The 72,089-nt window shown below is 43.2% G+C and overlaps 2 protein-coding genes across 2 annotated transcripts; both read right to left on the reverse strand.

The window, feature by feature from the left end:
- Nucleotides 1-16,118: 16,118 nt before the first annotated feature.
- On the reverse strand, nt 16,119-31,867 carry LOC134569215 (olfactory receptor 5G9-like). The gene is made up of 3 exons (XM_063428130.1): nt 31,803-31,867; nt 17,150-17,172; nt 16,119-16,906 (listed from the first exon to the last, which is right to left on the reverse strand). Exons 1-3 carry the CDS (start codon nt 31,865-31,867, stop codon nt 16,119-16,121), a joined length of 876 nt encoding a protein of 291 aa, XP_063284200.1.
- Nucleotides 31,868-35,360: 3,493 nt separating this feature from the next.
- On the reverse strand, nt 35,361-36,335 carry LOC134568824 (olfactory receptor 5AR1-like). Its single transcript, XM_063427504.1, has one exon. It carries the CDS (start codon nt 36,333-36,335, stop codon nt 35,391-35,393), a length of 945 nt encoding a protein of 314 aa, XP_063283574.1. The 3' UTR covers nt 35,361-35,390.
- Between the last annotated feature and the right edge of the window lie 35,754 nt (nt 36,336-72,089).

Consider the following 72,089-nt stretch of genomic DNA (forward strand, 5'->3'; position numbering starts at 1 on the left):
GTGGTTTTTGGCGGATGTAGATGCGTAACAGATTTTGGGGGTCAAAGTTAAAAAAAGTTTTTTATTTTACATTTTTTCATCATATTTTATAATTTGTTTTATAGTAAATTATATGATATGATGAAAATAATGGTATCTTTTGAAAGACCATTTAATGGCGAGAAAAACGGTATATAATATTGATGTAGATTAATTTAGAAATAAACAAATATGTTTAAATGTCTATCTGTTCCTGTCCAAATCTGAGATGATTAAATTGCGTATACGCAGAAGTAAGCTCACACTGACGCATGGAGTTCAGGTTAAAAGCACTTCAGAAAATTTAATGCAATCTGGTTGGAAAACAGTTGTGCAGATCTTTTTAAAAGCAAAATGACATCATCATTGAATATCAGATAATAACAAATAAACATCATTAATTGGATTAAACGTTATGTGACTATATCAGTGTCCACCCATCAATATTATTAATTGGATCAAAAACTAAGTGGTTAGCTTCGTGTCCACCCACCAAGAGGTGGTATTATTTTGGACACGGGTGGGGACAAGGGGGTCTTGAGCGTCATTTTACACGGTCGGTGATCTCAGGCCTCGTGGCCAGGTGCAAGGTCTCTTATGAATAGAACATTTCATTACTACTGTGTTCTCATGGCCTTCAAATTATACTATGTTGCAAGTTAAGGGAAAGTCAGCAATTCCTGTGTTAATCATGTCTTTATGGAAAAATACAGTCTTTGTCTATTGTGTTAGATGTGCTGAGCAATTCTGTCATGTAATGTAGTTTTCATATGGAGAAGTCAGGTTATGAGGACAAAATGGAGGATTTGTCACAGTGTGCAGTTAAAATGGAGTTAGTACAATAATTCAATACAAGTTCAATAAAGATTTTTTAATAATTCTACATCAGTCCCCCCTATGAAATGTTAATATTCTAAGAGATAAACTTTATTAGTTAGTTTCAGAAGACAGGTTAGCCCAAAGGCACAAAACCCTATGAAGTAACGGTTCTTAAAGTCTTCTTAGTTCTTCAGAGGGACATCATAAATAGACAAGCTTACATTACCATATGGACCTGTGTTATCTGGAATATAGGCACAACAAGTCATGGTGACAGGTAAACGTTGTTGGTTGCAATAGATATAATAAATGCAAATCAAAATATTATTATAATTATTAGCAGTGACGATTGGGAAAATGGACTCAAACCTTCCTTTTACTGCAAAATCATCTGGTACCCCCCTTGGCACACCTATGGCATCAATATATATATATATATATGTGTCAAACTCTCCCTTTAGAGGGGTGCTCCTTTTTATGTTCTGAAGCATGAATGTGGTGTGTCAAGAGTACCTTGTCATGTATTATGTGTATGGACATAATAACCTTGCCTAGGGCGCATTTGCTTATGCATTGTAGTATTAAACCTGTCCCACGCTACACCAGCGTAGGTGGACTCGGATCATTTAGTCAATATTAATATCACCACAAACTCAGGATGGGCAAATAATCCTGAGGGAGCTTGGCGTTTGGATCGCTTTAGCTTCACGAGGTCTCCTTTTGGGGTCCTCGGCTTTCCATCGATGGCAAGTGGTCAGGCATTATTATGGCCATCAAACACCTACTTGTTGGTATCTTTTTTTCTTTAGAGTCAAAAGTGTGTCAAAATCAACAAATGTTACTTCTCATGTTGCAGAGAGAGAGAGAGTCTTGAATCTGGAACAATGAATCCACTGAGTGATCTCTGCAACTTTCACAATGCATTATTGGGTATATGGTCTTGGTTGTCACATTGATGACCGGCTAGGCTTCTGGCCATCCTGACAAAATGTCTATTATAACTAGTGCATATTTGACCCAGTAGCTCTTTGTCACCTGGATTCTTGAAAGGGATATTGAGAGTTAGCTAGGTGCTTAGGAGTATTTAGAGATCAAAGAGTTCATGAGGGTCTTGGATAGGTATAAAATTCCATGGGCTCACTGCCCAGTACATGTTTTAGGGTAAACAGAGCTTGAGAGCGTTGGAGTACAGCCCGTCTTCAAGGGTTGCCCCTTTCTGTTTTTCCAGCTTTGTATTTCTTCAGGGTCAGTAGCTGTTTGTCATTCTTTCAGAAGCTTGAGATCTGTAGGTAGGATCTACATGGTGAGTATAGAAGTTTCTTTAGCGGACACCATTCTGTCCACTTCCCTTGGTGCACTTGTGGCTTGGTTGGCAGCTTTTAGTCAGCTGAGTGGTGCTTCTTATCTTCCAGATTGATCCAAAATAATGTGCTGCACCCAGGGCATATCTTGAGTCAGTGTAGATATTGGCATGTCTTCCTTCAGGCATTTTGTATGCCACTGAGAAGGCTGTCAGTTCAGCGTCTTGAGCAGATGTGAGTGAGGAAAGTGAAGATGCTTGACGTACCTGATCTTCTGTAGCAACAGCAAATCCAGTATGGTACCTTTCCTCTTTATCCGCAAACAGAGTGGAGTCAGGATCTGGTAAAGCTACTGCATGCTCTGTTGAAAGGTGTCTTGTTTCTTTCATCTGTTCAAAGCAACCATGAGGAGCAGTAGAAGAGGTTTCCTCACCTATTTCTGTGTGAGATTGGGGGGTATTTGTCTTTCTATTTACAGTTCTCTTGCTGACCCCCCTCTGTAGAGAGTTGCAAATTGATTGTTAGTGTTTCATGTGTTCCTTTCATGAGATTTCTGGGGCCTTAATGAAGAAAAAACATGAGGGACAGCCACCTCCCTTACAGGTGTCTTACTTCCATGGGAATCTGGGTCAGGACCGCACTATTTCCTTGAGAGTGCCCAAAACAGTTCTTTCATGTCTGAATAATTTTAATTTTTCGTTAGTGTGGTATTCCCCCCTGGGAAGTGGCGGAAGAGTGGCCAGAGCAACCTTTCTGCAAAATATAATGTTGTCAGGTAGAGGCAGAGTTGTCTATGGGTGGAGGAAATTGGTAAGGAATAAGAAGGGAGGAAGCATATAAAGGATATAGATATGGTGGTGGGGAGATGGAAGAATGAGTAGTGGATAGAGTGAGAGGGAAGAAGGTGGAGTAGGAGGAGGAGAAGGAGGAATAGAGGAGAAGTAGGAGGAGAGAGGAGAAGGTGGAGTGGAAGGAGAAAGTGGAGTAGAGGGAGGAGTAGGAGGAGGAGTAGAGGAGAAGTAGGAGGAGAGAGGAGAAGGTGGAGTAGAGGGAGGAGTAGGAGGAGAAAGTGGAGTAGAGGGAGGAGTAGGAAGAAGAAGGAGGAGTAAGAGCAGGAAGAAGGAGTAGGAGGAGGAGAAGGTGGAGTAGAGGGAGGAGTAGGAGGAGGAGAAGAGGAGAAATAGGAGGAGAGAGGAGAAGGTGGAGTAGAAGGAGAAGGTGGAGTAGAGGGAGGAGTAGGAGGAGGAGGAGAAGGTGGAGTAGAGAGAGGAGTAGGAGGAGGAGAAGAGGAGAAGTAGGAGGAGAGAGGAGAAGGTGGAGTAGAGGGAGGAGTAGGAGGAGAAAGTGGAGTAGAGGGAGGAGTAGGAAGAAGAAGGAGGAGTAGGAGCAGGAAGAAGGAGTAGGAGGAGGAGAAGGTGGAGTAGAGGGAGGAGTAGGAGGAGGAGAAGAGGAGAAGTAGGAGGAGAGAGGAGAAGGTGGAGTAGAAGGAGAAGGTGGAATAGAGGGAGGAGTAGGAGGAGGAGGAGAAGGTGGAGTAGAGAGAGGAGGAGAAGAGGAGAAGTAGGAGGAGAGAGGAGAAGGTGGAGTAGAGGGAGGGGTAGTAGGAGAAAGTGGGGGACTGCAGATGAAGGGGAGGGATCGGTGGGAGGAATAAGCGGGGGTGGGCAGGTAAGGGAGCAGACAGGTGATGTAGCAATGGAGGATACATCAGAAATCAAGACTAGGTAGAAATGCAATGGAGGCTGCAAATAGCCCATGTACAACAACTATTACTGGCCCTATGCTTTCCCTAGAGAAAAATAATAAAAGGCTAACATGCTCATCTTGTCTCCACAAGCCTCGAACGTTTCACTCCCATGGGTGGCCCATGATGGCTTGCCCACCACTTCTCCACACGGGGTCTTGTGCCCGTGGAGACAGACGCTATCCCTGACTCTCGTTCTTAATTTTATTAATTTATATCTAACATCTCAAAATGTAATTCCTACGCATATCACAAATATTCCGGCTCGAAGGACCAATACATTATCACAATTTTTATGTCTCGCAAATGGGATAAAATTTATTCTACTCTTCACTGATAATGTATCTTTAAAACATACAAAATAGACAAATAACATTGCCTTCTGCAAAATAGATGGAAAAGATAATGGAGATTTTGTTAAGCTTATAAATGGCTATACATTAATTCACATTTCTTGTTCTCCAGTTTCTGGCTGTTAATGTCAATGTACAATGTAATAGAGCAGCAGGGAATGCTAGCAGAATGCTTGGTTGCATAGGGAGAGGTATTAGCAGTAGGAAGAGGGAAGTGCAGAGTACTGGATACAGTACTGGAGACCATATCTTCAGAAGGATATGGATACCTTAGAGAGAGTTCAAAGAAGGGCTATTAAACTGGTTCATGGATTGCAGGGTAAAATTCACCAGGAAAGGTGAAAGGATCTTGACAGGTATAGCTTGGTGAAAAGACGAGACAGGGGAAATATGATAAAAGCATTTTAAATACATAAAGGGAAACAACACAGTAAAAGTGGAGACTATATTTAAAAGAAGGAAAAACTACCATAACAAGAGGACATAGTCTCAAAAATAGAGGGACAAAGGTTTAAAAATAATATCAGGAAGCATTACATTACTGAGAGGGTAGTGGATGCATGGAATAGCCTTCCAACTGGAGTGGTAGAGGTTAACTCAGTAGAAGTGTTTTAAGCATGCGTGGGATAGGCACTTGCTGCTAGTAACAGATCTAGAATTAATATACTATAATGCCCAAAGTCTCAATTCCTATGCATATGCAATAATAAAATATCTGGGCTTACAACAAAAATTATGTTAGTCAGTCTTTAAACTTGGCTTATTCATTTGTTCAAGAGATCTTGGTTTATTAGAACTTTCTTTTAGTAAATGTTCTTTTTTGTTCATAATATATGGGAATTAAGGAAGACAGCATGTCTTTAAGATAGGATGAGCATGACACAATACACGGGCGGATATGACCTCACTGATATGGTAAGGGCAGAGTGAGGGCAGGAGGAGGTGTGGGTACTAAGGACAACCTTCTTTTATTCTAGGGGCCATTTTCTTTTAGGGCATTTCAGCTGACAAATGAAAGCATTATACATTTAACAGCCCGTGAAGCTTTGAAATAACATGGTGCAAAAAATAAATAAATAAATAAATAAATAAACTCGCGGGATGCAACCAACCTCCCCCATCATTCACCAGCTATTAATCACTCAACACGTCCAAATACATATACAACGCCACGGAACCTGCTGGCGTCGCACAAATGGCAGCAGCAACAACACACAAACCCTAGAAACCTCCCATAAAGCGTTCCATACGACACATCACTCTTATGTAAGTAGCAAAATACACAATTAGAATATTTTCTAGCAAAAATTCCATTGCTAAGTCTTATCAGTAATAACTCCACGAAACACAAATCTGAATCGCACTGAGTCGCAACCACGCCCCCCCCTCCTCCTCCCTCCCTTGTCTCACAGAAGGCAAAAAGGGAGGGGTAGGAGGAGAGAGGGAGAGAAACAAGAGGTAGGGGGGCTGCAAGCATGACATTTTAACCATGTCAGTGCTGGAAAGACAGTTACGTTACAATTATTGCAAAAGCAAAGAGACACAAAAACACAACATTTAGACAATACACCTAGGGTACCCATACTTATAGCAATAATTGAAATAATCCCTGATCCAGTCAGGTCAATCACAATATAGTAATACTCTCAGTGGAACTCAATACAAAACCCCCACCCTCTACCAGGGTAATGGCTAACACAAAATACAAAAACAATTATTATAATATACATATATTCTTAACCCTTTGTGATCTAGTTCTTCCTCAGCCCAACCTTCCTGCTGAATTCTAGCTGCAATCTACCACATGAAGGCACAGCAATTTTACACACTTTAGCAATCTTTTCAACTAGATCACACGCGCTAGCCAGCCCTTATTGGGCTTTCTTAACCCCATTCCATTCCCCTCCTATACAGGCATCCCAGATATAGGGGAAAGAAGATTAAACAGATTATCTACAATGGTCAGCTGCCACTCAGAAAGGGTGGGTCCCTCCAAGTGCATCTTCCCAAAACGCAGACTAGTCACTAATTCCGTGTACCCGAGGTGGTAGCCACGGATTGGAGTGGGGTGAGAAGTGTGTGACCAATCACTTCTCTCACAAGAGAAATAGTAGAGGATAGTGTAATAGTATAGGAAGTGTAGAAAAGATGAAAGGTAAGGAAAATCCTTAGAGACAGACACAGGAGTTCATGAGACTCCTAATTAAACAGACAAAACAACAATACAATTGAAATACAGTGCATGCATCACAGTTCAAATGAAATCAACAGTAATTCCTTTCCTTTACTCGTGTGCTTACTCCAAAGTCACCTCCCTCAATCCCGTAGTGTCTTACTACCAGCGGCCAAGGATAACAGCTAACACCGGTCCGAAATCCATATGCCTCCCTCGTCACAGCAGCCCACTAATAGTGTCTGCACTACCCTCACCCTTGTAGTGCCCCTATAAAAACCCACTTTATAAGTCTCACTACTCCGTGGTGATGAAGACAGCAATGCCTGCCCGAATTCACACACCACAAAATAAAAATTGGAATGGCTCCAGCTCAGCGCTCAAAGCTGGAGGGTACCACCACTCTGCAAGCAGAGTAACGTGCACAGAGAAGCTAGCTAGGCTATCAAAGTGACACAAGAAGGATCCCCAGGAAACTATGAGTCTACACAATCTCCACAGATCCAACACACCTCTTTTTCCCTACAGCCCCAGCCACGAGGCTCCTAAAAGAGTTAAACAGGAAAAGATGACCCCCAGGAACACATCCACAGGTCAACCCCCCTTTTTCCCTACAACCACAGCACCGTGGTTCCTAAAAGGAGTAAAACAGGCAACAGAAGACCCAGGCAAATCCCCTCAGGTCCACCCCCCTTTATCCCAAAAGGGGTAAAATACAAACAGATAGACAGACAAACTGAAGACCCAGGCAAGTCCCCTCAGGTCCACCCCCCTTTATCCCAAAAAGGGGAAAACAAGCAAAACAGAGAACCCCAGGCAAATCCCCTGCAGGTCCACCCCCCTTTATCTCAAAATGGGGAAACAGGCAAACAATTCAAACACACCCAGGCAACAGATAGACTAAAATGCAGGTAAACAAGTGAGTAACGAGACACCGGGCAAGATATTAACTGTCTTTGATGTCCTCCCGGGAAGCAGTCACAGACACGTGGACGGGTTAATCAAAGGGGCCGGAACATACCGGTGGCTCTGCAGAAGTCTCTACCGTGTACCTGGAGGTGATCAGTCTCCTTTCCTACCCCCAGGATTCCCCCGTCCAACAGCATCTTCCTTAGGACGGCTCACCGGCCAGAGGCCATAGCCCGATGCCCCACGCTTCTGGGCGCCAAATTGATGTAGATTAATTTAGAAATAAACAAATATGTTTAAATGTCTATCTGTTCCTGTCCAAATCTGAGATGATTAAATTGCGTATACGCAGAAGTAAGCTCACACTGGACGCATGGAGTTCAGGTTAAAAGCACTTCAGAAAATTTAATGCAATCTGGTTGGAAAACAGTTGTGCAGATCTTTTTAAAAGCAAAATGACATCATCATTGAATATCAGATAATAACAAATAAACATCATTAATTGGATTAAACGTTATGTGACTATATCAGTGTCCACCCATCAATATTATTAATTGGATCAAAAACTAAGTGGTTAGCTTCGTGTCCACCCACCAAGAGGTGGTATTATTTTGGACACGGGTGGGGACAAGGGGGTCTTGAGCGTCATTTTACACGGTCGGTGATCTCAGGCCTCGTGGCCAGGTGCAAGGTCTCTTATGAATAGAACATTTCATTACTACTGTGTTCTCATGGCCTTCAAATTATACTATGTTGCAAGTTAAGGGAAAGTCAGCAATTCCTGTGTTAATCATGTCTTTATGGAAAAATACAGTCTTTGTCTATTGTGTTAGATGTGCTGAGCAATTCTGTCATGTAATGTAGTTTTCATATGGAGAAGTCAGGTTATGAGGACAAAATGGAGGATTTGTCACAGTGTGCAGTTAAAATGGAGTTAGTACAATAATTCAATACAAGTTCAATAAAGATTTTTTAATAATTCTACATCAATATGTGTGGGTACAGTAAATGAGTAAGAAGAAAATTACAGCTAAACACAAACACAGCAGGAATGTAAAAACAGCCCTGGTCCCAAATGGTAAGAAAATTGAAAAGTGATCTGGTCACTAAGGGGTTAAACAAATCCATTAGATGGGTAGTTAATTGGCCAGGGACAATTTCTTCGGAAATCCCTCGTATGCGGAGGTTCTTTTTACGGGCTTGATCTTTGGAGTCTATAACTTTTATTTCAAGAGCTACTAGTTTAATTCTATAACTTTTCATCTGTTCTTTATTTTCCATAATTTCTTCTCTTAGGTTTTCTTATTTCGGTTTTGTTAGTTTAATTTTTTCTGCCATCTTCTGTAGGTCTTATTTAAATTCCATAAGGCATTCGTTCAGTTCTTCTTTAATCAGGAGTAGCTGGGTGTCTAATCCTTTTTGGAAGTTCACCTTTAAATCTTCCTTAATGTCTTTCAGTTGTTGATTCAAATTTTTTTGTAAATTCTTCTTGAAGAAATTGTCTGTCTGGTGTATTTATTTGATCTGTTGGATTTTCGGTTTCATGTTCTATTGAGCTATTAGACTCTAGGCTCAATGACGTCCCTGATTTCCCAATAAATTTTCTATTTTGAGGTGAAAACATTGATGTTAAAGCTTTTTCTTTTGTAAGTTTGACTTATTTCTTTTTTTCTTTTTTAGCAGTTTATTTTGTTTCATTGCTTTTTTTGTGGCCATTTTGTACCTTGCTTTCAGTCGCGCAAACAATACAGCAAGTTTACATTTATAGGATTTTTTTTTCTTTTCTTTAATCACTTCTTCTCCTTCCTCCTCCTTTTTTCTTCATTCCTTTTTCCTGTCTGTTTGTAGGAGTATTTTTTTAAATGTAATTAGATTTACTTTAGGCTCCTTTAATTATATTTCGAATAGCTTTTTAATGAATATTTCTTCCTTCCTTCCTCTTCCCACTTTCCTTTTTCTTCCTCCCTTTTTCCTGATTGTCTGTTTGTAGAAGTTTTTTTTGTCTCCTTTAATTGTATTTTCAGACACTGTTTGACTCACTTTTTGTTGTCTCACGTTTTCTTGGCTTTTTTCCCCTTCCTTCTTGTTCGTTTGTTTTCTTCAGACCCAACACTCCGATTATCAGATCTCTTTCACCGTGTTACTTAACTCTCCTCTCCCAACTTCTTATTCTGTTTTTCTTAATGAATGTTTGGAACTCATTACACGTTCTGTCTCATGATATTTAAACCTCCGAGCAGCTTCAGAAGTGCCGGGGCTTAGCAGTGCGTTTTGGGTAATATTACTCTTTGTCACTTTTTACTTTTAGTCTGCGTTCTTACTGTAGGTGTTCAGCAGTGTTCAAAAGATATCTATTCTTTATAGTTATTTTATTTAATGCTCTGTTTTCAATGATGGGACGAATAGTGTTGTCCTTGTTTTTAACAAACAATATAGCAGATGCAGCAGGAGAAGTAGATGGTCTGCTGAATCCTTTTTGTGCAAATTTCTTCAAGGTATTATTTAAGAGTCTTTAACCCCTTAAGGACACAACTTCTGAAATAAAACGGAATCATGACGGAATAGATCCGTCATGTGTCCTTAAGGGGTTAATTCAGGTTCAGAGAGTGGATATATAGGTCCAAATGGTATAGCAGCTCCAAGAAGATCAATAGGCAGTCGTATACCCCGTGGGGAGGTAAAGACTCAGCTTCAGTTTTATTGAAGACATCCTTGAATTCATTATAATGTTTAGGTGTCCTAGTTTCCTCAGTAATTTGAAACAAAGGAAGGTAAGGATAACAATTTTCTTTACAAAATTTAGAATTGAGCTGTACAGAGATAGGAGACCATTGTATGTAAGGGTTATGAAGTTGTAACCAATTCATTCCAAGTATGACGGGAAATAATGGTGATTTAACAATATCAAATTTATATGTTCATTGTGATTAATTGCAGTAGTCATATTTAGCGGAATGGTTTCACTTTTAATAGGACCAGAATAAATGGTAGATCCATCTACCACTCTGAGGGAGACAAAATGTTTTTTTTTGAGTAAAAGGAATTTTATTCTTTGAAACAAGAGTTGAGTCAATAAATGTTCCAGCAGCACCGGAATCAATAATTGCTTCACTTTTAATAATTTCTTGATTCCACTGTAGAATAATAGGAAGTATACAATGAGGAGTTGGTTTAGAAGATGTATTCGATATATTACATTCGAGTTTCTTCTTACCCCTCTTTGAATCCTTTTGTAGAGGACAAGTGTCCAATAGACGTTCTTTTGATGCACATTACCTGCAGAGGTTAAGATTCCTTCTTCTGAGTTTTTCTTCTGTAGATATATGGGCTCTGAAAGTAGCAACTTCTATGGTTCACTTTTTGGAAGAGGGGGAGTAGGAAAAGTAGTAGTACAAGGGTGGTTAGAAGCAGGAGGTTTGCTGGTAATTGAGGAAGAGTTCTGCTGTTTGCGTCTTTCTCGAAATCTGCGGTCCAACCTAATGGTTACATATATAATTCTTTAAGGGTATCAGGTATCCCAATTCTAGCAAGTTCATCTCGTAAATAATCAGATAAACCGATTCTGTACTGGTATTTTAAGGCACCTTAATTCCATGAAGTATCTGAAGCCAGCCTTGTGAATTTTGAGATGTGCTCTGAGTCAATTTACACAGCATGGGAAAATTCCCACCCTGTGTAAAATGACTAGCACTCTGATTGGTTGGATTCCAAGCCAACCAATCAGATTGCTCTGAGTCAAGTCGCAGGGCGTGGGAAGGCTTGCGCCGTGCCCTCCATAGGTGAAGATGGATTAATTTTCAGTGTCAGGTTTTTTATTTTCCTGTGGATGTTTTCTTTTGCGCTCGTGTTTTTTTTTTTTATTTGATAAGTTCGACGGGTATTATGTTTTTTTAATTTGCCCTTTTTTGGGGCTGAAAAAAAAAGGTATTAGAAAAAAGAAGACTTCTAATAGTAAGTCTGATTTTTTTTCCAGGTAGTTTTATTGTCTCCCTCCTCATTATTTTTAGGGTGAGGGGGGGTAGGTAGGGATTGATTTAATTTTATTTGGGTGGGGGGTGACTAGAGGCTTGGGGTCCCCATGTCACTGGGGAGGGGGGTGTGTTTGTACACTTAGCTCCCACCTATCGCCCTTGGGTGGGGGCCGGTGGGGAGGACAACAGGTCCCCCCCTTATTGTGATTTAGGGCCCCCACCCACCGCTCAGGGGTGTGGGTCAGGGGGAGGACAGTAGGTCCCCCCCTTATTGTTATTTAGGGCACCCACCCACCACTCAGGGGTGGAGGCCGGGGGGAGAACAATAGGTGTCCCCTTTTATTGTTATTTAGAGCCCCCACCTGCCGCTCAAGGGTGGGGGACTGGGGTGAGGACAATAGGTCCCCCCATATTGTTATTTAGTGCCCCCACATGCCACTCAGGGTTGGGGTCTGGGTGGAGGACAATAGGTCCCCCCCACATTTTCATTCAGGATCCCCACCTGCCACTATTGGATGGGGGCCAGGGGTGGAGGACAATAGGTCCCACATTTTCATTTAGGGCCCCCACCTGCCTCTCACGAGTGGGGGCCGAGGGGGGCAATAGGTCCCACTTCAGTTTAATAGCCCCCACTCATGCAACACGGGTGGGGGTTCGGGAGGCTTGGGGTCCCCTAGTCACTGGGGGGGATTTGTACACTTAGCTCCCACCCATAGGTCCCCCCGTATTATGATTTAGGGCCCCCACCTGCTGCTCAGGGGTGGGGGCCAGAGGGAGGACAATAGGTCCCCCCTTATTGTGATTTAGGGCCCCCACCCACCTCTCAGGGGTGGGGCCCAGGGGGAGGACAATAGGGCCCCCCTGTTGTTATTTAGGGCACCCACATGCCGCTCAGGGGTGGGGGCCGGGGGGAGGCAATAGGTCCCGACCCTTTTTGTTATTTCGATGGTGGCCAGTGGGAAGGACAATAGGTCCCCTCCCACATTTTCATTTAGGGCCCCCACCTGCTGCTCATAGGTGGGGGCTGGGGGGGAGGACAAAAGGTCCCCCAATTTTCATTTAGGGCCCCCACCCGCCTCTCACGTGTGGGGGCTGAAGGGGGGCAATAGGTCCCCCCTTCAGTTTAATAGCCCCCACTCGCACAGCAGTATAGCGAGAAGGGGCAGAATTTAGCAATACTAAGTAATCTTTACTTAGTATTAGTAAATTTGAGTAAAAGACCAATTTAGGTCTTTCAGTCTTTTGGTAGATAGCTCCCTGATATCGTGGGAATTAGGGAGTTATCTACTAAACAGCTGCAAGATGCAGCCGCGGCATGAATAGGATCGGAATTTCACTCATTCAAATGAAATTCCGATCCGAACAAAGTCCCAAATTTGCTCCTAACATAAATGAACAAACTGTTCTCATTCTGTTAAATTCAGTGGTTTCGCCAGCATTCTGTCTAAGTGACAGGACGTTCGGGAATACTGACAGGAAGCATCGCGAGATCACTGATCAAAGCTAAGAATTGTGGGGAAATTTCTCTGACCACAGGAAACGGAGCACACTTTTCTCCTCCGCTGGTCAGAGATGGTCAGGCGTAGGAAACCTCCATAAGACAAAGTAGTCCCTACTTTGTCTTATGTTTTAAATAAAACTAGAGCAGATAGGAAGAAATGAAGAACAGATCCTGAGAGGTAGAGAAGAGAAAAAGGTAAGTTCGGCATGACAGTGCCGCTTTAATAAAGAATATATAAATTCCTATCCAAGAGTTACAGGATATGCATGAAGGCCTATATCCCTATCCAGCATATACAGACACACGCACACACTCATGTACATATACACAAGCAGTGCATATGTGCAAGTATACACACTATATACAAGTACATACAATATACATATAAATACAACCAAATGCCCAAATATATGTACATGCACACCTACACATACATCCACACAAAAGCACCAATACATGTACCTACACATATACCTATTCACATATACATACATGTATGCATGTATATATACACTTTATACATACACACACAAATACATATATGCACACGAACTCATATACACAAATATAAATGCACAGTCACATATATAAGTATACATGCATAAGAGTATGGGAAAGCAAAGGTCTACACACAGTACTTTGTATATTGATAGAATAAACATATTGGAATGCATTTTAAAATGGTGATACATATGACAGAACAGTAGGATAATGCTGGGGGAGTGTTCATGTAAAGTGTTGGTAGTGGGACAGGAAACCCAACTCAATATTTAGTCATCTATTCTTGCGGTTAAACCATTTGATCATTCTGGCTTCAGAAGTTTTTCTTTCTTGGATATTTTTAAAAACCCCTTTCAGTACTTTGATTTTTAGGTCCTTCATTGAGTGGCCAGGCTGGGTAAAACGGTGTCCCACAGGAGTGCAGTACGATCCTTCTTTGTGGTGTTTAATGGAGTGTCTGTGCATATTCATTCTGCCATTTAATTGCTGGGTGGTTTCCTCAATATAGCATCCTAGGTGACATTTGGTGCATTGAATCATGTATACCACATTGCTGGATGTGCAGGTTATGAACTGTTAATGCTGTAAGTTTTATTGCTGTGTGTGGCTGTGTTGTCTGTGCATATGTGCTGACACAGTTAGCAGCAAGGTTTTTTGCATTGACTGGTCCCATTTTTTTTATTCTTCCCATCAGTGAGTAGCTTCCTGTTGATCAATTTATGTTGGAGTTTTGGTGGTTGTCTGAAGGCCAAAATGGGTGTTTCAGAGAAAATGTTTTTCCAGAGTCTCATCTTCTGTTAACATAGTTAAATAGCTGACAAGAGACTTGCGTCCATTAATTACCATTAATATATACATATTTCGTACACTTTTACTAGCTAGATGCTCAACAAAAATTCTCTATTTTCTGGTCAGTTTTCTAAAGACAGTTGCTGAAATTTACTCAGATTTCATTAATAAAAAATTATACAAATGCTATGCCAACCTTTACCTTCAATTGTGTTATGATCTGATAGTTATGATTAAGAAAAAGCATACTTACAGTTAGAAATAGAAAAAATATTCTCTTTATTTGCTCAAAGCACAATCAATTTATTTATTTTACTGCAAGAACTGACGATAAAAAAAATAAAATAAAAATGATACTCTTCTCCTCTGCCAACAAACATATGTGTAGTCACATTTCTTTCCCGGTACGAATTATTATTATTTTATAGTGCTAGATCGCATAATGTATTGATGTGAGGATCCATATATCATATACTAAACAGGGATGAAAATTAATTAATTGTGTAGAACGTAATTGGAAAAAAAAATCCACTTTATATGAAAAAGTCCTCACAGTTGTATTTTAACAATTCAGAGCTCAAGTTATAGACAGATTGAAAAAATAAAATGTAACAAAGAGGAAACAAAATCAGTATTTAATATTGTATGCAAGCTTCTCGAGCAATATAACAGCGCATTTCCTATATATTACACTGACAGACAGATATATTTTTTTCTCTTTAGCATTTATTTCAAATAATAAATGGTAAATATTTTAAATATTTACTTTAAAAGAGCTTGCTCTGTTATATATATATATATATATATATATATATATATATGTGTGTATATATATATATATATAAAACATACAAAACACAGTGCACTTGCTCATTCACTAAACAGCAATTTCATGTCTCACAGATTGTAATAGTTTTATTTAAAAACACCTCACCTAGGCAGAAAATAATGGGGTTTAGTTGTATATAATCATACATTGCATAAGCCTGCCACAACCTCAATGTACCCCATTCTTGACAGGTCCTACTAAATAGGCCCCAACAGCACCCTATAATATATATATAAAATGTACATACATGCATACAATAACTGTCTATATGGTCTTTGTTAAGAACATAATTATATAAAATTAAATAAGATGATCTCCTATACTCTTGCCAATCAATCATTTGTGTGCCTAAAAAATGTCTTTTTTATATAACAATAACATAGTGTGCATGTCTTTCTTAATTTATAATTTACATATATGGATGTATATGTTGCGCTTCAAATGTACCTTTTATACTTTGTTTTTAGTAGTGATCAGCAGCAAATGAAATGTATTTATTAATATTAATTTCACATTAAGAAAGAAACCTAGGTGCCAATATATACACATTTATTTTGTATGTATATAAATATTATATAGGTACTTGAAAGAGGCAGCTAACCACATGAACATGCTCACACTAACATACATGCACACTATACATCTTATCTTATATGTAGGGACACTCCAGGCACCAATAGAGTTTGATAGATTTTAGCCTCATTGATATGCTTTATTTTTTCTATGCTCAAATCTTTAGTTTTTGCACACCAAAAAAATAATAATATATAAAATACATGCAAAATTGTGCACCATAAGCTCGTCTTTTTAGCCATACCCCTATGTATGCACACAGTCTCAGCCCCAGCAGTGAACTGCTTTTAATTAACAACCAGGCTGCAGACAGCCTATATGTCTCCTTGGGTGTCCTCGCCTTTTAATGCAGGTTGCTTTGTTGTTCAGAACATTCAGTACTATCTGTGGCTGAGTTGTGTACATGCTTTTGATAAGGAAGTATTTTTTCTGGAATGAGGGGGTGTGGCTAAGGAGGCAAGCCTATGGTGCTATAAAGATTTGAGAATGCAAAAAAGACAGCATATTAATGAAGTCAAAATGTAATCAAAATGCATTAAAAATGTATTGGCACCTGGAGTATCCAGAAATAGATATGTTTGAGAAAATAGACTTGAACAACATCATAAACATAGTCAATGAATGAGATCGCAGTTTACTAGGTTCCTCCTAACAAAGATGTGTAACGCAGTGCCCTTGTCAGAGCTGCCTTAAGATCCTTGTTCCTCACACTATAAATTAGAGGATTTAGCAACGGATTAATTACAGCATAAACTACAGACACAATCTTGTATAAATCTACCAGAGACGTGGTAGGTACAAAATAAGTGAAGATAAGGGAAGCATAGAAAATAGAGACCACAGCAAGGTGAGATGTGCAGGTGGAAAAAGCCTTAAGCTTTCCGTCTTTTGTCCGGATTCTCATAATAGTGATGAAAATACGAGCATAAGGAATAAAAGTTATAGCAAAGGCCACTAGTAACAGGGATCCTCCAAAAGTAACAGTGAGAAGCAAGTTGATGAAAGTGTCAGTACATGCAATTTGAAATAAGTGAGGAAGGTCACAAAAAAAGTTGAGGATAACATTTGAGTCACAGAATGTCAGTCTCAGAGAACAAAGTGTATGTAGCAAGGAGTAAAAGAAGCCAAAAACCCAAATCAAAGATGCAAGCTGTGAACAAACTTTCCAGGACATGATCTGAATGTAATGCAGAGGGTGGCAGATTGCAGCAAATCTGTCATAGGACATGGCACCCAGCAACAAAAGCTCTGCAGCTAGAAAATATACTAGGAAAAATATCTGCATCATGCAAGCAGGAAAGGATATGGAGTTATTTGTGGTGATGAAGTCAGAAAGCATCCGTGGTGCAGTGACTGATGAACAGGACATGTCTAAAAATGCTAGGTTTCCAAGAAAGAAGTACATGGGGGTGTGAAGGTGGAGATCTGTGAAAACCAAGAGGATGATTATGGAGTTTAATATAAGAGTAGTCATGTAGATCAGAAGGAAAACAATAAATAAAATACAGAGTGTCTGAGAATTATCTGACAGAGCAGTTAGACGAAAATCTGTTACTTCTGTTGTGTTTCTCATTACTTTCACTGAACTATCTTATATGAAGAATGACATACATGAGACATGAACAGTTTGTCAGTAGGACAATCAAAGAACGGTGTAAATATACACACAGAGCTCATTGAAAATTTTGATTCTACAAATGCAAGCTGTTTTTTGTCTTCTCAGATGAATACAACTATTTTCCTGGGTGACCTTGTATGTATGTGTCTCTTATAAGCATCACTGTATGCTCTTCAAATCCGATTTGAGGGTCTCATGGGACCAATTACAATCTGAATAACTTAATGAGTTTTAGAAGCACTTGATGATGAACACCTAAACAAAAAGGAATTAACAAAGCAACATTTTATTCATGATGGAAACTAATTATTTGACAGCAGGTAAGAACCAATTTAGAAGTATAGCCAAAAATAGGGGGACAAGGATGCTGCTACCAGATGTTTGACCGCGTGCTTCTCTATACCAGTTAAGCGTACCGTTGTGAGTTAACCCTGCCAAAATAATTTCAGCAAACGTAACTAAAACAGGTTCTGGCCTCAGTATACACTGAATACATTTACGACCAGCAGAAAGCAAGTTGTGTTGCTTTAAGTGCAAGTGCTAGGAGTATATTTAAGAAAATGGCAAGTGGAGTAGATATGAATTTCACTGTGGCAGAGTAGAATAATCAGCTGTGCAAGTTAAAATGTTGTTCTTGAGAGAGGATTTGTGGTATCTGTGGCTACACAAAGACAGAGCTGAAAGTAACCTGGCCGAATAACAGTCAAGTAAAAGTAAGTTCAAGTCCATTGCTAGTAATCTAGTAATGATCATTTAATTGAAATAATAAATGAACACACAGGAAATAATTTCTAATTAGTGGGGTAATGGCTGCTTGATCCAAAGAGACATCTGATTGCTATGTTGGGGTCAAGAAGGAATTTTTTCCTAGTTTGTTGCAAAATTGGAAGCGCTTCAGACTGGGTTTTTTGCCTTCTTTTGGATCAACAAAAAAAACATATGTGAGGAAGGCTGAACTTGATGGAAGCAAGTCTCTTTTCAGCTATGTAACTATGAAACATTTCAAAGACCTCCCCCCTTGATTTCGCTGGTTCCGGCAGCTGCGACCTGTGTATTTCTCTGCTTGAGCAGTGATCGAGCGAAGATAAGTTGTAACAATACCTCCCTCCTAAAACACATCATGTGGATGGTTTAGATGAAAGGACCGTACCAAGCGAGGTGCATGAACATGGACGGAAGGCTTCAATGACCATAGTTCCAGGCCATATACTATTCAATGTATGGGATATTGAAGACAGCTATGGTGGATTCGGAAATCAAGGATCTTTTCCACCTCGGATTCTGTTAGGTACATGAGTTTCCAATAATGACATACAGAAGACAGGATGAATGCGTAGAGAGGATGGCAATTGCAATCTTACTTTCACAGGAAAGAAGATGATTTCTATGAGATGACTGGCTGATCAGGAAGCATGGCTGGGTTAAACACATAATTCACAAGTAAAAGGAAACTTATGATGAGAAGTATGTAGATGAGTATTGTAGGTGAACTCTGTGCGTAGGAGTGCATACCAGTTGTATAGCAAGTGAGCGGTATTACATCTGAGGTATTGTTCTAGTGTCTGATTAGTCCTCTCTGTTTGACCATTTGTCTGGAAAGCAGTATACAGATGGATCTGGATTTGCAGGAGGTTGAGAACTGCTACATGGCTAGCCAAGATAGGTGCGGAAATGACTAGGGGTGGGATTCAGTCGGTTCACACCGGTTCGCACAAACCTGTTATTAAAATTTAACAAGTTCGCCAAACCGGTTGCTATCAAGTCTGACTGAAGTGTCAGCTCCTTGGTCCATGACTGGCGGCTTGCCCTGTATGCCGCTGGGTGCGGGGACCCTCCAAATAGTCTCTTAGAGCCTTTCTGTCTGCAGCTCTGAGCTCTGAGGGAGATTGACAATCTTGAGAGGAGTCTGCTGCTCACTGAGTAGAGTTTAGTGGGGACAGGTAATGGAGATGGAGAAGATAAGACAGATGGGGAACAGGCACGTAGCTGGGTGACAGTGGGGCGAGGAAGCAGGGAGGGAGGGAAGAAAAAAGGTTTAGCTAGTCCTGATCTCATGCAGCCCAACAGATTTGCCCGTTTGAGTGAAGATGTTGGGAGCATCAGCTCAGGAGTAGCTGTACTACAGGAAGCTGTTCCTGCTAACAGCCGTGGGAACAGCCCCTCTAGTACAGGTGGGGTTGAGAGGGTAAGGAAGTCTAGACAGGTTGTGGTGGTAGGGGACTCTATTATTAAGAGAGTAGATAGGGTAATCTGCCACTCTGATCGACTCAACCGGACAGTTTGCTGTCCGGGTGCTCGGGTCCGGCATGTTGCCGACAGAGTGGAGGGATTATTGGGAGGGGCTGGAGATGACCCAGCTGTCATGGTCCATATTGGTACCAATGACAAAGTCAGAGGAAAATGGAAGGTCCTAAGGAATGAGTTCAGGAAACTAGGAAGTAAGCTAAAGAAAAGGACCTCCAAGGTAATTTTTTCAGAAATATTACCTGTGCCACGCGCTACAGCAGAAAGGCAGCGGGAGATTAGAGAGGTCAATGCGTGGCTAAAGTCTTGGTGCAGGAAAGAGGGTTTTGGGTTTTTAGAGCACTGGGCCGATTTTGCACTTGGGTACAACCTGTATAGTCATGATGGATTGCACCTAAATGGAAGAGGGTCTGCTGTGCTGGGGGATAGGATGGCTAGAAGGTTGGAGGAGATTTTAAACTAGTGGTAGGGGGGAGGGTCAAAGCAATCTAGAAAATGGAGATAGGATGGAAAGGAGATGGGCTTTAGCTCAGAACAAAGGGGGTGGAGATGGGGGAGGGGAAAGCTCAGAACAGAGGATGTATGTAATATTGATAATTCACAAAAAGTACAAAAGACTCATGATAATATTAAATGTATGCTTACTAATGCAAGGAACCTATATAACAAAATGGGGGAACTAGAGGCAATAGCATACACTAAACAATATGACATAAGAGGCATAACAGAAACATGGTGGGATGAGATACATGACTGGGCAGTAAATTTAAATGGGTACACGTTATTTTGGAAGTTTAGCAAAAACAAGAGGGGTGGTGGGGTATGTTTATATGTCAACCATGAGTTAAAGTCAAATCTTAGGCATGTGGAGTGTGACGAGGAAAATGTGGAGGCTTTATGGGTAGATATCTGCTTGGGGCAAACAAAGGGAAATCAATTATTGGTTGGGATTAGTGATGTCCCGAATGGTTTGCTGGCGAATAGTTCCTGGCGAACAAAGCGTGTTCGCGTTCGCCACGGATGGCGAACATATGCGATGTTCGGTCCGCCCCCTATTTTTTTTGTGGTCTTTCAGCCAAATTTACTAATACTAAGTAAAAATTACTTAGTATTAGTAAATTGTGCCCCTACTCGCAATACCGCGAGTAGGGGCATGTCTATTAAACAGTTACTGTTAAAAAAAAAAAAGGGTCCCCCCTCCCTGAGCGGGTGGGGGCCCTAAAGTAAAAAAAGGGGGAGGACCTATTGTCCTCCCCCCTGGCCCCCACCCCTGAGCGGTGGGTGGGGGCCCTAAATACCAACAGGGGGGGACCTATTGTCCTCCCCCCCGGCCCCCACCCCTGATCGGCGGGTGGGGGCCCTAAATACCAATAAGGGGGGACCTATTGTCCTCCCCCGGCCCCCACCCCTGAGCAGTGGGTTGTGGCCCTAAATATCAATAGGGGGGGACCTATTGTCCTCCCCCCGGCCCCCACCCCTGAGCGGTGGGTGGGGGCCCTAAAAATAATGCCCCGCCAGGTGACTAGCGGTCCCCAAACCCCTAGTCACCCCCTCCCCCCCAAAAAAAATTATCCCCCTACCTACCCCCCTCACCCTAAAAATAATGAGGGGGGGACATTTAACTAAGAACCTGTAAAAAAAAAAAACAACTTACCATTCAATGTTTTCTTTCTTCTAAAAAAGGCCAAATAAATATCCATAATAACCGACGCAATAAAAAAAAAAAAACGAGCGCAAAAAAATAATAATCCATCTTCACCCGGCGAGGGCTCCGCGCAGACTGAGCTCTGCAGGGCGGGGGGAGGCTTATAAAGCCTTGCCCCGCCCTGCAATTAGGCTCAGAGCACTCTGATTGGTGGGTTTAAGCTATCCAATCAGAATGCTCTGACAGGTAAATGAAGAGACTGACAGGTAAGTCTCTACATTTACCTGTCACAGCACTCTGATTGGTTGGTTTGAAATGCTCTGTGTCATTTTACACAGCGTGGGAAAGTTCTGTGGAATTTTCCCACGCTGTGTAATTTGACTCATAACACTCTGATTGGTGTATTAAGTAACCAACCATAACAGAGAGTTATGAGTCAAATTACACAGCGTGGGAAAATTCCAAAGAACTTTCCCACGCTGTGTAAAATGACACAGAGCACTCTGATTGGTGGATTTCAAACCAACCAATCAGAGTGCTGTGACAGGTAAATGTAGAGACTTACCTGTCAGTCTCTTCATTTACCTGTCAGAGCATTCTGATTGGATGGCTTAAACCCACCAATCAGAGTGCTCTGAGCCTAATTGCAGGGCGGGGCAAGGCTTTATAAGCCTTCCCCCGCCCTGCAGAGCTCAGTTTGCGCGGAGCCCTTGCCGCGTGAAGATGGATTTTTTGGGGGGCGCTCGCTTTTTTTTTTTTATTGCGTCGGTTATTATGGATATTTATTTGCCCTTTTTTGGGGCTGAAAAAATAAGATTTTAGAAGAAAGAATACATCGAATGGTAAGTTATTTTTTTTTTTTTACAGGTTCTTAGTTAAATGTCCCCCCCTCATTATTTTTAGGGTGAGGGGGGTAGGTAGGGGGACCATTTTTTTTGGGGGGGATGGGGTGACTAGGGGTTTGGGGACCCCTAGTCACCTGGGGGGACATTTTCTTAGGGCCCCCACCTGCCGCTCAGGGGTGGGGGCCAGGGGGAGAACATTAGGTCCCCCCCTATTGGTATTTAGGGCCCCCACCCGCTGCTCAGGGATGGGGGCCAGGGGGAAGGACAATAGGTCCCCCCCTATTGGTATTTAGGGCCCTCACCCGCTGCTCAGGGGTGGGGGCTGGGGGGAGGACAATAGGTCCCCCCTTATTGGTATTTAGGGCCCCCACCCGCCGCTCAGGGGTGGGGGCCGGGGGGGGAGGACATTAGGTCCCCCCTATTGGTATTTAGGGCCCCCACCCGCCGCTCAGGGGTGGGGGCCGGGGGGAGGACAATAGGTCCCCCCTATTGGTATTTAGGGCCCCACCCGCTGCTCAGGGGTGGGGGCCGGGGGGGAGGACAATAGGTCCCCCCCTATTGGTATTTAGGGCCCCCATCCGCCGCTCAGGGGTGGGGGCCAGGGGGGAGGACATTAGGTCCCCCCCCAATTTGTGTTTAGGGCCCTCACCCACCGCTCAGGGGTGGGGGCCAGGAGGGAGGACATTAGGTCCCCCCCTTATTCTTGTTTAGGGCCCCCACCCACCACTCAGGTGGGTGGGGGCCCATCACTATTGTGGCCAGAAACAGTCCCTGTGGGTTTTAAAATTTGCCTGCTATTGAAGTCTATGGCGGTTCGCCAGATTCGCCCGTTCACGAACATTTGCGGAAGTTCGCAAGAAACGGAAAATTTCATGTTCGCGACATCACTAGTTGGGATATGTTATAAACCACCTAATGTAAATATTATTGAGGAAGAACAGCTGTTAGAGCAAATTGAGAGAGCTGCAAATCGAGGTAACACGTTAATTATTGGAGATTTTAATTACCTAGACATAAATTGGGATAGAGGGACTAGTACTTGAGAAAGGGGAATCAGGTTTTTGAATGTGTTAAATGACACCTTTATGTCACAACTAGTACAAGCACCAACTAGAAAGGATGCTTGTCTGGATCTCGTCATAACAAACAATGTTGATCTTTTAACCAATATTCAAGTAGGGGAGCATTTGGGAAATAGTGATCACAATATGGTAAATTTTGAAATAAACTCAAAAAAGCAAAAGCAAGTGGGGTATACTAAAACATATAATTTAAAAAAAAGCCAATTTCAATAAGATTAGTGCAGCTCTACAACATATCGACTGGCATAAACTCCTTAGTGAAAAAAACACTGAGGATAAATGGAAACTATTCAAACAAATATTAGAAAGGAACATTTCTCAGTATGTACCATTGGGTAATAAATATAAAAGAAACAAATTAAAACCAATGTGGCTTAGTAGAGAAGTAAAGCAAGAGATTCAAATTAAGAAAAGGGCATTTAAATCATTTAAATCAGACAAATCAGAGGCATCCTATTTAAGTTATAAGGAAGCCAATAACGCTTGCAAAAAGGCAATCAAAGTGGCTAAACTAGAAAATGAGAAATAGATAGCAGATAATTGATAGCTAAAGAATGCAAAACCAACCCCAATTTTTTTTTCAAGTACATCAATTCTAAAAAAAACAAAAAATGAAAGTGTAGGTGACTGGAAACAGAGTTGGGTTTATTAGTTAACAAAGACCAGGAAAAAGCAGAACTTTTAAATAACTATTTTTCTTCAGTATATATTAATGAGGATCCTATGGCAAGAGATATGCAAACGATTGCTGCAAAAAACTTGCAGATAACTTGTGATTGGATAACTCGAGACAAGGTGCTACAGCTATTAAAGAAAATTTAAGTAAATAAAGCTCCGGGGCCTGACGGTATTCACCTACGAGTACTTAAGGAGCTAAGTGGGGAAATAAGTGAACCTCTGTATTTAATTTTTCAAGATTCTATTGTTTCAGGTGTTGTACCGGAGGATTGGAGGAAGGCAGAGGTTGTTCCTATATTTAAAAAGGGTTCAAAATCCTTGCCTGGAAATTATAGACATGTGAGCTTAACTTCTGTAACTGGGAAAATATTTGAAGGGCTATTAAGGGATAATGAATATATTTACAATAGGTGGCGCTATATAATAAATGTGAACAGTAAATTCTAGCTGCTGAATACACTCTATGGGTACTCCTCAAATCCCACCATACAAAGATAATCACCAAGAAACAGAAAAGACTTCAGGCCTAATAGGTGTTGCCACCACTTAGGTCTTCTGTCTAAGAGTGCAGCGCTGTATATTTTGTGAGAGCACAGTAAATTACCTGTGATTCAAAGACAATTATCCTTTATATTCTCCAATGTAATGTACATACAAAAGAAAACAGAAATATATACAGATAATTGTGCAGTATGTTAAATATTATAGTGAAGAATTAAGTGAGTAACAGATGTGTCTACACTCACATTTTTTAGAGCCTTTTCAAGTAAATTAGGCTCTAAACTTCCAAACGTCTGTGTCTTTTAGGGTAGATCACACGACCCCTCTCTCCAAGGTAAAGTGTGTGTTTTCCTCTCCACAGCTTATATAAAAGACACAGAATTTTCAAACTAAGTGTAGCATCTTTAGTAATACTTCCATATAATTAAAATTAGGTTAAAGTGCTCACCTTGTTTAGAGCCTTTTGGTAACTGGCTCTAAGTATATATCGTAGTGTCAATTTGTGGGGTGACACTGCCTCTTCTCTGGAATCACTTGTGCTGGATACAGTGGATTGTATAAAGTAAGGAAATTTATTACAGAGTATATAAAATCAATATAAACGTATTTCTAGAAAAAATAAAAAATAAATAGGAACAAAATATTGCAAGTATTGGTGGTTTAACCCCTTAAGGACCAAACTTCTGGAATAAAATGGAATCATGACATGTCACACATGTCATGTGTCCTTAAGGGGTTAAGAAAAATGATGAGTCCACTTTAAAAGCCAAAATGCGTTTCGCCTGTAAAAACGGCTTCCTCAGTCAGCTTGTGGATGTCCTTTTGGTATCCTGTGTTTTAAGCGTCCAAAATCCCGCCTAAATTGCCTTCCTCCAATCAGAATGGTCCTTTGTGTCACGTGACAGGGCTAGAAAGCCGTCGCGCCACTTCCGTTTTTTCGGCACTACAATATCCATAGTGCTTTGCGCTTAGCGCGTCACTTCCGGTTTCCGTCCGGTTATTTTTGGGAAATATAGTCCGCAAGAGGGGATTATTAAGTCCATGTGGGAGCCTACTTAGGCTCATAACCAATTAAAATGAAAATAAAAGAAAGAAATTTGTAGTTAAATAGTATTATGTATAGCTTATACATAAAATGAACATCTTTATAAAATCCTATTTATACATTCATATTTCACCATATATATATTGATTCTTTCTGGAAACACAAACTGCTATTTGTTCAAATTAGTAAAAAAATTGTAATTGTACATGAATGAATAAATAAATATATCTAATAGTTTACTATTAAAATCAGTGGTGTCCCATACATAAAAGACATGCAAATTTTAGACCCAGTAAAAAGGGGTGTTGGTGACTAGTATATTATAAACATATACATATACATATAGTCTGATCTATAAAAAATGACATATTCAAAATCCGCATTTAAACCTGTAGGCGCTAGAGTATTCAGATCGAAAATCCATTTTGTTTCAATTTTTCCTAACTTTCTAATTTCATCTTCCCCTCGCCAATTAAGTGTGATCTTTTGGATTGCCATAAATTCTAAAAATTAGGGGTCTTTATTGTGTACTAAACTAAAGTGTTCAGAAACACTGTTTATCGTACCCTTTTTTAATGTTTCTGATGTGTTCATTTATTCGTGTTTGTAAGGGACGTTTTGTTCTGCCTACATAAAACAAATGACAAGAACACTTAAGGACGTATATAACCCTTTTTGAGAAACAGGTAATCATTTGGCGTATTTTATATTTCTTTTCCCCTTTTGGGTCATAGAATTCTGTAATGTGCATTTTTGTGCTTCTACAAGCTAGACACTGTCCACAGCCAAAAAAAACTTCTTTCTTAAAAAAGGGGGTAGGTGTATTTTCTTTAATGTGGTTGCGTGTTCATTTTTGTTTTAGGTTCGGGGCTCCTCTATATACTAATTTAGGTCTATAACATAGGATCGTCATAGGAGTATAACATAGGATCGTTTCTTAACATGGGCCAATGTTTATTTATTATTTGTTTGATTTTATGGCTCTCTTGATTAAAGTTACAAATAAAAGGCAAATTGTTATTTTCATTACTGCTTTTAGGTTTATATTTTAGCAAAGAGGATCTTTCCATGGTCTTTACTTCTTTAATGGTGTTTATGAGGGAGGTTTCTTCATACCCCTCTTCCATGAAATCTTGTTTGATTTTAATGGCTTGAATCTCAAAGGTACTTTGGTCTGTGCAGTTTCTACGAATTCTCATAAGTTGTGCTGTAGGGGTGTTTTTCAACCAAGGAGAAAAATGACAACTCTTTAAGTAGATGTAATTGTTTACGTCTACCGGTTTAAAAAAAGTTTTGGTTTTGATATTATTGTTTTCTATAAAAATAGTTAAATCTAAAAAAATGAAGGCTTTCTTTACTGTATTCTGTAGTTAATATCACTCCCCAGTCATTTGTGTTTAAAAACGTTAAAAATGTTTTTAAAAGATCCACTGAACCATTGCAGATTAAAAATACAAGCTTGTACCGCTTATAGGAGACCAGGTTCGCTCCCCACTCCAGATTGTTGTCTATAAATTGTGTCTCCCAATAGGCCATGAATAAATTAGCGTAGCTTGGAGCGAACCTCATCGGTACCGCTATGGGGACGAATAAATGAACACATCAGAAACATTAAAAAAGGGTATGATAAACACAGTGTTTCTGAACACTTTAGTTTAGTACTAGTGATGTCCCGAACGGTTCGCAGGCGAATAGTTCCTGGCGAACATAGCTTGTTCGCGTTCGCCACGGATGGCGAACATATGCGATGTTCGGTCCGCCCCCTATTCGTCATCATTGAGTAACCTTTGACCCTGTACTTCACAGTCAGCAGACACATTCCAGCCAATCAGCAGCAGACCCTCCCTCCCAGACCCTCCCACCTCCTAGACAGCATACAATTTAGATTAATTCTGAAGCTGCATTCTTTTTTTTTTGTGTGTTTGTGTTTATTATACATTATCCTCCATAGCCAGTAACCTGTGTTTATTATGCATTATCCCCCATAGCCAGTAACCTGTGTTTATTATTAGTGATGAACCGAACTGTTCGCCGGCGAATAGTTCCCGGCGAACATAGCATGTTCGCACTCGCCGCCGCGGGCGAACACATGGGCGGTTCGATCCGCCCCCTATTCGTCATCATTGAGCAAACTTTGACCCTGTGCCTCACGGTCAGCAGACACATTCCAGCAAATCAGCAGCAGACCCTCCCTTCCACACCCTCCCACCCCCCTCCCAGCATCCATTTTAGATTCATTCTGAAGCTGCATGATTAGTGAGAGGAGGGAAAGTGTAGCTGCTGCTGATTAGATAGGGAAATTGATAGCTAGGCTAGGGTATTCAGTGTCCACTACAATCCTGAAGGACTCATCTGATCTCTGCTGTAAGAACAGCACCCCAAAAAGCCCTTTTTAGGGCTAGAACATCAGTCTGCTTTTTTTTTTCTGTGTAATGTAATTGCAGTTGCCTGCCTGCCAGCTTCAGTGTCAGGCTCAGTGGATACTGTGCCCATTTGCCCAGTGCCACCACTCATATCTGGTGTCACAATAGCTTAAGCTTGCATTTAAAACCAAAAAAAGTTTTTCACTGTAATAGATTGAAGAAGAGCAGTTAGTTGTCTACCAGCTTCTGTGTCAGGCTCAGTGGATACTGTGTCCATTTGCCCAGTGCCACCACTCATATCTGGTGTCACAATAGCTTAAGCTTCACATTTAAAAATATTTTTTTTTTCACTATAATAGATTAAAGAGCAGTTAGTTGTCTGCCAGCTTCTGTGTCAGGCTCAGTGGATACTGTGCCCATTTGCCCAGTCAGTGCCACCACTCATATCTGGTGTGACTATAGCGTGCCTTTAATAACAAAAAAAGGGTTTCACTGTAAGCTAATAGCAGTTAGTTGTCTGCAAGCGTCTGGGTGTCAGGCCTTCAGCGTGTGCTCTGCCAACCTCAGCAATTGTAATTTGCCACTCATATCTGGTGTCTCTATAGCGTGCATTTGATAGGTGTCAATCCATATCTGCCAAGTGACCCTATGTAGGGGGAACAGTCCCTATTCTGCTCTGTATCAGTGTGTATCAGGGGCTTTGAGGACCGGTGTCAATCCATACCTGCCAAGTGACCCTATGTAAGGGGAACAGTCCCTATTCTGCTCTGTGTCCATGTGCATCAGGGGCTCTGAGGACAGGTGTCAATCCATATGTCAAGGTGTCAATATGTCATATGTCAGGTGTCAATCCATATTCATTGCGATTTAGGAATGTTAGGTGATTTTTGACTTTATGGATTAAAACCAGACTCTGCATCAACTGTGTAATTTTCCATGGGAGTTTTGCCATGGATCCCCCTCCGGCATGCCACAGTCAAGGTGTTAGTCCCCTTGAAACAACTTTTCCATCACTTTTGTGGCCAGAAAGAGTCCCTGTGGGTTTTAAAATTCGCCTGCCCATTGAAGTCAATGGCGGTTCGCCTGGTTCGCCGGTTCGCGAACGTTTGCGGAAGTTCCCGTTCGCCGTTCGTGAACCGAAGATTTCGGGTTCGCAACATCACTACTGTTAAAGTTTGTCAGGCTCTAAAATAGAGACTATCTACTGCTACAGTTTATAAAGGATACTCTGTTACAATTAGTCATAAATGAAAGTTTAACACTGCAATCGTGTGACAACACAAAAATACTGTCTGATGTTGCTATTGGGTACAAGCTGCAGTCTAGGTATTCACAGAAAATGTCAGGCTAACAATGAGAATAAATTAACATCTCAGATTGTTGTGTAAAGGGGACTGCAACGTAAATTGCAGTGTTAAACTTTCATTTATGACTAATTGTAACAGAGTATCCTTTATAAACTGTAGCAGTAGATAGTTTCTATTTTAGAGCCTGACAAACTTTAACAGAGTACTCTTGACAATCTGTAACAGTAGACAAACTGCAACAGCAGATAGCCTCTATTTAGAGCTGGACATTTAGGTCCATTTAGACATTTCAAACAGCATCTCCGTTTTTTAGATGCTGTTTGTCTGTTTTAAATCTTACATTTCTGCATATTATCTCTCTATGTCTTTTTATACATATATCTAGACGTACTAAGAGTAATTGTGTTAAATGATCACTTTGTATTTCGTTCACTATTAAAAGTTATATTTTATAGTATATATTTAAGGCAGTGTTCTTTCTCTTCTTGCTTTCAGCTACTTTTGAGGACAGCCTTAATGCAATCCGCTACAAAGTCTTAAAGGGGCATTGTTCCCAAAAGTCACAGTATGCACTCAGATAGTTCTTAAAGTGCCAGCAGCAGCATAATAAAATACAATATGCCCAAATACTGTGTTCAAAGGGCCAAATGTCCCAGGGGCCATAGTCAGCAGGCAGGAGGCGGGCAAACAGGCTTCTCCAATGCCCAGTGGCGAGGTTGGTTTCGCCACAATATATATATATATATATATATATATATATATGATCTAAGTATATATTATTTTAAACTTTAATCTTTTATTTAACTTTTTACAGGCAGCAGGGGGACTAACTGTCATTCCAGGTACTGCTATGGATGACGATTCCATGTGATCGTGAGATCCTCGCAAGGGACTTGCAATCACGTGACCCAGGAGGGCAGGATCAGCATCAGGGGGACTCAATAGGATGCCAGCGGGTAAGTACCCTGGAAGGGGGGAACGTGCTATGCTGCTCGCCGGCATTTAGAGCTGGGTCCCCAAGGATGTCATAGCATGCCCGCCATCCTTAAGTGGTTAAAGAGTCAATTGTGCTTAAATGAAAACAAAGTAGGATACATTTGGGCCAAAATAGGTTAGTTGATATCTAAAATATATCCATCAAGAGTGTTGAAGGTGTGGTAAAACAAGAGCAGACAATATACATATATGGTGGTCATGCCCTGAAATACACGAGGTGTGTCAGATCATTTTTAAATGGATAGAGAAGTGGACATCAAAGAAATTAGAGTACTCTCCTGCATCCGCACTTCTACATATAGGATGGCAAAAAAAAATAGAAAAAGACAAGCGAGATCTAGTAATCCTTATTATATTAGCAACAAAATTACATATAGCTAAAAAATTAGAAATCCAATCATCCACCAAAAATAGTAGATATAAATCTCTAAATTATAAACCAATGCCAAATGGAACAGGGGATAAATGAACATTTAAACTTAAGCAATGACACAAGCTGGAAAGAATGGACAGAAAAGATAAAAAAAAGATTTTTAATAAAAAGGAAAAAGAAAATAAAAGGAAAAAAGAAAAAGATAATAGAAAAAGGAAAACAAATTATATGTAAAATATAGATACAATCCCATGTATTCCCTATTAAGGGTTAATAAGTATATAGTGGTGTATATAAAAAATATCCCTCTCTGTCTCATTAGAGATATCTTTGCCAGAGGCTCAAGGAAGCAGGGTGAAAAGTCAGTGTAAGGCCCACCTAAGAGGCCTTGACGTTGGCAGGTGGGCATTCCCTCCAATGGCCATTGTAGTAACTAAATGACCTCCATTTGTTTAAATATACATAGGGATTTAGGAGAGAGCGCAGGTAACTTTTTTATCTTTGGTTTTTACTGTAAAATATAGATAATATGGGCAAATGAGTTAATAGAAATTATGCTATCGGGGGGAAAAATTATAAGAAATAAATATTTATGTAGTTGTTTTATATGTTATGTTCCGATATACCTACTATATGATTCAGGAGAGATATACCCTGAATATTGAAATTCAGGGAAAAAGATATGGATATATAAAAGGGCAAAGAAAATAAGATGAAAATTTAATTTTAAAGAAAATGTAAGGTTTCACGTTGTATCAGCTCTAGTCAATATGATCTGTAAAGAATAAAGAAATCTGTTGATGTTTTTTGTTATTTGTTATGTTAAGCAGTCAATGGTTCAAGACAGAATGGGACCTATCAAATATGAGGATATTTACTTAATATGAAGCCCTGTGATTGCACCGTGTCTTTTTGGGAATCACTACAATGTAATATAGTTGCGATAATATTTCGAGGTCAAGAAGACAGATGCACTCAATGATATATGACTACATCAAATTAGGCTTCATGGATAATTAGATATCCCAATTAATAGCCTCAAAAACACTCAGGAAGTAATTAAATACTCCTCCCCCCCTCTCAAATAGCCTTTCCTATTCTCTTTGTTTTCTAGTCATAAAACTAACCTAATTGGAAATGTCTTGTTCTATACTTGTTATGTTTTATATTGTTATGTCCTGCTATCCCAACATTTTATTTTATTATTATAATTTCTGTGGACAAAGATTTTGTATTTGTTGTATGTGTCTTATATGTAATGTATTTATAAAACATTGAACAAATGTAAATAAAGAATATAAATCAAAGAAACACAAAATTAAAACAAAATAGGTTAGTTGAGATCAAAATTGAATGGACATTTTACAATGTTTTGTCAGAACATTTTTATTAAGGTGTTCTAATATGCACATACATAAATAACAATCATAAATAAGCTAGACAACAATATATATTCAAAGAAATCCGAGGTGGGGATCATTCCACTAATGCTTTATCAATAGTGCAGTGTTTCCTGCTGTAGACTTGTGAGTATATACTACATTTTATCAAATTGAGAGCACTATCATTGTCCTTTTATCCTATTTTGGAGCCCTGGGTACCCAGACTGCACTAATGGACGTACCTCTCCTGCATATCCCATAAGCAGGGATTATACCGCTGTATGCCCTCAACTCCAGAACTGGTCATAGCTCTTGCAAATGTGAGTGTACTACCAACATTTTACATATATTTTATCTCTGGATCTCGACTTACTGCACTATTGGATGTTTTTGTATCTCCCTTTTGTTTCTTCATATATACGAATATCCTAAGTTTCTCGGATGGACCCACCCCTGAGGAAAAGTCTCCACAAGCACTATAATCCTATTCTGCTTCTCTAGTGAGACTTTATTTGAACTATTACTCCTTACTCTATTGGCGCAACCTTTTTTTGTACACTATCTTTTGTTTTCTTGAAGGGTTTGGAGGGATTCCCTTCTTTAAGGTTGCTGCCTACTTACATATTGTTTGTGAATTAGCGATGACCTATTGTTGTATTTTGTGTAACAGTATATATACACAGTATTATTTTATTACTGGCATTCATAAAGTGCTACCATATTCCACAGCACAATAGTGCAGACAATTACAGACATAGAGGCATAGATATTTAAAGTGCAATACATATATGTCATAACAAATATTTAAAAAAATAATATATGTATATATATATATATATATATATATATATATATATATATATATATATATATATATAAAAATAGAAAGGAACCTTGCACTCCAACTTACATAGTAGCAGACCCGTGCTTGATTGCACTAAATAGATACAGCCAAAGTAAACCAGCACTCCTAGGATTTGTTCAAAAAATAATAATTGTTCTTTATTCCAACAGTCAACGTTTCAGTTCCGCTAGGGAACTTTCATCAGGACAGTATTCTGTCCTGATGAAAGTGAAACGTTGACTGTTGGAATAAAGAACAATTATTATTTTTGGAACAAATCCCGGTGTGCTGGTTTACTTTGGCTGTGTGTGTGTGTATATATATATATATATATATATATATATATATATATATTTATAGACAAAATAGGAAAACAGGAGCACTCACTTGGATTTCAAAAAATATATTTCAAAAAATCACCACCTCCACATCAACGTTTTGACCCTTTATGGTCTTTATCAAGATAATGATAGTGTCAAACAATGCCAATATATACAGAGATAATAAATCAGTAACTTACCCCATCTGTGTGAAAAGATTTCTATCTGATTCCGTGTTTGGTGTCAGTGCGCATGCGTGAAAACGTGTTCCAGTGCGTGATGACGTAATCATTGTGCGTCCAACAGAACTAGCGTACTGACGTGATAATTACGCGTCCCGAAAAAGAAAGAGTGAATCGTAACCATGGAAACACCAACACCTCCGTGAAAACTCTACAAGGAGGAAACTTAATTGTTAAAAATAGAGTAGTAGGACTAGATACAATCCGCTATACAGAGCGGACTAGAAGGACTGGCCAGTGTTAGAGCAATAATGAAGAGCTAAAATAGACAATTAATGTAAATAATGGCTACCCCATATATAATGTATAAGAATAAGATAAGATGTGTATAGAAAAAATATAAAATGTAAAATGTGAAATGTCAGCACTAACTAAAGAAACTAGCTAAAACAAGGTAAATGAAAAAATGAAAAAATATAAAAAGCGTGATAAAAAATGTTGATATGTAAACCTAGTGTGTGTGTCTATCTAACCTACAACCTAAACCTATAGCAATATCTAATCCAAAGATATACAATACGATATCTAATCTAGATGTAATAATACAACACTGAAAAAAATGGGGTTCCATCCTATTAAAGCATAAATGAGCCTACCCTTCAATAACAAATATACAAAAAATATATAAATACATTTATACAATTTTTTTCACACAGATGGGGTAAGTTACTGATTTATTATCTCTGTATATATTGGCATTGTTTGACACTATCATTATCTTGATAAAGACCCTAAAGGGTCGAAACGTTGATGTGGAGGTGGTGTTTTTTTGAAATATATTTTTTGAAATCCAAGTGAGTGCGCCTGTTTTCCTATTTTGTCTATTTAATTGCTGGGAAGCACCCGGGTTTATATTACTGGTTGTGAACATATTTGAGGTTGAGTGCCAGAGGTTGGACATTTTATATATATATATATATATATATATATATATATATATATATATATATATATATATATATACCGATATTATTTAAAAAAAAAAAAAATATATATATATAGAGTCAATAACATTTTAAACAGAGATCTGCACACTAGTCAAGCAATAAGACTTGCTTTTCCCACAAAAATCACATATTTGCAGTGATGTTACTACTGCAAAGGATTCTGGGTGGGCATAGGCAAATTAGTTCAACAAAGAATCACATTTTTGCCTCATTCCATTTTAAACATGGACCCCAATGGAGTTTGTGTTTGTTATAAAGATGCATATATAAATATATATATATATATATATATATATATATATATATATATATATATACTCGTATTTTGTTTGTATTCTGAGTATAGTGATGAAAATACGAATATACAGAAAGAAAGTTATGGCATATATATATATATATATATATATATATATATAAATCAATAAAGTAGAGGTGCACTTCTGGACTTAAAATAGTGTTTCAGGTTTATTAGAGCAAAAAAAATGTACGATCAACGTTTCGACCTCTTCAGGTCTTTCTCAAGAATCTTGAGAAAGACCTGAAGAGGTCGAAACGTTGATCGTACATTTTTTTGCTCTTATAAACCTGAAACACTATTTTAAGTCCAGAAGTGCACCTCTACTTTATTGATTTATATATATATATATATATATATGCCATAACTTTCTTTCTGTATATTCGTGTTTTCATCACTATACTCAGAATACGAACAAAATACGAGTATGTATATATATATATATACACACAATAGAAAGAAGGCTTGCACTCACGGTCTTTTGAAGAAAATACTGGTGGTCAGTTCATCCTGAGGAAAGCCCCGAACGAGGACTGAAACGTTGATGTGATTTTATGGACTAATTCCCAATAAAGAAGTTTCTATTTTCTTCAAAAGACTGTGAGTGCAAGCCTTCTTTCTATTGTATATTATTTTTGGCTTTTGGCTATATGCACCCGGCTTCCACATTGGAGGGTTGGTCTGCGTGCAAGGACACAGGCAATATATATATATATATATATATATATATATAAAAAGAAGATGAGTGCACTCTGGAGACTGTAGTATATATATACAAATAAAACCCACTATAGGATTGCACTCCTTGGTGTCAATTATAGTAGCCAGCAGTTTAAGTAAAACATATCAATGGATGGTCACGACTCTTCTCTCCATTGGAATTTCAATTCTCCCTAATTCAGTGTCTAATGAATAGGCCCCTGTGTGACTCGGAGCATTCCCTTTCCTGTCTTTTCTTTTCCTTTCCTTTTTTTTTTGGAGAGTATTTGTACAAGAAAATGCACCTTTTACTGAGTTTGTATAGAAAGTTTTTTTTCCTTTATCTTTATTGCTCCACCATTTTGCATTTCTGTTATTTACTAAAGTAAGAATTCAACGTGAATTCAAAGTGAATTTCAAATTGAAGACTTCAATTTCTCTTTGAATTCCCACTTTAGAGAATAACCCTGACAGTATGTTGGGTCATACTTCACGAGATACTGCTTTACTTACATGATGCAAAACTCTGCTTAGTGCAGCCTTAAGATCCTTATTCCTTACACTGTAGATCAGAGGATTTAGCAAAGGGTTAATTACAGAATAAACCACAGACATCAGAATGTTTACATAAAACAGAGAACTTGTGGTTGGTACCAAATAGCAGAAGATGAGAGAAGCATAAAAACTAAAGACCACAGTAAGGTGTGATGTGCAGGTTGAAAAAGCCTTAAGCTTTCCATCTTTTGTTCGTATTCTGAGTATAGTGATGAAAATACGAATATATGGAAAGAACGTTACGGCAAAAGCCACTAGTCCCAGGCATCCTCCCACAATAAATATTACTAGAAAATTGATAAAAGTGTCAGTACAAGAGATCTGGAACAAGTGTGGAAGGTCACAATAATAATTGTGGATAACATTGGAGCCACAAAATCTCAACCTCAGTAAACAAAGAGTATGGACCAAAGAATAAAGGAAACCGAGGATCCAGACCACAGATGAAAGTTGACCACAGACCTTCCAGGACATGATCTGAATGTAATGCAGAGGGTGGCAGATTGCAACATATCTATCGTAGGACATAGCAGCCAACAGGAAAAGCTCTGCACTTGCAAAATGGAGAAAGAAAAATATTTGTGTTAGGCAAGCATGAATAGATATGGCTTTACTTTTAGTGATGAAGTCAGAGAGCATCCTTGGTGCAGTGACCGATGAATACGATGTGTCCAAAAATGCCAGGTTTCCAAGAAAGAAGTACATGGGTGTGTGAAGCTGAGGATCTGCGATGACCAATATGATAATTAATACGTTTATAAGTAGAGTATTCATGTAGATCAGGAGGAAAACAATGAAGAATGTAGAGAGGGTCCATTGTTTATCTGACAGCGCAGTGAGAAGAAACTCAGTCACTACTGTTGTGTTTCTCATTGCTGTGCAGTTTTCTAATTCCTGTACTTTATTATAATAAACTAGCAAGGGTATATGTTAGGAATGGACAATCCTACCTGAGACAAACAAGGATGAGAAATATATACTCACAAATCCAAATCAACATTGCAGATCCGGATCTTAATGATTAAAGGTTTCTCTGTCACCTCTGATAAATATGGTTTTCTTGGGGGCCAATATATCACTCCTATGCACAAATGTATTCATGTAAATCCCAAGTCACAGGCTTCAGGGAATTCATTATGGTATTTATCAAACTTTATAACAATATTTCTATACATTGCACAACAATATTACAGGAAAAAAAATAGGTGGTTAAACTAGTGAAAAACTAAGCTTTAAAATCAGAGGTGGGTGATATAAAAAAGCTTTACCCCACATAACTAAACTGATCATCCATGTTGCAGTAAAATTTGTAAACCAGTCTCTCCATTCTCAAATTGATCTATTTTTTTTGTTCAAATGAACTGTTCCCCCTGTCTCTTTTATTTTCTATATTCCTTAGGAATAGCTTTGTATTGTAGTATTGCCACTATAAGAAATTACATTTTGCTCTCTGTGGCATAGTCACTTAAAGATACAATATTGGGAGTTCTATATAAGCCAATTGTATATATTGCTTGTTTTTCTTTTTTTAAAGCGATGTTTAGTTATATACATTGGCGTCCACAGGAATTTTTACAGGGGGGGGGGGGGGGGGGGGGAGGGGGAGGAGGCATAATTGTAATCCATGCATGGTCCCTTTTTGACAGTGTCATGAAAGGGAAGGGGCATAGTTATTATCACATAAAGCCAGGGTGAATAGCGTTTTCTCAACTATGGTGTCAGGGATAAATGTTTGTATTCCTGACACTATAGTGTTCCTTTAAGCAAATTAAAGGAACATTCTGGTCACCATAACAACTTCATCTAAATGAAAACACTATGATGTCAGGAAGCCCCTGGGTGCTCTCTTTCCTGTAAGAGGTTAAACCGCTCTCAAATGGTTTAACCCCAAAGGCTTCCACCAGCTCCAGATCTCCAGGTCGCTCAGTGGTATACGGCTTCTGAAACGGAGTGTCAGGAAGTGCAGATTGACGTCAGGCATGAGTGCCGCTGATTGGCTAGAGTGGTCAGTTTACGCTCTAAGCCAATTGCTAGTTCCCGGTTCATAAAAATGTTTTACTTTTTTATGAATGGGTAGCTACTGATTGGCTTAGAATGCCAGCTGACTGCTCTAGCCAATCAGCGACACCCCTACCCAGCGGCACTCTGTGCTTCCTGACACTCAGTTAATAAAAGTGAACACATTAACACTGATATATTTTTTTTACCTGGGGAGATGAGAAGGTGCAAAGTTTTCCTGCCAGGCCCAGGTACCAAAGCCTTATGATGTGGTGTCCAGAATAAAGTGGAGGGTTCACTTCACTTGTCCTTCTTGCTCCAATCTCCTTTTCTTCTCCTTCATTTGACCCAGTCATCTCTCCTCCTTGGCTCCTTCTGCTCCTTTTCCTTTCTGCTACTTTCTGCTTATTTTGCGCCCTTCTGCTCCTTTCTCTTTTTGATCCCTTTCTGCTCCTTATCCTACTTTATCTTTGTGCTCCTTGCTGTCCCTTTCTGCTCCTTGCTACCCTTTTCTGCTCCTTCTCCTACTTTACCTTTGTGCTCCTTCTGATTCTTTCTGCTCCTTTACCTTTGTGCTCATTCTGTCCCTTTCTGCTCTTTGCAGACCCTTCCTCCTCCTTGCAGACCCTTTCTGCCCCCCATGCCTCACTTCCCTGATCTATAGGTTTCCCCCCAAAGCCTCACTTACCTGATCTATAGGCTGCCCCCAATGCCTCACTTGCCTGATCTATAGGCTGACCCCATGCCTTACTTCTCTGATCTATAGGCTGTTCCCGCATGCCTCACTTTTCTGATCTATAGGCCGCCCCCCATGCCTCACTTCCCGTATCTATAGGCTGCCCCCTATGCCTCACTTCCCTGATCTATAGACTGCCCCCCATGCCTCACTACCCTGATCTATAGGCTGCCCCCCATGCCTCACTTACCTGATCTATAGGCTGACCCCCATCCATCACTTCCCTGATCTGTAGGCTGCCCCCATGCCTCACTTACCTGATCTGCAGGTGGATCCCCCATCTGTCACTTACCTGATCTGTATGCTGCACCCCCCATCTCTCACTTATCTAATCTAGAGGCTGTCTCCCCCCTCCCTCACTTCACTGATCTGTAGGCTGCCCCCATGCCTCACTTCCCTGATCTGTATACTGCCCCCATGCCTCACTTCCCTGATCTGTATACTGCCCCCCATGCCTCACTTCCCTGATCTGTAGGCTATCTCTCCCCCCTCCACCCCATGCCTCACTTCCCTGATCTATAAGCTGCCCCCATGCACCAAAGCACCAGATAGTAAATTAATAGCACAGTCGTAAGGTCTGTGAGGTGGCAACTTTTCAGCCTCCCTTTTATCAAAAACAGATTTAAGAGACAAGTACTGAGGGGGTATAACAGTAGACACAGGAGGAATATTAGTAGAATTCAAAGGGGTGATTTTAACAATACAAGACTCTTGGCAAGCATCACTCCAAGATACTATTTGTCCTGACTCCCAGTCAATAGTGGGATTATGAGTACGCAACCAAGGATACCCTAACACGAGGTGAGAGGAAGGAGAAGTAATGATCTGAAACCGAATGGTTTCAGAGTGTAACACCCCTGTAGACATATGCAGACATATGCAATGGTACAGTTTCATGTGTGATAACTGGAGAGCATAATGGTCTACCATCTATGGCCTCAACGGCCAAGGGTGTCTTCTTCTCTCTAGTGGGTATGTTATTTTCCTTAACAAAACCGGAATCTATAAAGTTTTCGGCTGCACCGGAATCAACCAGGGCTAGTATATTCCCTGCTATGCAGTTTCTTCCAAGGTGTAGGGAAACAGGGAGAAGCAATTTATTAAGAGGCAAATGTGAGGACTCTGATGTCACACCCAAGGCCTGTCCTCTATACAGTCTTAGGTGCGATAGTTTTCCGGATGCACGGAACATTCCTGTCTCACATGGCCCCTCCTACCACAATAAAGTCCCTCTTTTCTCCTATAAAGTTTTTCGGCGTCAGTAAGTTTAGCAACCCCTAACTGCATGGGTTCCTCCTCTGACCCTTTAGATCCCTCGGGAGTTTCTGCTCTAGGTGAATTAAAGGAAACAAAGCGTCTATTTCTGGACTTGGTATATAGCCTGTCACGAATCCTGTTATCTATATCGATGAGATAATCGATAAGGTCCTCTAGGGGTACAGGAAGATCCTTAGCTGCTACCTCATCCAACATAGTTTCAGATAGGCCTTCAATGAAAGCAGTAGTAAGCCCATTGTTAGTCCAATCTACCTGTGAATCAAGGGTACGGAACTGAATAGCATAATCGGCTACAGATTTAGATCCTTGCTTAATTCTCATTAACGCCCTGGCGGCATTCTTTGACCTTTTAGTCGTGTCAAATGTTCTACGAAAAGCCGTGAGGAAGCTATTGAAATCATGTACCATAGGTCCATTAGCCTCCCAAATAGGATTTGCCCACTCAAGTGCTTTATCAGTAAGCTGGTGCATAAGAAAACCCACCTTAGATCTATCAGTGGGAAATGAACGTGGATACATTTCAAAGTGGAATTCCACTTGATTAAGCCATCCCCTGCATGTCTTAGCATCCCCTCCATACCTAGGTGGCAGGGTTAGATGTGCTGAAGCATTAGGCATATTAGCTGTGTCTGGTACAGGGTTTACAGGAGGCGCAGGTACAGGTACCAGAGACTATGAAAGACTATGGGAAAGACTTTAGCTCCATGGCAATTGAACTGTGTGAATAGGATCTGCGCGCTATTCGGTAGTTTTGTGCGCTCAGATCCCAGCTATCTGGGGATATGTGAAATGTCTGTGTGTTATGTGTAAAAGGTGACTTTATGTATTTTAAAGTGTTTTACTGTCCTTGTGTCCCCATGTGCTCAATGGAGTCTGTCTCTGTCCTGGGAGGTAATTGGATTACTTCTCTATTGTCTCCAGGAGAGAGGGCTCTGTAAAACCGGTCTGAGCCGGAAAGTCATGCTGGCAGGGGTTTTAAAAGATACTTTACTAACCTTTGAACCCCTGGTCTGATTCATGCCATTTTTTAATATGTTGTTCCCCTGAATGGATTGATTGTGGATATGTATTTTTATGTGAATGTGATGTATGGTTTTAGAGTTATGAAAGTTGGGTAGAAAGTATGTTTTAACTGTATGTATAATTGAGTTTCCTCTCAGGATAAGGGGAGGGAATATGTGGGATGTAACTGATGTGTGAGTGGTTGTTTTATACCTCCCTGTGGGCGGACCTGTATTTGTAACCGCCAACCGCCTCTTAAACCGCCTGAGATCCCAGCTATCTGGGGATATGTGAAATGTCTGTGTGTTATGTGTAAAAGGTGACTTTATGTATTTTAAAGTGTTTTACTGTCTTTGTGTCCCCATGTGCTCAATGGAGTCTGTCTCTGTCCTGGGAGGTAATTGGATTACTTCTCTATTGTCTCCAGGAGAGAGGGCTCTGTAAAACCGGTCTGAGCCGGAAAGTCATGCTGGCAGGGGTTTTAAAAGATACTTTACTAACCTTTGAACCCCTGGTCTGATTCATGCCATTTTTTAATATGTTGTTCCCCTGAATGGATTGATTGTGGATATGTATTTTTATGTGAATGTGATGTATGGTTTTAGAGTTATGAAAGTTGGGTAGAAAGTATGTTTTAACTGTATGTATAATTGAGTTTCCTCTCAGGATAAGGGGAGGGAATATGTGGGATGTAACTGATGTGTGAGTGGTTGTTTTATACCTCCCTGTGGGCGGACCTGTATTTGTAACAACCGCAATAAAAACCAGGCTGGGTGTGCCAGCATCTCAGACCTCTTCTTGACCCTCAATACGTAGCCTTGTCTCGTTATTGGAGGGAGCTGCTATATCACACTGGGGATTGCTATGTTCTACATACTCCCCTGAGCTTTAATCACTTAGCTCTTTTAAGAGCTTGTTCCGGATATGCTCTCTTGGAGGAGAGGTCTTCCTCATACAGTCCTGGAGGACAGAAACCAATCCAGGGTGGAAGGAAGACGCCGAGGCTCCAGTTAAGCTTTGGCGGTTGTGGAGTCTGCGGTGGCTGTGGTGTCCGGTGCGGTGCTTGTGGTCCTCGGCGCAAGCTAGGAAGCGTCAATCAACGGAGGGTATTCGGTCGGAGTACATGGAGCTCCGTTACAGTGGTGGCAGCGGCGGGATGGCTTCCCTAGTGCGAGGAGCAGCATCCTGGGAACACCAAGCAAACCTGGAGTATTGGTATAGTCACGTACGGTTTGACGCTATACTGAAGAGGCGGTTGGCTCTCTACGGGCCCTACCTAACAGAGGAACTTATACAGAAAATAAGGAGAGAACTGGCAGAGGATCTGCAGGAGGAAGCAGAATATCGGGCAGAGATAGCGAAGTATTCCATCCCAGCAACAGCGTGAGTTACAGGGGGCCGAAGGTGTCGTCCTTCCCCCCCAGCGGCAGTGTGAACCCCAGGGAGCTGAAGGTGTCGTCCTTCCTTCCCAGCGGCAGTGTGTGTCCCAGGGAGCTGAAGGTGCCATCCTTCCTCCCCAGCAGCAGTTTGTACCCCAGGGGGGCGAAGGTGTCGTCCTTCCCCCCAGCGGCAGTGTGTACCCCAGGGGGCCGAAGGTGTCGTCCTTCCCCCCCCAGCGCCAGTGTGTACCCCAGGGGGCCGAAGGTGTCGTCCTTCCCCCCCAGCAGCAGTGTGAACCCCAGGATGCTGAAGGCAGGGGCGGGCTGGGCCGGGGGGCAGGGAGGCAATTGCCCCCCAGGCCGCCCGAAATTCTTTTAGGACCGGCCGCGGTGGGCCGGCCCTTTAAATGCTGCAGCCGCCTGAGCGCTCTGTAAAGAGCGCTCAGACGGCTGCAGCAGCTTTTCCCTCCCTCCCCTCCCCTGTAGCGTGGCCGAGCTGCTTTCCGGTCCGCGGTCCCGGCCGGAGTGATGGGAAGGTGCACACTGAGTGTGCACTTCCTGTCAGTCCGGCCGGTTACAGGAAACAGAAACTCCTGTTCCGCTGAGTTTCTGTTTCCTGTAACCGGCCGGACTGACAGGAAGTGCACACTGAGCGTGCACCTTCCCATCACTCGGGCCGGGACCGTGGACCGGAAAGCAGCTCGACCACGCTACAGGGGAGGGGGTAAGAAGAAGAGAGGGGGGGAATAAGAAGAGGGGAGAGGGTGGGGGGAATAAGAAGAGGGGAGAGGGGGGTAAGAAGAGGGGAGAGGGGGGGATAAGAAGAGGGGAGAGGGGGGATAAGAAGAGGGGAGAGGGGGGATAAGAAGAGGGGAGAGGGGGGATAAGAAGAGGGGAGAGGGGGGATAAGAAGAGGGGAGAGGGGGGATAAGAAGAGGGGAGAGGGGGGATAAGAAGAGGGGAGAGGGGGGGAATAAGAAGAGGGGAGAGGGTGGAGGGAATAAGAAGAGGGGGGATAAGAAGAGGGGAGGGGGGGATAAGAAGAGGGGAGAGAGGGGGGTAAGAAGAGGGGAGAGAGGGGGGTAAGAAGAGGGGAGAGGGGGGATAAGAAGAAGGAAGAGGGGGGATAAGAAGAGGGGAGAGGGGGGGATAAGAAGAGGGGAGGGGGTAAGAAGAAGGGAGGGGGGAATAAGAGGGGAGAGGGTGGGGGGAATAAGAAGAGGGAAGGGGGGATAAGAAGAGGGGAGAGGGGGGGATAAGAAGAGGGGAGAGGGGGGGAATAAGAAGAGGGGAGAGGGGGGATAAGAAGAGGGAAGAGGGGGGATAAGAAGAGGGGAGGGGGGAAGAAGAAGGGAGAGGGGAATAAGAAGAGGGGAGAGGGTGGGGGGAATAAGAAGAGGGGAGAGGGGGGATAAGAAGAGGGGAGAGGGGGGGATAAGAAGATGGGAGAGGGGGGGAATAAGAAGAGGGTAGGGGGGATAAGAAGAGGGGAGGGGGGATAAGAAGAGGGGAGGGGGGAATAAGAAGAGGAGAGGGGGGAGTAAGAGGGGAGGGGGGAATAAGAAGAGGAGAGGGGGGAGTAAGAGGGGAGGGGGGAATAAGAAGAGGGGAGGGGGGAGTAAGAGGGGAGGTGGGGGAATAAGAAGAGGGGAGGGGGGAATAAGAAGAGGGGGAGTAAGAAGAGGGGAGGGGAGGGGGGAGAGTAAGAAGAGGGGGAGAGTGAGGGGGGAGTAAGAGGAGAGGGGGGAGAGTAAGAGGAGGGGATGGGGAGAGTAAGAAGAGGGGGAGAGGGAGGGGGAGTAAGGAGATGGAGGGGGAGTAAGAAAAGGAGAGGGAGGGGAAGTAAGAAGAGGGGAGGGGGAAGTAAGAAGAGCGGAGGGGGAGAGTAAGAGGGGAGGGGGGAGTTAGAGGGGACTTGGAGAGGGAGGTGGGGAGTAAGAAGAGGGGAGGGGGAGTAAGAAGAGGGGAGGGGGGAGTAAGAGGGGAGGTGGGGGAATAAGAAGAGGGGGGAGTAAGAAGAGGGGGGAGTAAGAAGAGGGGAGGGGGGAGAGTAAGAAGAGGGGGGGAGTGAGGGGGAGTAAGAGGGGAGGGGGAGTAAGAGGAGGGGAGGGTGGAGAGTAAGAGGAGGGGAGGGGGAGAGTAAGAAGAGGGGGAGAGTGAGGGGGGAGTAAGAGGGGAGGGGGAGTAAGAGGAGGGGATGGGGAGAGTAAGAAGAGGGAGGGGGGAGAGTAAGAAGAGGGAGGGGGAGTAAGAAGAGGGGAAGGGGAGAGTAAGAGGGGAGGGGGATAGTGAGAGGGGAGGGGGGAGTTAAAGGGGAGGGGGTAAGAAGAGAGGGAGGGGGGAGTAAGAGGTGAGGGGGGTAAGAAGAGAGGGAGGGGGAGTAAGAAGAGAGGGAGGGGGAGCAGGGAGAGGGGGAGGGGGGAGTAAGAAGAGGGGGCAGTAAGAAGGAGGGGAGATAAGAAAAAGGGGGGAAGAAGAGGGGGAGGGGGAATAAGAAGAGGGGGAGGGGAGTAAGAAGGAGGGGAGATAAGAAAAAGAAGGGGGTGAGTAAGAAGAGGGGGGAGTAAGAAGGAGGGGAGATAAGAAAAAGAGAGGGGTAAGAAGAAGAAGGGGAAGTAAGAAGAAGAGGGGGAGGGGGAGTAAGAAGAAGAGGGGGAAGGGGAGGGGGAGTAAGAAGAGGGAGAGGGGGAATAAGAAGGAGGGGAGATAAGAAAAAGAGGGGGGAAGGGGAAGGGGAGTAAGAAGAGGGAGAGGGGGAATAATAATGAGGGGAGATAAGAAGAAGAAGAAGAAGAAGGGGGAGTAAGAAGAAGAAGGGGGAGTAAGAAGAAGAAGGGGGAGTAAGAAGAAGAAGGGGGTAAGAAGAAGGGGGGTGTAAGAAGAAGAAGAAGAAGAGGGGGTAAGAAGAAGAAAGTGGGGGAGTAAGAAGAAGTAGGAGGGTTAAGAAGCTCTAAGGGACAGAAGGGACAGCTCTATAGGACAGGGGGCAAGACAGGGAGCTCTTTCACACTATGCACACACACACACACACACACACACACACACACACACACACACAATGCATCCCTATACATACACAGAAACACACAATGCATCCCTATACATACACAGAAACACAACATGCTTCCCTTACACACAGAGAAACACACAATGCAACCCCCACACAAAGACAATGCATCCTTTGCACACATACACAGAAACAGACAATGCAAACACACACACACTGCTTTTCTTACATACACACAGAAACACAATGCATCTCTTACACTCAATGCACACACATACAGACACACACCTTGCATCCCTTATGCATACAAACACAGATTCACACAATGCATCCCTTACACACAACCAGAAACACATAATACATCCCTTATACACAAATACACACTGCTTCCACTACACACAAACACACTGCATCACCTGCACAAACTGGTATCCCTATAAACTACATACCATAAGCACACATATTAGATCCTCTACAATAACTCATAACACATCCCCTACACACTCCACTCCCTGTGAGCGAACTCATGGGTGGGTGGAACATATAAGTGGACTTATGAGTGGGCCTTATGGGCATACTCACCGTCAGGCCCTGGGGCCCAGACCTTGAGCTGTGTAAGAGGCCCCCCCAAAATGGAGCTCTAATTCTCCCAGAACATTGAATTTTGTGACCACAGTTGCAAACAGCCTCCAGAGATCCTGTTCTACACCAGACCAGTGGAGCCAAACTGCAGCTCATCATCATCCACATCTAATTGTAAGTGGGCAATCTAGTATATTATTAGTGACACTAATCTATAATTTACCTCACATTAAAGGGACACTATAGCTTAATGAAGTGGTTGTGGTGTCTATAGCTGGTCCCTGCAGGCTTTTTAATGTAAACACACACTGTGTGCAGCACTGGCGTTAGTTCATATGGCAGATCATATGGGTGGGGCATTGTGATGTCACATGGGGGGGCGGCAAATTTATATTTCTAGGGCGGCAAAAATCCTTGCACCGGCTCTGATCCTGGGCAGGTGCACCAGTCTACTGGTGACCCACAGGAGGGGAGTTCACTGATTGCACTGCACTCTCCTCCTGCCCAGACCCGTCTTGACCGCAGTGCAAGTGCCCTCTGCCCTCTGCCCCTAATTTACAGTGGCTCACACTCACAACAAGCAGTGCCTGGAGCCCTTTGCAGAGACGGAAACAAAGAGGTCCTGCAAGCATTACATTAAACGGCTGTTCCCCATGCAGCCACAGGTGGCGTTGTGCTGGGAGACTGTGATTACTCTTCACTTCCTCCCAGCCTACAGAGCAGCGCATGGGGCAGAGAGAGGAGGAGGCATGATTTAATCTTACAATAAATCCTCTAAGCAAACCTTTATAAAGTTGGGGGGATCAGCTCTGTTTCCACAGTTTATTGGTGTTTACTCTGATGTCTGTATTAATATTGAGGGATGTCTAAGTAGTAACGTCAGTGTGTGTCAGCAGGGCCAGCCGTTGGGGTGGGCAAGCTGTGCGGTCACGCAGGGTGCCATGACAACAGAGGCACCCGGCGGCCAACACAGCTCACAAGTTGGGTACACCAGCATATTTAATTTAAACGATTCGCTGGTGGTCCACTGGTGCGCACCAGCAGTAGGTGCAGTCAGATCATATCCTCTCCCTCGTGGTTCCAGCGCTCTGTTAGTGAGTCAGAGCACAGGCTCAGAGATTCTCAGCCTGTGCTCTGACAACATTGAAAGTCAGAGCCGTGAAGGAGTGGGTATGGCAAAGAGCTACTGATTAGCATAACATCAATATCCGTTATAAAACCAGGAAAAGGTGGGCATGGATGGTGAACTGATTTGGTGGCGCAATGGGCCACTTGACTGGTTTTGCCCCCCAGGCCTAAGGCTGCCAGCCCTCCCCTGGCTGAAGGTGTCATCCTTCCTCCCCAGCGGCAGTGTGTGTTAGAGGGAGCCGAAGGTGTCGTCCTTCCTCCCCAGTGGCAGTGTGTACCCCAGGGGGCCGAAGGTGTCGTCCTTTCCCCCCAGCGGCAGTGTGAACCCCAGGGAGCTGAAGGTGTCGTCCTTCCTCCCCAGCGGCAGTGTGTGTCCCAGGGAGCTGAAGGTGCCATCCTTCCTCCCCAGCGGCAGTGTGTACCCCAGGGGGCCGAAGGTGTCGTCCTTCCCCCCCAGCGGCAGTATGAACCACAGGGAGCTGAAGGTGTCGTCCTTCCTCCCCAGCGGCAGTGTGTGTTACAGGGAGCTGAAGGTGTCGTCCTTCCTCCCCAGCGGCAGTGTAAACCCCAGGGAGCTGAAGGTGTCGTCCTTCCTCCCCAGCGGCAGTGTGTGTCCCAGGGAGCTGAAGGTGCGTCTTTCCTCCCCAGCGGCAGTGTGTACCCCAGGGAGCTGAAGGTGTCGTCCTTCCTCCCCAGCGGCATTGTGAGTTACAGGGAGTCGAAGGTGTCGTCCTTCCTCCCCAGCGGCAGTGTGTACCCCAGGGGGCCGAAGGTGTCGTCCTTTCCCCCCAGCGGCAGTGTGAACCCCAGGGAGCTGAAGGTGTCGTCCTTCCTCCCCAGCGGCAGTGTGTGTTACAGGGAGCCGAAGGTGTCGTCCTTCCTCCCCAGCGGCAGTGTGTACCCCAGGGGGCCGAAGGTGTCGTCCTTTCCCCCCAGCGGCAGTGTGAACCCCAGGGAGCTGAAGGTGTCGTCCTTCCTCCCCAGCAGCAGTGTGTGTCCCAGGGAGCTGAAGGTGCCATCCTTCCTCCCCAGCGGCAGTGTGTACCCCAGGGGGCCGAAGGTGTCGTCCTCCCCCCCAGCGGCAGTATGAACCGCAGGGAGCTGAAGGTGTCGTCCTTCCTCCCCAGCGGCAGTGTGTGTTACAGGGAGCTGAAGGTGTCGTCCTTCCTCCCCAGCGGCAGTGTGTACCCCAGGGGGCCGAAGGTGTCGTCCTTTCCCCCCAGCGGCAGTGTAAACCCCAGGGAGCTGAAGGTGTCGTCCTTCCTCCCCAGCGGCAGTGTGTGTCCCAGGGAGCTGAAGGTGCGTCCTTCCTCCCCAGCGGCAGTGTGTACCCCAGGGAGCTGAAGGTGTCGTCCTTCCTCCCCGCGGCAGCCTGTGTTTCAGGGAGAGGAGCACAGCACCCTCTCTCCCCAGCGGCAGATTACCATAACAAAGGGAGACACCAATCTCCCAGACGGCGCAGATGGGACCGTGGTCTCTGTGCCTGACCTACCGGGATGCTGGACAGCCTGTCCAGATCCCCCACTACCCTCACCAGGACAACAGGGGGAGGGGGTAAGTACAAATTCCCCTGCCCAGCTAACTCCTAATGTGATCTCAGGGTTAACAGAGGCGATGTTAACCCCTACTGACTCCCATGTTCCCCTGTCTACTGAGCTGGACTATGGTCTCAGCACCCCAGCAGAAGAGCTGGCAGCTGGGCAGAGTGCAGTCGGCCTCTGCCCTCCCTCAAGTCCCCACAGCATGTTGCCCCATCACGACAGCAAAACACCCAGGTGCAGTAACTGTTTCTTGTGGGTGGGTCACCCTTGTACCTGTTTGTTGTGGGTGGGCTACTCTGGCCTTTGGTTATTGTGGGTTAGTGGATCGACTAACGACCGACAGAAGGTCAGGTGCCTGGTTAGTCTTCCCCCCAAAGGGGAGATATGTTACAAATTGCTATTTGTAACTGGCCCTTTAAATGAGAAATTGCCCTGCTTCCCTGGATTGTGGAGAAGCCTGTTTGCCAGCCTCCTTCCTCATGACTATGGCCCTGGGAGATTGGGCCCTTTAAAAACAGTATTCGGCCCTAACAGAGTGCATGTCACTCATTCTGGCCCTTTAAATACAGTGGGGTAATTCGGTACTTGCCCTGTGTGAGCGGTGATACCCCAGATAGCTATGCCATGGAGCCTATTCATATAATGAAAGACCTTAGCTCCATGGCAATTGAACTGTGTGAATAGGATCTGCGCGCTATTCGGTAGTTTTGTGCGCTCAGATCCCAGCTATCTGGGGATATGTGAAATGTCTGTGTGTTATGTGTAAAAGGTAACTTTATGTATTTTAAAGTGTTTTACTGTCTTTGTGTCCCCATGTGCTCAATGGAGTCTGTCTCTGTCCTAGGAGGTAATTGGATTACTTCTCTATTGTCTCCAGGAGAGAGTGCTCTGTAAAACCGATCTGAGCCGGAAAGTCATGCTGGCAGGGGTTTTAAAAGATACTTTACTAACCTTTGAACCCCTGGTCTGATTCATGCCATTTTTTAATATGTTGTTCCCCTGAATGGATTGATTGTGGATATGTATTTTTATGTGAATGTGATGTATGGTTTTAGAGTTATGAAAGTTGGGTAGAAAGTATGTTTTAACTGTATGTATAATTGAGTTTCCTCTCAGGATAAGGGGAGGGAATATGTGGAATGTAACTGATGTGTGAGTGGTTGTTTTATACCTCCCTGTGGGCGGACCTGTATTTTTAACAACTGCAATAAAAACCAGGCTGGGTGTGCCAGCATCTCAGACCTCTTCTTGACCCTCAATACGTAGCCTTGTCTCGTTATTGGAGGGAACTGCTATATCACACTGGGGATTGCTATGTTCTACATACTCCCCTGAGCTTTAATCACTTAGCTCTTTTAAGAGCTTGTTCCAGATACGCTCTCCTGGAGGACAGGTCTTCCCCACACGGTCCTGGAGGACAGAAACTGATCCAGGGTGGAATGAAGACGCAGAGGCTCCAGTTAAGCTTCGGCGGTTGCGGAGTCTTCGGTGGCTGTGGTGTCCGGTGCGGTGCTTGTGGTCCTCGGCGCAAGCTAGGAAGCGTCAATCAATGGAGGGTACTCGGTCGGAGTACACGGAACTCCGTTACATTGACCTTAGGAGTGCTTACAATTTGGTAAGAATTAAGGAGGGGAGCGAGTTGAAAATGGCATTTAACACTAGAAGTGGGCACTTTGAGTACCTTGTCATGCCCTTTGGCTTATGCAATGCTCCAGCCGTATTTCAGGACTTTATTAATGATGTGCTCAGATACTACATTTATTCTTTTGTTCTAGTATACTTGGATGATATCCTTATTTATTCCCCCGACCTTCAGACCCCTCATAGATATGTCAAACAAGTACTGCAAACTTTGCTTGAAAATGGGCTTTATTGCAAACTCGAAAAGTGCATAGTTGACCAAATGGAGGTACAGTTTTTGGGATATAATATTTTGGCTTCTGGTTTTCAGATGGACCCTGGCAAACTAGAAGCCGTTCTACATTGGCCATTACCTAATGGGCTAAAAGCAATTCAAAGATTTATCGGGTTTGCCAATTATTATAGGAGATTCATCAAAGGTTTCTCTTTGGGGATAGCCCCCATCACCAATATGACATGTAAGGGGGCTAATTGTACTATATGGTCCAAAGAAGCTAAAGAGGCCTTTGAGCTTCTTTAAAAATTGTTCGCATCTGCTGACATATTGGTTCATCCTGACACTAGCAAATCTTTCATACCTGAGGTCGGTGCCTCCGAGACAGGGGTTGGGGCTGTTCTTTCCCAAAGGGAGAGTCAGGATACCCCTTTGCATCCTTGCGGGTTACTTGTCCAGAAAGATATCTCCAGCTGAGCGTAACTATGATATTGGTAACAGAGAATTGCTAGCTATTATACTAGCACTTAAGGAATGGCAACATCTTTTGGAGGGTTCCAAGGACCTCCTTCGGCTCATAACCGATCACAAGAATCTGGCACATATTGGTGATACCAACCGACTGTCTTCTAGACAGGCTAGGTGGTCTTTGTTCTTGTCCCACTTTAACTTTATTATCACTTACAGACCTGGTCCCAAAAACGTTAAAGCTGATGACTTATCTAGGCAATTTGACATTGAATCAGAACTAGAACAAGAGACGTCCCCTATTGTTCCTCCTGAGTGTATCATTGCATCCACTGTTCTTTCCATATCATCTCCTCTGCTTTCTGCTATCATGGTGGCTCAGTCTCAGGCACCTTGCAATACACCTCTAGATAAATAGTTTATTCTGGGGGGGCAGGGCCTGACCGTCTAACTGAGCAGACGCATGGGACAAGGGCTCCTCACAAATCTCGCTATAATCTGTGTAAAGCAAGCAAAACATGACTCTGGAGCACACCAAGGGGTGTTAGGGATACCTGAGCATTGATTGGGGCAATTACAAGACACTCTGACACGGAGCTATGGTCCAGCAAACTTGAGGCCTAGCGTGGTTTCGGCAGGGAGTGACGGCCGACCTCCTTAGCAGAGCCACGCAGGCTGAACTGCGGCGGAATCCTGTACCTTGTTCTCTGGACTGGTGGGGGATATCCCGGTCCCCACCTCTTCTGCTGCCGATACTCACCAGCACTCAGGCCAGTGTAAGCTAATAGCAGTCAGTGTCCTTAAAACGGGTGTGTCAGGCCTTCCTTCAGCGTGTGCCCTGCAGAACCCTGCCAGCGTACTTTGACAGTTGCCACTCATATCTGGTGTCTCTATAGCGTGCTTTTACAAAGAAAAACAGTTTTCCAGTGTAAGCTAATAGCAGTCAGTGTCCTTAAAGCGGGTGTTTCAGGCCTTCCTTCAGCGTGTGCCCTGCAGAACCCTGCCAGTGCACATTGCCACTCATAACTGGTGTCACAATTTTGTGCATTTAAAACCAAAAAACTTTCTTCACTGTTATAGATTGAATATCAGTTAGTTGTCTTCAAGCGGGTGTCAGGCCTACAGCGTGTACTCTGCCAACCTCTGCCAGTGCACATTGCCACTTATTTCTGGTGTCACAATAGCGTGCATTTAAAAACATAAATTTTTTTTCACTGTTATAGATTGAATAGCAGTTAGTTGTCTTCAAGCGGGTGTGTCAGGCCTACAGCGTGTACTCTGCAGACCTCTGCCATTGCACATTGCCACTCATATCTGGTCTCACAGTAGCTTGCACACATAGTACCACTAATCCCCTCAAAAATGACAGGCAGAGGCAGGACACCCCACAGGGGCCATCGTGGTCATGGTGCTGTTATTCCCTTTGGCCCTAGAATAATGCCCAGTTTTCAGAGGCCACGTACCCTGAACTTGAAAAGTTCTGAGGACATAGTTGACTGGCTAACTTGGAACCTTGACGCACCATCCTCCTCCAGCTTAGCTTCAGGCACCTCTCAAGATACCACTCACCCGCCTGCCGCCACCACCAAAACTAGCACCACAGCCGCTTTACTTGGTATGTCAGAGGAGTTATTCGAACATCCGTTTGAAGAAATGAGTGATGCGCAACCATTATTGCCAGAGGATGTAGATAACAGGGATATGTCTCAGGCAGGCAGCATTACACACATGGACGTATGGTGTGATGATGATGATGTTGTACCCGCTGCTGCTTCCTTTGCTGAGTTGTCAGATACAAGTGAAGCGATTGATGATGACGATGCGTCCATGGATGTCACGTGGGTGCCCGCTCGGCAAGAAGAAGAACAGGGCGAAAGTTCAGATGGGGAGACAGAGAGGAGGAGGAGGAGACGAGTTGGAAGCAGGGGGAGGTCGTCGCAAGGAGCTAGTGGCACAGTCAGACAGCATGCATCGGCACCCGGGGTCAGCCCGACAGCACGCCAATCAACGCATGCTGTGTCCACCACCAGAATGCTGTCATTGCAGAGCTCAGCAGTGTGGAATTTTTTTTGTGTGTCTGCCTCTGACAACAGCGATGCCATTTGCAACCTGTGCCAAAAGAAACTGAGTCGTGGGAAGTCCAACACCCACCTAGGTACAACTGCTTTGCGTAGGCACATGATCTCACATCACAAACGCCTATGGGATCAACACATGAGTACAAGCAGCACGCCTACTCTAAGCCGCCATCCTCCTCCTGGTCCAGCATCTTCAGCCACGTCAACCACTGCTGTCCTCCTTGCCCCCTCTCAACCATCCGCCACTCCATCTCCCGCCTTGAGCAGTTCCCGCTCATCTGCCCACAGTCATGTGTCTGTCAAGGACATGTTTGAGCGTAAGAAGCCAATGTCAGAAAGTCACCCCCTTGCCCAGCGTCTGACAGCTGGCTTGTCCGAACTATTAGCCCGCCAGCTTTTACCATACAAGCTGGTGGAGCCTGAGGCGTTCAAAAAATTTGTAGCTATTGGGACACCGCAGTGGAAGGTACCCGGACAAAATTTATTTTCACAAAAGGCAATCCCCAACCTGTACTCGATTGTGCAAAAGGAAGTAATGGCATGTCTGGCACACAGTGTTGGGGAAGGGTCCATCTGACCACTGATACCTGGTCTGCAAAGCATGGTCAGGGCAGGTATATCAACTACACTGCGCATTGGGTAAACCTGCTGACTGCTGCCAAGCATGGAATGCATGGCTCTGCAGAGGAGTTGGTGACACCGCCACGACTTGCAGGCAGTCCTGCTGCCACCTCCTCTACTCCTCCTACTCCATCCTCTTCCATAACCTCCTCGGCTGAGTCCTCTTCTGCTGCTGCGTCTTGCTCCACATCAACGGCACCCCCCCAGCTCCCCAGGTACTATTCCACATCCCGGATAGGGCAGTGTCACGCCGTCTTGGGTTTGACTTGCTTGAAAGCAGAGAGTCACACCGGACAAGCACTCCTGTCTGCCCTGAACGCACAGGTGGAAAAGTGTCTGACTCCGCAGCAACTGGATATCGGCAAAGTGGTTTGTGACAACGGTAAAAAATTGTTAGCGGCATTAAAGTTGGGCAAGTTGCATGGCACATGCATGGCACATGTGTGTAATCTGATCGTACAACGCTTTGTGCATAAGTACACAGGCTTACAGGACGTCCTGAAGCAGGCCAGGAAGGTGTGTGGCCATTTCAGGCGTTCCTACACAGCCATGGCTCACTTTGCCGATATCCAGTGGCGAAACAACATGCCAGTGAGGCGCTTGATTTGCGACAGCCCGACACGTTGGAATTCAACACTCCTAATGTTCGACCGCCTGCTCCAACAAGAAAAAGCTGTTAATGAATATTTGTATGACCGGGGTGCTAGGACAGCTTCTGGGGAGCTGGGAATTTTTTTGCCACGTTACTGGACGCTCATGCGCAATGCGCATGCGAATGTGGCTTTGAGGAGGAGGAGGAAGACCAACCACAACAGGCATCCCAGGGTGATCGTTGTCACCTATCTGGTACCCGTGGTGTTGTACGTGGCTGGGGGGAAGAATATACCTTCATTGACATCAGTGAGGAGGAGGAACGGGAAATGAGTAGCTCGGCATCCAACCTTGTGCAAATGGGGTCTTTCATGCTGTCGTGCCTGTTGAGGGACCCTCATTTAAAAAGGCTGAAGGAGAACGACCTGTACTGGGTGTCCACGCTACTAGACCCCCGGTATAAACAGAAAGTGGCGGAAATGTTACCGAATTACAACAAGTCGGAAAGGATGCAGCATTTGCAAAATAAATTAAAAAGTATGCTTTACACAGCGTATAAGGGTGATGTCACAGCACAACGGGAATCTAACAGGGGGAGAGGTGGAAGTCATCCTCCTCCTCCCACGACCACGCTGGCAAGGACAGGACGCTTTAAAGACGTGTTGTTGATGGAGGACATGCGGAGCTTTTTAAGTCCTACACATCGCCACAGCCCTTCGGGATCCACCCTCAGAGAATGACTCGACCGACAGGTAGCAGACTACCTCGCCTTAACTGCAGATATCGACACTCTGAGGAGCGATGAACCCCTTGAGTACTGGGTGTGCAGGCTTGACCTGTGGCCTGAGCTATCCCAGTTTGCGATAGAACTTCTGGCCTGCCCTGCTTCAAGTGTCCTGTCAGAAAGGACCTTCAGTGCAGCAGGAGGTATTGTCACTGAGAAGAGAAGTCGCCTAGGTAAAAAAAGTCTAGATTACCTCACCTTTATTAAGATGAATGAGGGATGGATCCCGAAGGGACTGACACTGGGCGATACATTCGATTAAAAAAGGCCTGATGAGATGAGCTGCCTTGGGCTAAAAATGGTCCACACACTGCTGTATTTTAGCTCTGAATGCCGGTTGACTTGCGTGACTAATCCGCCACCAACTAGGGTTCAAGCCGCCATGTTTTAGGGCACTTTCTGCCTGTGAAACAAACATCAATTTTTCTGGCCGCTGCTACAGCAGCGGCTGCAACAATACCACATTTTTCAGGCATGTGTACATGCCTAATTTTTAGGCCCTCTGGTGCTGCACTGTGGCTTCAAAATCCAAACAAAAAAAAAAGGCACAGAGTGACCCTATGTAGGGGAAACAGTCCCTATTCTGCTCTGTGTCAGTGTGTATCAGGGATTTGACTATCTTTATTCAGATTCCAAAATTACAATTCCAGGAAAAATTTAACAAACATTTACAAGAACATGTTATGCACATCATAGAAACAACGTGAATTCTGCTCTTTGTCAGTGTGTATCAGGGGCTTTGAGGACGGGGAACAGTCTCTATTCTGCTCTTTGTCAGTGAGTATCAGGGGCTTTGAGGACAAGTGTCAATCAATATCTGCCAAGTGACCCTATGTAGGGTGAACAGTCCCTATTCTGCTCTGTGTCAGTGTGTATCAGGGGTTTTGAGGACGGGGAACAGTCTCTATTCTGCTCTGTGTCAGTGTGTTTCAGGGATCCTTAGGATAGGTGTCAATCCATATCTGCCAAGTGACCCTATGTAGGGGGAACAGTCTCTATTCTGCTCTGTGTCAGTGTGTATCATGGTCTCTGAGGACGGGGAACAGTCTCTATTCTGCTCTGTGTCAGTGTGTATCAGGGGCTTTGAGAACGGGGAACAGTCTCTATTCTGCTCTGTGTCAGTGTGTATCATGGTCTCTGAGGATGGGGAACAATCTCTATTCTGCTCTGTGTCAGTGTGTATCAGGGGCTTTGAGGACAGGTGTCAATCCATATCTGCCAAGTGACCCTATGTAGGGGGAACAGTCTCTATTCTGCTCTGTGTCAGTGTGTATCATGATCTCTGAGGACAGGTGTCAATCCATATCTGCCAAGTGACCCTATGTATGGGGAACAGTCCCTATTCTGCTCTGTGTCAGTGTGTATCAGGGGCTCTGAGGACAGGTGTCAATCCATATCTGCCAAGTGACCCTATGTAGGGGGAACAGTCTCTGTTCTGCTCTGTGTCAGTGTGTATCATGATCTCTGAGGACAGGTGTCAATCCATATCTGCCAAGTGACCCTATGTACGGGGAACAGTCCCTATTCTGCTCTGTGTCAGTGTGTATCAGGGGCTCTGAGGACAGGTGTCAATCCATATCTGCCAAGTGACCCTATGTAGGGGGAACAGTCTCTATTCTGCTCTGTGTCAGTGTTTATCAGGAGCTCTGAGGACGGGGAACAGTCTCTATTCTGCTCTGTGTCAGTGTGTATCAGGGGCTTTGAGGACGGGGAACAGTCTCTATTCTGCTCTGTGTCAGTGTGTATCATGGTCTCTGAGGACGGGGAACAGTCTCTATTCTGCTCTTGCATTTCTATTTCTTCTTAGATAACAAAAAAAATTCTGAGACGACGTTGGCAGGGCTATTCACTTGTGTGATCTGTCATGAATTGTCATTTGAATTTTAATTTGAACTGTGGGGCACAAGAACTTGAATCTGACAATTTTTATTTTATCAGAGAACTTGTTCGGGATACAGAGAGGAAAAAAGGGAAGGTAAGTGGTTAAGGTACATCGATCTTATTCACATCTTATACATTCAAGAGCAAACTGGTTATTCATTCTCGTGGGAGTTTTTCCGCTGCCCTTGTGCCTTCGGTCTAGTACCATGTCAGGGTTGTCTTTCTCTCCTAAACCTGGGTTTGGTCCGGGGTATGGGAAGGGGGAAACCTGGGGACAGGCTACGGTAGGGAAAGAAGAATGGGGGAAATAGACGTCGAAGCCCCTCATCTCCCTTTGTCTCCTTCTTAGTTAGCACGCTGTGTGCGGTCACCGGGTCTATTCCCTTATCTAACTACTTAACTATGTACAATGTGGGTGCTTGTTCCATTATGCCCTGTAGATTGTTTAACCTCAGCTTGGTATACCTCAATGTTGGCTGTTGTACCATGGTGTTTGGAGTCGTTGTCTCTCTGCGTCAGAGCAGTTAGGTCTTAGGAGTGGTACTATTCATCCTTCGTGTATATATATATATGTGATATGTTATTGTTCTAACACGACCACCTCCTCCTCCTTCCTCAGATACGCCTCCCATATGTTCCTGGCTTCCACTATGTGGTGTGGGGGGTGTAGCCGCTGGCAGGTTTTTGTTTCATATGCTAGGTTTAGGGAGATCTGTTGGAGAAGGCTGGATCTCTCCGGTGGCTGTTGTTGTTTCCACCCTCTGGCTATTAATAAGTTGGCAGCAATCAAAATATGATATGTTAGGTCGGCATGAGCTTTTGGGAATGGGTCAATCGAGATGAAGAGTAGGGCATTTTCTGGTCTCAGGTTGGTTCTCGTGACCAGTGCCCCTTGTATCACCCCCTCAACTGCCTTCAAGTATCCTCTGATGGCTGAGCAGGCCCACCAGATGTGGAGCATTGTGCCCTACTCTATTAAACATCTCCAGCAAAGTCTTGAGGTGTTAGTACCACCTATATTGCATCTTGCGCATTAGCTCTAGGTGGGATGCGCATCTGGATCTACCTTTATGGGCTATGAAGGCTTGGTTCCATTGTTCTTCTGAGAAGACTGTACTCAAATCCGTATGCCATGCCTCTCTGAATTTGTCTAGCTGCGGTGGTGGCTGTTGGGTAGGATTATTTAGAATTGCATACATGAGTGAAAGCGGTTTCTTGGGCATTGTTCTAGATTCGCATGCTTTCTCTATACAACGTGTGTGGGTCGGGGTTGTCAGGATAGTGGAGTTTGTCAGTGCTCCCTTTAGTTGTAGGTAGGAGAATATTGCTCTTTGTGGCAAATCGTAACTCTGTTGCAGGTCGGGGAATTGTCTCAGCTGTCCTTGATTATAGAGGTGTCTAACCAACGTGCATTGTCGCTCGGTCCATAGTCGATGGTCAAATGTGGGATTCCTTATGTGTATGCAGTATAGTGGTGTGGCCAGCGCCCATTTATCTGTATAACCGAATTGTTCTTTAATCGTATCCCAGGTTTTAAGCAGGATTGCGGTAGTGGCCGGTGTGTCTGGTAGTTTAGGGCGAAGTCTATGTGGGACCCAGAATAAGTACCTAAGGCCCTTGGGGCAAGCCCACGTTGATTCCATCTCCACCCATTGTGGTGTGTTGTGGGCTGTGTGTGCCTGCAGGGCGGTGGTCATCAGCGCTGCCCTATAGTAGCCTCTGGTAGTCCTAGCCTCCCTGCTCTAGGGGTTTGGTGAGTATGCTAGTGGCTACCCTGATTTTTTTGTGTGCCCACACGAAGCTAGTGAGAGTCCTTTGTAGACGTCGCAAGTACGCATTGGGTAATGGGATCTGTAGCATTCTAGTCAGGTATTGGAATTTTTTTTAAGAATTTGCCAGGAATCTTTTTTTGAAGTTGTTCCCCTCCTCTTGATACGATCAATGACCTGAGAGTCTCCGTAAGCAGGGTTGACCTGTTAGTCCCGTTTTCCATTCAAGTTGTGCATGATGTCCAGGCTAGGTTTCCAGGGACAAATGTTGTAGCCTGTTGAACGAGGTGACCTTGCTCGGGTCCCAGGTGTGCGGTTCCTAAAATCGCTGCCATATACACGTCCACTGATAGGAGACGCAACAGGTATTAAACTGATAAGAATAGTACTACTTAACACACCTTATAATAACGCAGAGAGAGGCAACGCAGAGAGAGGAGTCTAAAGAAGAGGAGTCAGAGGAGGAAGGTGGCTTTGAGGAGGTGGGTGGCTTTGAGGAGGTGGAAGACCAAACACAGCAGGCGACCCAGGGGGCTTGTTGTCATCTTTCGGGGACCCTTGGTGTTGTATGTGGCTGGGTGGAGAAAGAGACCTTCAATGACATCAGTGAGGACAAGGAACAGGACATGACTAGCTTGGTATCCAACCTTGTGCAAATGGACTGTTTGCGGTTGTTTGCGGTGCGTTAAACGGGGAGTTTGGTCTGTCACTGTGAAGCGGGCGTAACCCTTACCCTTAATTATCAATAAATGTTGATAATTATATATTGAAATTTGCCAGGATAGTCCCACAGGGTATATATAAATAAAGACTTTCCAATATGGCGAGTTCTGCTTCGGGAATAGTTGATATACTATTTCCGGTATCAGAAGAATACGCCCAACGTCAGACGCAAATGGACGCAAAAATGGGCGGAGAAAAATGCCGTCAAGCGGAAACAGGAAATGAAAGCCCGGAAAGACCGGAAATTATTTGTATCTACTGCTGTTCCTGGTACCAGTGGAGTGATCCGGAGGAGTAGAGGAGCAAAAAGAAAGGTATTTCTTAAGAACCTGAATAGTCAGAGCCTACTATACGTGGCTCTGCAAAGTGTGAGTGTAAACTATACCTCTGCACTGTATTGTGGTGGAATCTCGGTAAAAATAAATTTAGTAGGCCGAGATTACCACGTGGCATGTGTACGTGCATATGCTGACGTATCGATCAGTTGGTTGCACGAGGCAAGATATGATCAGTAGTGTACGGAGCATGTGCAAGAATACAGGATATAGTATTCCCCCTCCTCCATTGTGCTGGACAAGCCATGCGGTCAAACAGGAAGTTAATTCTTATTTGTAATGATTGGTCAAGAGAATGTGCGGGTGGAGCTTAATATGGGAGGAGTTATATGCCTATATAAGGAGCCTGCACTATTGTCCGGGGCTCAGAACTTGCTGTATTTTGGTGACATTAGTCCCTCTGAGTCCCGATCGGTGATCCAATAAAGAATCTCTTCCTTCCTGAAGAAACCTGTGTCCATCTCTCTGTGCTTGGCTTCCGTCAGTTTCTCCGGTATCATTTGGTGCATTGGCCGGGAAGCTCATCGTTCAACGGTAGCTGAGAGGCAGAGGCGTGAGACGGTCTATCTTTGCCCACGTTCTCTACGGCTGCACCCCTGAACTTCTGCGTGTCTCGGCGCCACTGGTCTGTTGTCCAGGAGATCATCGGCCTCTACGTGAGAAGTGCTGGGGTGTCCCCGTCGATGAGTGTGAACTCAGGTTCAGGAACGAGGAGGTAAGACAACTGCTGTTTTAGACGGCAGGACCCACTAGGGGTATACCGATTGTGCGGTAGGCCCAAAGGGGTTTTGAATCTGTGTATCTGCCCCCTCTGTCGGAGGGAAGGAGCGAAGGCGCACCGCTCGATCGAACGCTCTTTAGTCAGACCGTTTGATTTGGTTAGTCAGGCGGGGTCCTGGTGTAAATAGCCCTAGCCAGACACCGGTGTCTTGTCTAGACTAGCGTTCTAGGGTGTATATTACGTTCGCTAGGTCGGAGGGACCGGGAGACTAAGCGGCGCCTGTGTAAATTCGGTTCGCTAGTTCTCATCCTATCTGGGCTAAGTGGGAAGGCGTGTAAATTTGGAACCCACTAGACTTTTGATAGTGCGACTAAGAGGCGCCTGTGTAAATTCGGTTCTCTAGCTCGCTATATATGTGGTGATTGGGCAGTGTGGCTAACCAAAACGGGTGTATATAGTTTTAGGTAGTCCATCAAGGTACTGGCCAATAGTTTAGTTGGGAATTGTAAATGTGTTAACGATTGTTTAGTAAAGTGTATATCTTGTTAGATAGCGCGAGCTCAGCCGTCTAGCGAGAGTGTTAATAGTGTGTTGCTGTATTATAGTGCACGGTACCATAACCCTGTATATTTACTGACACTGTATATAAGTACTAATCATTGTCGTCCATTGCATGTTTAACACCATAACCACTAATAATTGTATTGTGACCTTAACTTGTGCTTTGACCTATGCTAACCGTACTGTAACCGCTATTTGTAAAAGACGATGTTACTGGGGTGTGTTATAGACGGGTAATTCGTATATAAAGAATTATAGCGTGGGTGACTGTATAGTTACGCCAAAGGGCATAATATTGATTATATAGTGACTGGTGTAGCAGCTGTGTGTGTACGGGAATTCCCTGAGTGTTTATTGTGTTATTGTATACGTTTCACTTGGTAACCGTACCACGTGGTGCTGTTGCCAGAGGAAACGGGTGTGACTGTTGAATAGTACGCGTGTATAGTATTCGTTGTCGACGACGTTCCATTGTTAAGTATGGGTGCGTCGCAGTCAACGATCCCGGATCCCTTAGGTTGTATGGTGAAGAATTTTAAAAAGGGATTCAAAACTTGTAATTTTGGGGTTAAGATGTCTCCTGTACGTTTGGTTACTTTGTGTACTAGGGAGTGGCCTACTTTGGTTGCGGCATGGCCGCCACGTGGCAGTTTGGATCCAACTCTGGTACAGCGCTTACACGTGGCTGTATCAGGTAGGCCTGAACTTTACGGCCAGTTTCCTTATGTTGACTGTTGGAGACAGGCCGTAAATGACTCGCCAAAATGGCTCCGGACATGCCACGAGGAGCAATGTCGCCTCATGGTAGCTAGGACTTGTTCGTCCACTAGGACTGGTGTTAGGCCCATTTTGGACACGCCCCCTGAGTCCGAGATCCCTTTGCCGCCCCCTTACTTTCCGTTAAGAAGAAGTGACGCAAACGCAGGAAGTCCTGCAGCCCTCCCCTCATTACCCCTATCCACTTCCGCTTCCTCCTCCAGTACAGGATCCACCCCCCCTCGTACTAAATCTCCCCTTCCGGAATCAGAACCAACCCCCATTAAAAACGAATATCCTGATTTGGCGCCACTTCAGACTTCCGGTCAAGCTTCATCTAGCTCGGCTCGAAGTGTTTTATTTACCACCTTTTCCCAAAACCAAGCTCCCACATCCCCATACCCTATTTCTCCCCGACTGGAACCCATGACTGACGCCCCTCCACGTAGCCCCATACAGACCCGACAGTTGACCGGTGCCCAACAATTAAAGCACTATCAGATGCCTCTTCGTCTGAATCCCGGGTCAGCTTATATCGATGCCGCAGGTCAAATGGCACACGCTGACCCTGTCTTCGTATATGTCCCATTTACTACAACCGATCTTTTAAATTGGAAGACCCACAATTCCTCGTATACCGAGAAACCACAAGCTATGACTGATCTGTTCACCTCAATAGTACAGACACATAACCCGACATGGGCTGATTGCCAGCAGTTATTAATGACTTTATTTAACAATGAGGAAAGGATAAGGATTAATCAAGCAGCCATTAAAGCATTAGAGGATAAAGCCCGTACTTTAAACCAAGCTAATCCATCAGCATGGGCCGCAACACATTATCCCAACACCGATCCCGATTGGAACGTAAATGGTGCTGATATGGTTCAACTCAGAGCCTATAGAGACGCTATAATTGCTGGCATGAAAGCCGGAGGAAAGAAAGCTATTAACATGTCGAAGACAGTTGAGGTGATTCAGAAAAGCGATGAAGCGCCCAGTGTCTTTTATGACCGATTATTGGAGGCATACCGCTTGTATACCCCCTTTAATCCGGAAGACGCAGACAATTCCCGAATGGTGAACTCCGCCTTTGTCAGCCAAGCTTACGGAGATATTAAGCGCAAGCTACAAAAATTAGAAGGGTTTGCAGGTATGTCAATCACCCAACTAATGGAGGTAGCGAATAAGGTTTATATGAACAGGGATACAGAAAGTAAGAAAGAGGAAGAGCGCAAGATGCGTAGAAAGGCTGATATGCTAGCGGTAGCGATCGCAGGCGTAGATAAACGGGGCCCAGATAGAGGCAATAATAGATGGAGTAGGGAGCCTTTGAGTAGGGATCAGTGCGCGTATTGCAAGGAAGAAGGGCATTGGAGGAACGAATGTCCGCAAAGAGAGCAGTACGAGAGAGACCAACCCAGGGCAGGCTACGTAAACTTTAGAGGTAGAGCGAGAGGTAGAGGAGGCCCCGGAGGGAGTAATGGTTACAGAGGGAGTAATGGGAACAGAGGAAGTGTTAGGGAAGACAGGTATATTCCAGCAGCGCAAAGGTCCCGCGATAGAGAAGGTAGGGACTTCGTAGGATTGGCTGACACGGTCATGGAGGACTATTGATACCGACCGGGCTCCATCCCCCTTGGTCGAGCGGAGCCTATGGTCGATGTATCAATAGGGGGAAAAAGGAGTGCGTTCATGATCGACACTGGTGCCGAACATTCAGTGGTGACTAATCTAGTTGCTCCTCCATCTGGAAGGACTATTACTGTGATAGGAGCAACTGGAAGAAGTGCTGAAAAACCGGTTCTTAAAAGTCGACTCTGTACATTGGGAGGCCACGTAATAAAACATCAATTCCTTTATATGCCTGAATGTCCAGTCCAATTGCTGGGACGTGATATGCTGTCAAAATTACAAGCGCAGATTACGTTCCTACCAAATGGAACAACATCTTTAAAGTTTAATGGACCTTCAGGTATTATGACTTTATCCGTACCAAAGGAAGAAGAGTGGCGACTTTATACAGCGTTGACTAGCCAAAACCCTAGGAGTGATGAGACATTATTTAACATACCAGGAGTTTGGGCAGAGAACAACCCACCAGGACTGGCCCGCAATATTCCACCTATAAAAATTGAACTGAAACTTGGGGTTTATCCAGTGAGCCTAAGACAATACCACATCCCGCAGAAGGCTAAGAAGAACATTCAATCCTATCTGGATAAGTTCATACGGTATGGTATCCTAAAATTCTGTACTTCCCCCTGGAACACCCCATTGCTGCCTGTTCAAAAGCCCGGTACAGATGAGTATCGACCTGTGCAGGACTTGAGAGCAGTCAATGATGCGGTTGTTAGTATACATCCAGTTGTACCCAATCCATATAACCTGCTTGCTTTAATTCCGGGCGGGGCTACTTACTTCACAGTCTTAGATCTCAAAGATGCCTTCTTTTGCCTCCGAATTGCCGCAGAAGGTCAATGTATTTTCGCTTTCCAATGGGAGAACGCTGTAACGGGCTCAAAACGCCAAATGACTTGGACAAGACTACCCCAAGGGTTTAAAAATTCACCTACCCTATTTGGTTCAGCCCTAAGTCAAGATCTACTGGATTTCGAGTCCATCCCAGGAGAGTGTGTCTTGTTACAATATGTAGATGACTTGTTGATAGCAGCAGTTACAAAATAAATCTGTCAGCAAGCAACGCACGATCTACTGCACATTCTCTGGAAGGCAGGATACAAGGTGTCTAGAAAGAAGGCTCAGTTGTGTTTGCCAACTGTCAAGTACCTGGGATTCCATATCTCTGAAGGTCAAAGAATTATGGGGCCAGAGAGAAAAGAAGCTGTCTGCCAAATACCAATACCCAAGAATAGAAGACAAGTGCGAGAATTCTTGGGGGCAGCAGGCTTCTGTAGGATATGGATTCCCAGCTATGCGATACTAGCAAAACCTCTGTACGCAGCTATCAAAGGTACAGAGCACGACCCCTTCTTATGGACCCAAGAACAGCAAACGGCATTTGAAGATGTGAAGAAGGCTTTGATGAGTGCCCCAGCATTAGGTCTACCTGATCACACACGACCATTCTACTTATATGTACACGAGCAAAGAAGAATGGCTGTGGGAGTATTGACACAGTACTTGGGATCATGGCAAAGACCTGTTGCCTACATGTCTAAGCAATTGGATGCAGTGGCCAGCGGACTTCCACCTTGTCTAAGAGCAGTAGCTGCAGCCGCCCTGCTAGTAGCTGAAGCCGATAAACTCACTCTGGGTCAAGAACTTTATGTACGAGTCCCACATGCAGTACAGACGTTGTTGGATTACAAAGGAAATCATTGGTTTAGTAATAGCCGTATGACCAAGTATCAAGCAATGTTGTGTGAAAACCCAAGAGTGCATTTAGAGACTGTAAACACCTTAAATCCAGCTACCCTTTTGCCACAACCTACTGAAAGTCAACATGATTGTTTGGAAGTAATGGATGAAGTATTCTCAAGTAGACCAGATCTTCGTGATTTTCCCATCCAGAACCCCGATGTTCAATATTATACCGACGGCAGTAGTTATGTGAAAGAAGGGATCCGCTATGCAGGATATGCAGTAACAACAATAGACAAGGTGATAGAAGCTCGGCCACTGGCGAAAGGAACATCAGCACAAAAGGCAGAATTAATAGCACTAACACGAGCGTTACAATTGGCTGAAGGTTTAAGAGTGAATATCTATACGGACTCTAAGTATGCGTTTTTAACCACTCATGCCCACGGAGCTTTGTATAAAGAAAGAGGACTACTGAATTCAGAAGGCAAAGAAATCAAATACGCAGCTGAAATCCTACAACTATTGGAAGCAGTGTGGGAGCCGAAAGAAGTCGGTATCATACATTGTCGAGCGCATCTGAGAGGAGATGGTGATGTAACCAAGGGAAATCGGATGGCAGATAGTGCAGCTAAGCGTGCTGCTGAATCAGGAAGACAGGAGTATGTGGGGCATATAGCTGCTCTTATACCAACTCCACTGTCCCAATGGACTCCAGTTTATACAGCTCAAGAAGAGGAGTGGTTAAAGACTGAACCGGGAAAGTATCTGGAGAACAAGTGGTATCAGCTAGAAGATGGAAGAATAGTCATACCAGCATCACTAGCAGTAGAAATTGTCCAAAATTATCACAACGGGACACATTCTGGGAGAGACAGTACTGAAGAATCTCTCAGAAAACATTTCTACATACCAAGATTGTCCAACTTGACTCAGGCCATTGTACGAAGATGTGTAACGTGTGCTAAAAATAATGCAAGACAAGGACCAGTAAAGCCACCAGGAGTCCAGTTTATGGGGGGACTCCCCATGTCCGATCTACAAATAGACTTTACAGTGATGCCTAAATCGGGTGGACATCGTTACCTGCTGGTAATTGTGTGCACCTATTCAGGCTGGGTAGAAGCATGTCCTACTCGTACAGAGAAAGCAGGAGAAGTTGTAAGATTCCTGCTACGAGAAATAATACCCCGATATGGACTACCCTGTTCTATAGGATCGGACAATGGTCCAGCTTTTGTTCATCAGTGCCTACAACAACTGACTCATATGCTTGGTATAAAGTGGAGGCTTCATACTGCATATAGACCCCAGAGTTCTGGTAAGGTAGAGAGAATGAATAGAACTATAAAGAACCAGTTGGCTAAAATGTGTCAGGAAACCCAACTTAAGTGGAACGTTCTCTTACCCATAGCTCTATTGCGAATCTGCAGTACCCCTACCAGAAGGATGGGCCTCTCTCCTTTTGAAATTATGTATGGGCGACCACCTCCCGTGCTTGGTAACTTAAGGGGGGATTTGAGTCAGTTGGGAGAAGGAATTACCCGGCAGCAGGTTGTAGAGTTGGGTAAGACTATGGAGGAGGTACAGAAATGGGTACAAGATAGATTACCTGTGAATATTTATCCCCCTGTTCATAGTTATCATCCAGGAGATCAAGTATGGATTAAAGAGTGGAATAATGTACCGTTAGGGCCCAAGTGGAGAGGTCCTTATGTTGTTCTTTTGTCTACCCCTACAGCGATAAAAGTAGCCGAAGTGACTCCGTGGATACATCACTCCAGGGTTAAGCCAGCAGCAGTCGATTCTTGGCAAGTTACAGCAGATCCAGAGAATCCCTGCAAGATCCGGTTAAAACGCACTACTCAGTCGGAGTAACGAGGAATCGTGTGGATTACAAATTTTATTGTTACAGGTGTGAGTGAGAAGGCCATAATAAAGCCTGTCCTCTTACCAACACATAGTGTATAAGCCAGGAAAGTCTCGAAGGGACACCTGTGAAGACGAGCAGAACTCCATTCCCTGCAGCCCTCACATCCTGGAAGCTGAGGCTCCATCGCACGGACGAAGACTGAGGATGACGGCGAAAGATGTGCTTTTGATAGTGTTTATTTATATGTGTTTTTATATTCAGGAAGGTAGAGGTACCGACACTCCTAGCTGTGAGGTATGCATTAAGACTACGAGAACAGGTAACCATATTTCCCAAACCCTAATTTGGCATTCACAATACGAGTGTAAAGGAGATGTATCAAGATGTAGATACTTAAATATAGACTATAGTGTGTGCCATTTAGGAGTAGGAGAACCTAAGTGCTTCAGTCCGGAGTATCAACCTCGTACAATTTGGTTGACTCTCAGGAATGGAGATCCTCAGGGGACCCTAATTAATAAGACGGTGTTAGAATCCGTACATTCTTCGGGTGTTCTGCTATTTGATGCGTGTAAAGCGATATCGAGTGGTAGAAAGCCGTGGAATGTATGTGGGGATCTTAGATGGGAGAGGACGTATGGATCTAACGATAAATATATTTGTCCCAGTAGTAAAAATAAATATGTGAGTCCTAGATGCCCAAATAAAGATTATAACTTTTGCCCATATTGGTCTTGTGTGGGGTGGGCGACTTGGGGACAGACAGTAGATAAAGACATGATAGTGACTAAGTTGCCGACTAGCCCATATTGTAAGTCTATGGAATGCAACCCAGTCCATATACTTATTAATAACCCCGACAAGTTCTTAGACAAATATGGCAATTTATTTGGTTTTCAGATATACGGGACGGGTTTAGATCCTGGGACATTATTGTTTATAGGAATAGAGACTGATACGGTATCCTCCCAAGCTCATCAAGTATACCATTCCTTTTACGAAGAGATGAGTATAGATAATAAGATCCCCCATAATGCTAAAAACCTGTTCATCGATTTAGCCGAAAGTATTGCCGGTAGTCTTAATGTTACCAACTGCTATGTGTGTGGAGGTACTAACATGGGAGACCAATGGCCTTGGGAAGCAAAGGAGGTAATGTCCGGTTCTGAGGCAGTTGACCAACTAATATCTACACAAGCCGATTATCATATGAGTGTTAGAGGTAAATCTGAGTGGAGATTAAAGACCTCCATCATAGGTTATGTTTGCATAGCAAGGAAAGGAATAATGTATAACACTTCTGTAGGAGAATTAACTTGTCTAGGGCAAAAAGCTTATGATGATGATACAAAGAATACAACTTGGTGGTCGGCTTCAAATGTCTCAGAACCATCAAACCCGTTTGCTAGATACGCCAATTTAAAGGATGTGTGGTTTGATTTATCCATCACATCTACCTGGAGAGCCCCAGCAAATTTGTACTGGATCTGTGGTAAGAAAGCCTACTCGGAGCTGCCACAGGACTGGGAAGGGGCATGTGTGTTGGGTATGCTCAAACCATCCTTCTTCTTGTTACCTATTGAAACAGGTGAGACTTTAGGTGTTAAAGTGTATGATGTGAATCATAGGAAGAAAAGGGGACCCATAGAGATAGGCACCTGGGAAGATAATGAATGGCCTCCCCAGCGTATCATAGATTATTATGGGCCAGCCACGTGGGCTGAGGATGGTACCTTTGGTTACAGAACCCCTATTTATATGCTCAACCGTATTATAAGATTACAGGCGGTGGTTGAGATTATCACTAATGAGACATCACAAGCGCTCAATCTTCTAGCGAAGCATAACACCAGGATGAGGACAGCAGTCTACCAAAATAGATTAGCCTTGGATTACCTTTTGGCAGTAGAGGGAGGTGTATGTGGGAAGTTTAACCTAAGCAATTGCTGTCTTCAAATAGATGACGAAGGGCAAGCAATAGCTGAGCTTACTAGCCATATGGTTAAACTAGCGCATGTGCCTACTCAGGTATGGAAAGGGTATAATCCAAGTAGTTGGTTTGGTAGCTGGTATGAGTGGTTTGGAGGGCTTAAGGCAGTGGTAGGTGGAGTCCTACTGATTTTAATGTTGTGTCTACTCCTGCCGTGTCTTATACCCTTAGTAGTTAGGTCTGTGCAAAGCCTGATAGGAAGTATAGCAGAGAGGAAGGCTGCTGCACAGATAATGGCGATTTATAAGTATAAGGCTTTAGATCAGGGAGAACCAATGCAGGAAGATGAGTGTTAAAAGATTCACATCATAAGATAAGTCTGGTCTGGTTCAAGGTAACTTGCGGTGTATGCAAACTAAGGTTAAGTGATGCCTCAAGTAATTGTAAAATATCAAGAGGCATCAAAGGGGGGAATGTGGTGGAATCTCGGTAAAAATAAATTTAGTAGGCCGAGATTACCACGTGGCATGTGTACGTGCATATGCTGACGTATCGATCAGTTGGTTGCACGAGGCAAGATATGATCAGTAGTGTACGGAGCATGTGCAAGAATACAGGATATAGTATTCCCCCTCCTCCATTGTGCTGGACAAGCCATGCGGTCAAACAGGAAGTTAATTCTTATTTGTAATGATTGGTCAAGAGAATGTGCGGGTGGAGCTTAATATGGGAGGAGTTATATGCCTATATAAGGAGCCTGCACTATTGTCCGGGGCTCAGAACTTGCTGTATTTTGGTGACATTAGTCCCTCTGAGTCCCGATCGGTGATCCAATAAAGAATCTCTTCCTTCCTGAAGAAACCTGTGTCCATCTCTCTGTGCTTGGCTTCCGTCAGTTTCTCCGGTATCAGTATATTGCTTTGTAAAACAGTATTATGCTATGTTTTCACTCTTTTATGTAGGTGAAACCAATAAGATGTCCGAATGTGAATAAGTATATTATTCTGTTTTTACTTGCACTCCTCTATCTCTGTTCTTATCTATATTTACATTAGTGTTTTTTAAGTGGTTTTAAAACACTGGGGGGTTGCACTTATACTTCTGACACCACTCTGACACCTTGTGGGATTTGCACTTTACTGTGCAAATAATCTTGTTTTGTATTTGTTTGTTAACCACTTAAAGGTGGTGGTGGTCGGATACTATGGCTATATTTGAAAATAGAGCAAATTGGTACCATATGGTGAATGAAAAATTTGAAAGCCAGATTGATACATCACAGGATGAATTTAATCTAAGTGATAATCTTGATGAAATGTGTAACCTACTTGAGAAATTACTCATTAGAGAGGTAAAAATTAAATGGGAGGTGTACACTATAGGAAAATACCTGAAAGAGGAGATTTCACCTCGGGGACTAAGGTTCACCAAATACCCAACATTTGACCAAGGTGATATGAGATTTATGGGTATTTGGGAGGGAGCCTTAGTCTTTTTCAAAGACTATGATGCAAATCATTATTGACCAAAGAAACATTAATTTGGAAGAAATAGATACCAAAATAAAAATTATTCAAAAAAAATTGGAACCATTTATAGGGACCGAAGATTTTATATCATTAACCAACCAAATTAGTTTAAAATTAGAAAAACTAGAAATATCATTAATCTCAAATAAAAAACGGAAATTTCAAAGAGATCTAAATGATTATGCTACAAACAATGTGAGGAAAAAACCTAGAACTAATAAGAAGTTTGAGAGAAAGTATGAAAATAGAAAGTATGAAATAGAACGATTCAAGTGAGGAATAGGGAAGATCCACTCAGAAATGAGCAAAAACAATATCCAGATAGAACCACGACTAATGAGTGGGTGGAAGTAAAAAGGAAAAAGGACCCCCAAAAAAAGTGATAATAAGGGATATAAAAGAAATGAGAAAGAAAGAGACCAATATAGAACCCCATTACCACAAAGGAGACCTATTACAACATATAATAGATATGAACCATTAGAAAGAAATGAGGAAGCAAATTCAGATCTTTTTTTAGGGAGAGGCCAAAGAGACAGACGCCAGATAAATTATTTCCCACAAAAAAGAAGGTACAGAGAATACGAGGAGGGAGAAATAGGAGAAGAGTCGGAAGTAAGAGAAATGAGGAGACCAGAGGGGAAAATGAGGCGCAAATAAAGATTTTTAATCTATCAGAAAAATGTCTAGACGAAAATCATATTAAAGTGTTAAGGAAGGGTTTCAAATTTGTCCCGAGTTGTCCAATTAATACATTTGATACGTATACAGATTTGAATAGATTTACAAGGAAACTATGTCTGAAAATTTTTTTTTAAAGAAAAAGATACAAATGAGATAACACATCAAGATGATGAAACCAATGAGTTTCAGCATACTGAGTTAAAGCCTCCCTCTAAATTTTATCCAATTCACCTCAAATCTAAAGAAATGAAAGTATTTGAAAAAGCATGTATTAAAGAGATATACGAGATAAAATTAAAAACAATAAATATCAAAATAATTTGACTATAAAAGAAAAGAAAGCTATGATAGATCTAAAAAAAAGATAGCAATATAGTCATAAAACCTGCTGATAAGGGGGGAGGAGTTGTAGTCTTAAACAAAGAAAAATACTTGGCAGAAATAAAACGACAATTAGATGATCAGGAAACTTATAGAAAATTAAAAGGTGACCCGTCTATTGAGATTAAAAAAAAGTATATACACATGTTGGATAGAGGCCTTGTAGAAGGGATCATGACTTCTAGGGAATATACATTTTTAAACACAGAATTCCCAAGAATACCTGTTATATATGTCCTACCCAAATTGCACAAAGATATACAAAATCCACCTGGAAGGCCCATAGTATCAGGGATAGGGTCCCTTTTATCACCTCTGTCTAAATATGTGGATACGTTTTTACAACCGATTGTCAAGACATGCCCCTCCTTTCTTAAAGACTCTATGAGCCTTCTACAAGTTTTAAAAAATGTTAAATGGAAGGATGATTTTTTATTGGTCACATGTGATGTAGCTAGTCTTTATACATGCATTGAACATGATAAGGGCTGTGAGGCGGTTAAGTATTTCTTGCAGACCTCTGAAATATATCATAGAGAACAAATAGATTTTATTCTCGAATCTATTCAACTGATTTTAAATAACATTTTTTTTTGGTTTGAAGGTGAATTTTATCTGCAATGTAGGGGGACAGCTATGGGGACCAGGTTCGCTCCCAGTTATGCTAATTTATTTATGGCATATTGGGAGAAGACGTTTGTCTTTTCCCAGCATGACTGGGTTGCGAACCTGGTCCTCTATAGAAGATATATTGATGATATCTTTTTTATTTGGAAAGGGGACCAACCATCAGTTTTAGACTTTTTAAATTATCTTAATGCCAACCAGTGGAATATTAAACTTACCCATATGGTTAATAATCAAACAATTGACTTTTTAGACTTAAATATTTATATAAAAGAGGATAAAATTGAGACATGCACATTTTTTAAACAAGTCGATGTAAACCGCTTCATTGAAAAAGAAAGCTGTCATTTCCGTCCCTGGTTGGACAATATACCAAAGGGCCAGTTCTTAAGGTTAAGGAGGAACTGTTCAGAAATAGACAAATATAACTTCCAAGCTACCTCACTTAAAAAACAATTTGTAGAAAAGGGCTACGAAGAAGGAGC

This window comes from Pelobates fuscus, chromosome 7, assembly GCF_036172605.1.
Source record: "Pelobates fuscus isolate aPelFus1 chromosome 7, aPelFus1.pri, whole genome shotgun sequence".
In the NCBI taxonomy this organism is placed as follows: Eukaryota; Metazoa; Chordata; class Amphibia; order Anura; family Pelobatidae; genus Pelobates; species Pelobates fuscus.

What these genes read in the sequence shown, in the direction of transcription:
- LOC134569215 (XM_063428130.1), bottom strand. Translation starts at nt 31,867, where the DNA reads ATGACCAGTTCTGGAGTTGAGGGCATACAGCGGTATAATCCCTGCTTA. An exon ending in TTATGGGATATGCAGGAGAG is followed by an intron (nt 17,173 to 31,802) that starts GTACGTCCATTA and finishes TTGCATTTGTAG; the next exon opens with AATCAAAATTTTCAATGAGC. An exon ending in CAAAATTTTCAATGAGCTCT is followed by an intron (nt 16,907 to 17,149) that starts GTGTGTATATTT and finishes TGGTTTTCACAG; the next exon opens with ATCTCCACCTTCACACCCCC.
- LOC134568824 (XM_063427504.1), bottom strand. Translation starts at nt 36,335, where the DNA reads ATGAGAAACACAACAGTAGTGACTGAGTTTCTTCTCACTGCGCTGTCA.